The sequence below is a fragment of the Nelumbo lutea genome, chromosome 3, assembly GCF_056320005.1.
Source record: "Nelumbo lutea isolate HS-2025 chromosome 3, American lotus-T2T, whole genome shotgun sequence".
NCBI lineage: Eukaryota > Viridiplantae > Streptophyta > Magnoliopsida > Proteales > Nelumbonaceae > Nelumbo > Nelumbo lutea.
Window position 1 is genome coordinate 71,768,612 of NC_142686.1, and position 72,089 is coordinate 71,840,700.

General features: G+C 40.5%; 1 protein-coding gene across 4 annotated transcripts; it reads left to right on the forward strand.

The window, feature by feature from the left end:
• The first annotated feature begins 6,557 nt into the window (after window positions 1–6,557).
• LOC148865468 (myosin heavy chain-like protein) lies at window positions 6,558–45,108 on the forward strand. 4 transcript variants are annotated; one of them, XM_088975236.1, is made up of 6 exons: window positions 6,558–6,865; window positions 6,946–9,536; window positions 10,326–10,452; window positions 23,352–23,453; window positions 44,153–44,228; window positions 44,667–45,108. In XM_088975236.1, the coding sequence occupies exons 2-5, from the start codon at window positions 7,270–7,272 to the stop codon at window positions 44,210–44,212; spliced, it is 2,556 nt and encodes an 851-aa protein (XP_088831362.1). In that variant the 5' UTR covers window positions 6,558–6,865; window positions 6,946–7,269; the 3' UTR covers window positions 44,213–44,228; window positions 44,667–45,108. The 4 variants fall into 4 exon arrangements, with proteins under 4 accessions (XP_088831362.1, XP_088831363.1, XP_088831364.1 ...); XM_088975237.1 differs by having other exon boundaries at window positions 6,957–9,536; XM_088975238.1 differs by lacking the exon at window positions 44,153–44,228.
• The last annotated feature ends 26,981 nt before the right edge of the window (window positions 45,109–72,089 follow it).

Here is a 72,089-nt window from a genome sequence, read left to right on the forward strand (position 1 = left end):
GTTCATGTGGTTTTCTCTAATTGACCCGCTCTCAACACATCGGTTCATTATAAACAAAGCTGGACCGCTTACGTACCTACGCTTGTAAGTGATAAAGCCGGTCTACTATGTGCACCTTAACATTGTTTCATTACTAGATAACTTTCACAAATCGTCTTATGTGAAGGGATAGGAAATCCATCACATGGACACCCAAAGATTGTAGAGTAAGGGGGCGAATTTCAAAAAAAAATTTCTCTCCCTTCAACTGGGAATCGAATTCCCTATTTAGAAAATCATATTTTCAAAGATCATTCTTGAAGCATAAACTGAACCAGATCTGAACCAAAAGGAGTAGGGAGAGACAATACCTGATACAAAGAAGTAGTATCTCCCAATTGAGGTGTTCACGCCCAATGAATGATCCAAAATCTACTCTCACTAAAGATGGCGTAGTGCAGGGTGAAGCAGAATCAACAGTGTTCTTCCAAAAGAACTTGACCCTTCTCAAGAATCACTTGGATGGCTTGTGAATACAACTCCCACAAATCTTTTCTCCAAAAGATTGGAATCAAGATCCAATCTTGATTTCTCCCAAGAACTAGAGATCGAACTACTGTAGGTGGCGATTGCAGGAAGGACGTGGCAAGAGAGTATTTGCAAGGTGCAGATTCTCTCTTCTGTGATTTCAGCTCTGAAGACAAGACTGTGTATTGCTTGCTTGTGATGTCTAAAGGCTGCCACCCCCTCTTCCTTTTATAATCTTAAAGGGATCAACTCCTAATCCCATTAGGAGTTGCTAACCCAAATCATATATGGATTAGAAGTCCCGTTAAGATAAGGGATAACTCTTATCTTATTTGCAGATTAGATCAGCCATCTCCTAATCTAATTAGGAGGTTTCCAGATCTAAATCTTATTTAGATCTTGGACTCTCTAAGTGGATAGGGTGTGGGCCCAATCCTATCAGTTGATCCATCTCAGAATTCGCCCCTTAAGTGACTAATCAAATTAACCCAGTTCGAAATGGCCTTAAGGCCCATTTAAGGTTATGTATTCATTTAACCTTCCAAATTGCTGCCCAGTTGGGCTTCCTTGTATGGTGTGGGACCCAAACATTGATCTACACATCAGCCACATGGGTTCAGCCCAGCCTTTGTTACAAGGCCTAGCTGAATACACTGTTATGGACAGTGCACCCCTTGAAAACCCATCAGATGGGCTCTATGGGCCCAACACTTACCCTAAGTGGCCCCTGGGCCAACCACCTTGTAACACCCAAGGACTGTGGGCAGATGCAAGATTAGACCATCAGGTATTATCCTCAATGGTCTTACACCTAACCTCTCAGCCCATAATGATCATACATTGCCCGACAAGAGAGGACCTCTCCCTCGGCTGCAAGGAAAAGTGTTGCACTCTCTGCTTATATGGATCCTGGGAATTAAAACCTTTTGCAAATCATTTTGAAACCATTAAATTAATACTTTTATATCTCATATAAAATATATTTTGCAAAAACAAATCTCAACGATTGAAATCGGCTGCTGACAGTCTTGGTTTTCATCAGTGAGAGTGCATCCCGATCATTACCTTTGTCCGACAAAGGGGCTGATCCTGTCACTATGATCACCCACTCAGATGAATTCTTAGACTGTCCCAACATACCCAGATTTTGACCCCTGCTAAGGATTTCACTGAGTGATACATCAAAGTCAGCCCAATCCAACACCTAGTGCAGTATCATAATCGAGTCTAGGGGTCGGGTGTAACTTTCCAATTTTGCCCATCAATCTCCAAGGTCTAGGGCAATGCTGGAAATCTGGTCCAGTTCAAAAATTCAATTAATCATACATTGTAAGTGCCTAGGGTCTCACACCGGTGACTGAGACAAGCCACCCCAACTGACTTGGTGGCACTACAGTATCAGGCTTGTTAGGATAGGTCTCCCCAGACCGACCCACTGGCTGTGAACATTCTAAACTAACACGAGTCTCATTAAGTGTCCAGTTTAAGGGTATTACACAGAAACATACCAAGGGAACATGAATCAAATATGCATTTTTATTCATTTACAATAAACTCATAAAGTACATCATTTTGATTGAAACTAAGGGCATACAAAACTGTCTAACATTATGACTTAGGAAAAATAAAGGTGCAAGAGAAGAACATCGACACAATGAGAAAAAGAAGACTTCATTACTTAGAAAAAAAGAGCAATACACTACTATTCAAAAAAAAAAAGAAAACAAAAAGCAAACTGAGTTTAGAGGCCTAGGACGTAGACGTATATACATGGGGGTCTAAGAAGAGGCAAAAAGTTCATTCTTTGCTAGGGGTAGGTCATCACTGACTTCCTCATCTCCACCCTCCTCTACTTCCTCCTCAGAGTCAGGCTCCTCATCGCCCTTCAGCTTCCCTAAGTCGCACTCTAGGTAGATGGAACCGACAAGGTGACATATCTTGAAACCCTGGTAGAAGGAAATGGCAGTGTAGTCATCCTTGGTCTGTTAGCACAACTCAGAGGCGAGATACTCCTTGACGGCCTGGGCCTTGGTTCTATGGACATCCTCAAAGAACTTCGACCTCCACTCACGCACCTCAGTGCCTTTTTGCTTTAGCTCTTTGTCAAGCTCGTAAGCCTTCTTCATCTTTTCTTGTACCAGCTCATCTCTCAGGTCCCCGACGAGTGTAGTGGCCATCTCTAAATGACCTTGGGAGCTCTCCACCTCCTTTGTCAGGGCCTCACATTGCTGATAACCTAACTCAGCCTGGCCCATCAAGGTGTGCGTCAAAGCATTGACCTGAAAAAAGGCCTCAAGTTAGTACTTGTAAGAAGGAAACAAGAAATGTGCATGGTAAGTTGAAGTTAAAGGGTACTCACAACCAGGAGGTAATGAGCCATCCAGCCACTGATTTGAGCAGGTTACAATTTGCGTTATTCATCCACATCTTCTGGGAAGATGACGGCCTTGCTTACCTCCAATGTTGTTGCTTAGTCTAGGATCAAATGCTTCTCCCTAGCAATCTATGAGTTACTGACCCCCTTGGTGTTGGGGAGTGGGTGGCTGTCCTTGGCAACCCGGATGTCATCGATAGCAACACCCTCCTGTTGTTCCTCCTCCATGAGGTCAATGTGAATGACCCTGAAAGCCACTTACCCAACCAGCCCATCCTGCCTGTTATCTATGCTTTGAGGAGCATCTCAGTGAGCAACCCTCTTCCTCTTCTTTATTCAATGTGTTAAGAAGCCCATTGGTGTTTACTCCTAACATGTCTCCTATACAATTAAAAAAGAAGTAAGTTGAACTATCTAAGTAGAAAACCAAAAGAAAAAAATACCTAAGTATGGTATGGCGACCTACTCGGAGGACTTAGCCTGACTAGGATCAACACCTCCTTGGCTAGAAAATCATTGATCTATGACTTCTTATCAAATAATCTGGTCACCCTCTCCTGCAAACGTTTACTCAAGGTTACCTCCTTAATGTCCTTAATGGCCATCCTCCACTCTAAAGTGAAAGGCCACTCACCATTAGTAGTGGAGAAGAAATACTTCCTCTTTCGTGTCAACTCTTTGGAAGGAAAGTTACCCGACAACGTGTAACCAGGGCGGTAAAACTAATAGAAACTTAACTTCTCATCGGTGTTCTTCTTCAGGTGATAGAGGCCGGTGAAGTTCTTGAGGGTTAAGGGGAAGCTATGGTGACAAAAGCAGATGGTGCCAACTAGGGTCCTAATGGAGTTCAGATGAAGCTGAACTAGGGAGATGTCATAATATTTTAGGACATCGACGATGAAAGGGTGAAGTGGGAACCTAAGCCCAGCCTCTAGTTCCTGTTTGAAGATGTAGACCTCCTCCTTCTCATGGTCCCAAGGAAGCTGGTCACCCCTGGGAAGGATGTACCCATATGCCTGACTGCCTGAGGAATCTTGAACTAGGCTACAAGATCTAGAACGACATCAACTGACAACATTGTTAGGCTGAACTTTAACTTGGTCTTCCTCCGAGAGGTCGAGGCCCCTTTATGGGAACCTTGTTGTTCCTATGCTTAGGACCCTCCTCAGCATGAATGACCCTCTTCCCCTCTTCCTTGGGCTCACTACCCAACATAGCTTGAATAAGGAAAAGAAAGGACTAATTATGTCAACATACCTTGTAGCCCTTGGAATCAATGACAAAAGGGCTACAAGACCAACCTCGTCGACCTCACCAAGAACGCTGATCATGTTGAGCTCTCCAACCTCACTCCAATCATCGTAGACAAGTGTAAATGGACCCCCCACGGGTCCCTATTATAGATGGTGAATACTGCCTACCAACGATCCAGATCAATTTGATTCAATGGCTCCAAGGGGCATGACGGTTCAAATTCTGAGGCCTGAAAATCAATTTAGCACATTTTTATGTCTTGTAGTGCATAAATCCCACATTGAGTCCATGTGTGCCCAAGATGCAATTTGTTAGATGATTTGACCTGGTCGCGATTTAGTGAAGAATTCGACATTAGAGCATCGAGCCAATCTGTCCTCAACCAAGCTACTCCCTTTGCTCGAGTTAGACACCTCAAGCTCGAGAGTGGAGGTAATTGATGAAGGGTGATTTTGCCCCCTAGTTACACTATGCCACATGGTTGGTCTAATTACTTTATGACACCTCAATGCCACATGTGGTCGGACCTCATCTGACTAGGTCAGCCTAAGCCACCCTCTACAAATTGGACCTCAACCAATGGGAGACCTATGGGCTGCTTGTCAACAGACTGAAGTATGCCACCTCAAAGGCATGAGTCGATAACTTCGACAACTAACCCGTCTCCCCTAACCCGGTCAACTAATGACCTGCATGGCTAGCCAACCTCCGGGGTACCTACGTGGTGTGTTCAACCTCATCCACTCATTCCAATTATCAGTTTCGAAGCACACGGTGACATGTCACCCACCTGGTGGTGATGAGCCCAATTCCATCTACTTTGCAAGGAGTCGGATGAGGATTATCACAATGCTGATAAGACGTGCCCAGAAGATAACGTACAGATAAGGCTTATTATTCCCATATATCTCAGACACACTACCCAAGCCCCGATGCTTATATAAAGGGACCTCCACACCTTCACATTGTCAGGTAGGGAACTAGAGCACGATTGAGCACCAAAACAATTCATCCTTTACCAAGTCAAGTGGCTAGCTGTTTAATTAGGCTGAATTCAATGGCTTGATCGGTCAGGTTTGCACCTTATAGGTTTAACCATCTGGTATGTCGGTTCAACCCCATTTTTGTGCATGTTTGGTTTAATTGTTAAACCACACCACTAACATTATATTTTAAACTAAAGAAAACAGTAAATAAAGTAAAAGAGTATTATTGTGAACTAATACTCACTATTGCGTCCCAAGATGTGGTCCCTCTTAATTATTAGATCCTTGAGATCTTTATTGGGAAATTTTCAACCATCGAAAAGGAAATATTGATAATCTGATTGTATTCATCTTTTGGTTATGAGATCTTTTACCTAGGACCCATTAGATGCCAAGTTCCAGAACTACGGGTTGCTGCCACGTGGAGTACAAAAATGAGTTATTTGGATTGTACGAGTCCTATGATGGGCTTTGATTAGTTTGATGCCATGCTTCATCGTCTACCATATTATTGTATCTGGATCTAAATTGATGAATTATATTACTTGTTCGACACTTCCATCCATGGGCTCCACTATTTTTTTGGGTAATCAATTGGATCCACTATTTCCGTCATGCCCTTTTGGAGCTACATCATGATTATTGCAGCCTGATTAACGTGCCTAAAAGGCCAAAAGCAAAATTAAAATTAAAATCTCCTATAAATAAAAAACGTTTCAATCCCTACTAGTCATGAGTCAGGCTAAGTTTTATATATGTATTAACAAAATATATTTAATTATGGATTCTGATCATCGGGTTTAGGTCTTGTGTTGAGTTCAAGCCTGATTCTCATAAAGCCTGAAGCTTAATTTCACTTAAAAATTTGAAAACTTTTTTTTATTTTTTTATTTAATAAAAAAATATTTTATTTATATTAAAAACCTTCAAAACTCAAAAATAATAAACATATCAATATTACTTGGAAAAAAAAGAAGAAAAACAAAGAAAAAATATTATATATATATTTTTTATTAAATAAAATATTTTTATTATTTCAAGATCGATCCGTGCTTTTTTGAGAAAAACCTGAAGCCGGCCTGAAAAAAATCGGCCCCTATACTTTAGGCCCGTGCCTGAACCCGCCTAAATTATGACGAAGCCCGATTTATAACGGGGCGGACCAACTCATCGGGCTACCCGGCCATGAACAGATCCGGACTCGCAAAATCGTTGGAGTCTGATTAAACAACCCCACGTGATCCACTTTTTTTCGGTAACGCCTTTTCGATTATCAAGCAATGGTTATGATATCATCACTCATCAGTCATCAGGGGCCTACCATTAACAAAATTATTACGAGGATACATTCGTAATTGCCAAGTCAACTAAGGGCATTTCTAAAAATTAAGCTTTTTTTCACGGCTTTAAAGTTTCCTGGGACTGTAACGGGCCCCCTTTTCAGTCATTCCTCGCGCTTCCACTCAACCGATTATTTTCTTCTGCGCTTTCCTCCTTCTACACGGCATATCCTTTCTCTCATCTCAATTCTCAAAAACCCTAAAATCTCAGAGGGAAAGAGAGGCAGAGATTCGCTGTTCCAATTTCGTAGAAATAACTCTTTTCTGCCGCCAAAATCGAAAGAAAATTTGGCGGGAGGCGGGACAATTCAAACATTTCAACGGTCGGCTCTGCAAATCTTTCAGCAATGCAACAGTTGGAGACGGGGACAAGCTCGGAGATAGTCCGAGATGGCTTTAGATCTGTGAGTAGTTGTTATTTGTGTTTTTTAATCCAATCAGTGTAAGCCGTCATTTTTCCTCTAATTTGAAGTACGAATTGAAGCTGATTTGCAGGTAAATCTGTGTGCTATTGTGGTTGGAGACTTGGAGTCAACAGTTTGGAGAATTAAACTCCGTATTTTGGTTAAGGTAGTTTTCATTTCTGCTTCTGGATTAGGATTATCCAGTCTGTAAGATGCAGTAGAAAAGAAGACATTGGTTTGGTGATTCACGCGAGTTTTGCTAGATTTTCACTGCTTTGGTTCTGGGTTGGGTTATGTAGGTTGACCAGTTGAGTTGAGTTTATTGACTTCTTCTTTGAATTGGATTGATTGGGGAACTTCTTTAATGTTCCTTTAGGAGTGGCTTTGGAGTAATATCAATTACTATGGAGGATCCAGGGGCTTTGGATGGTGTTGGGAATGGGGGGATTGTCTTATTAAATGACAAGTCAAGGCATCCGAGTATTAAGGAGAGTGGGAATATTGGTGATGAGATCGTTTCTAATTTTGATTCTTATTTTGATGAAATGGCCGACTGTTTGACTATCTCAAGTATGGTGTGTGACACTGTCATCAAAGGTATGGCTAACGATATAATGGAAGAGGTTTCTGAGAAAATTGCTCTGAAAGTAAAGGAGATGGAGTCGTTGAACAAAAAATTGCAATTCTGTGAATCAGGTATGGACGAAATTGATGGACTGAGGCTCTCAAGAATGGGGAATGCTCCTAGTAGGAGAAAGCTTGTTCAATATTCAAGCTTTCCATGCATTGCAGAAAGTGATGGTATGAAGAACCATCTGGATAAGCTAAGAATAGTGGCAGAAGAGCAGTTTCAGAGGTTGACAACAGAAATAGAAAATGTAAAGGAGAGCAAATGGGTGAAGGTGGATAAAAGCCTGGAGATGTTGAAGAACACATTAAAAACTGTCTTCGAACAGGTTGATGATATAATTTACTTGTCTAAGGCATCACTTCATGAGTGGCAGCAGGAGCGTGAGTTTCAAGAAGAAATTGAAGTAATGGTAATTCAGAATTCAGTTAGGAGTTTGCAGGAGGAATCTGAAGCAAAGTTGTGGCTACAAAATGCTCAAGTTTGTGATAGACAAAACATAAACCAATTGACAAAGATCAGTGAGATTTCAAGTTTACGTCAAGAACTAGATGCCATTGCTAAAATGTTTTCTGGGCCTGAAGTGGGGCAACTATCCTCTCATGAGTTCCTTCACAAGGGATTGACTAACTACATCAGATTGCCTGCTTCCCTTCAAGAGGAAAGTCTTAAACATGAGGAGCCCAAAAGAACAATGCCTTGCACTATGGATTCAGAGAAGTTAAAGCTCATGTCAAAGGATGATCTGATAAATGAAATGATCAAGATGAAGAGAGATCATGAATCTAGATTGCAGGAAGAAATAGAGAAGTATTACAAACTCAGGCGGGAATTTCTCAACGAAAGGGATTCTTCTTCACACTTGAAAAAAGATAAGGAGTTTGATGCCTTGAGGAAAAAGATCTCAGAGATCATTTCGAAGTTGGATATTATCTTCAAGGAGACTAAAGAACAACCTATGGTGTGTGAAGATTTAAAAAATTTACAGGTCTTGAAAGACAGACTAGACTCACTTCTTTTTGAGAACCATCAACTAAAAGGCTTTCTTAGAAATGAGAGGAAGCAAGTTAAATGCTTATCATCACAGGTTTCCGGTGCTGCAGATAAAATTTCATGCCATTCATTGACAAAGGAAAAGTTGTTAATGCATATAAAAAAGCTTGAATGTAATATTGAAGATTTGGAAATGAGAGTTTTTGTTAAGGAGGATGTAAATAAATGCATTCTCAAGGAGTTGTTTAGGAAAATCAGATGTGACATTGAAGATGCTGATATAATGACTAAGTTCACACAAGAAATATGTGGACTTATATTCAAAGAATCTTTTAAAGATGCTGAGGCTGCAACTGAATGGAGCATTGAAGATTCAGATATGGAGCATATTTTCATGCAAGAAATATGTGAAATTATTTTCAGAGAAGCTGTTAAGGATGCTGAAGCTACAATTAATTCCATGAAGATGAGATCCCTCCAGGAAAATGAAAAAGTAATATCCCTTGAAGCAACAGTACTAGATATTAAAAAGGCCCTAACTTTAAATCTTGAAGAAAAGGAACAAATGAAGAAAGAGATACTATCATTGTCAGCTTTGGTGACAGATAAGGAGAAACTGGCAACAAAGACAGAGTCTACATTGATGGAGGTGCAGGGGCAATATGACCATGTCTTTCAAGAGCTCAATAGACTAAGAGATGAAGTGAGTCACAAAGAGAGATTGATTTCCAACAACAACATAGAATCAAATACAATGAAGAAGAAATTAAAGGGGGCTTTGGAGCAACTGGATTTATATAGGGAAGAAATTGAAAAGCTAGATCAAAACCTTAAGCTAGAAATCAAAAAACTAAGTGCAGCAGATGAAGAGAGAAGTATTCTTCATGCCATTATTAAAGAGAACCAAGATGTTATAGCAATGGTTAAAACAAAAGAAAGAGAGCACAAGAAGCAAATGGAATACATAATCATGTCTATTGAAGTAATATCAAGATCTATTGCTGATTTTGAACGTGAAGTAGCAGAGGCTGTCAAAAGGAATAACCTTAGGTACTTTCCCATTAACTTGTATTAAATATTATTTCCAACTTTCCATTTATATATCTGCCTTGAGAAGATTTAAAACAAAATATTTTTTTGATAATTATTTGAAAACAAACTATTTTTTGCATGATTTTTGAGAAGATGCATTCTTGGTTTAAAGTTTGTGCTTATCTTACCTACATCGAATCTCCTAGGTCAATGGTTGTCTAGATCAGATAGTTCTATACACATTCCTATTCACATACTTGTACATTTGTCCTATACCACCATTTATACTTTAGAGACTGCCAAAGAGTTCAAAAGAGGTAGTGGCTGGGATAACTTGATGAGCTTATTTTTGGGCTCTGGAATCTATTGCATAGTGTTCTCTATCTGGATTTTCCAATCCTGAGTCAAATGTGCAGGCCTGGTAGGTTCAATGGTAGTGGTACTTGTATTTGTTCAAGAAATATGAAGTAAAACATGCTCGGTAACAAAATTCTTTTTATCTTCAATATTGAGTTTGACCAACCTCTATTCACATGCAATCTTGTCAAGCATCAAAATGACTCACCTAGGTAACCCTATTTTGATTGATGGATCTCCATTTTTTGTTACTTTATGTACATTTCTTCGTTATTTTCTACTTATTTGGTTTTCCAAGCTTATCTACCTCTTGCAGTAGCACTTTTATACCATCCAATGCAGTGACTAGTGAATTTTCATTTTCTCTGAATTTAAGTTCCATATATACACACTTAGATTGAATTTACTTGATCAAAGTTAAAAAATGCAATATGTTGGTTTGCCCTTCAGGTTGGATGATCTCAACTCACAATGCACACCACTTGTCCAAGGAGTTAATTCACTTAGGAGAATAGGATTGATGTACGAACAAAGACTTGAGAGGAGATGTTCTGACCTACAAATGGCTGAGGCTGAGGTATATAAATTACCATGTTGCCTCGTTCTTGCTATCATTGATCAATATTTAACAACTCCTTTCATTCAAAGAGATGTATTACATTTTTTAAATGTATACTTACTAGGCATCTAATTCACATTACCAAGGTCTTCTCCAGGCTGAAAGATGGGCTCGTAAGTGCAGGCCCAAGTAGAAAATTTAAAAGAGTGTATACTGTATAGAAGGAAAAAATTGAAAGACAAAACTTGCTTGATCAGAGACACTATTGTTGAGAATCTATTGAGCTGTTTTCCAGTTGGTGACGATAAAGGAGATAAATTAATAGACTTCACTGAAGAGGTTTTGGCAAAAGAAGGGGTAGGGCTGTTCACGGGTCGGGTTGGGTCGGTTTACTTCAGTTTTTCCAACCGACCCGACCTGGTCGGGTTACCTGACATAGAAACTGAAACTGACCCAGTGTTAAGCAAAATCGACCTGGTCGGTTTGAGTCGGGTTGGGTCAGTATGGGTCGGTTTCGGTTCTAAGTTCATCCCTGTGATAAAATCTTGCTAATTTTAAAAACAGTCATAAATTGAACATCATTTCAGTCATCTCCTATGATAAAATTTAAATAAAAAGTTAATCACAAAAGTTGTTCATTAATCACTATTCACTAATCCAAAGTTTCTTGCAACCATTCAAAAACTAGGTGGCCTAATGGGCTTTGGAACTTCATGTTTGAACTAGGAACTAAGTCGGTTTGGTTCGGGTCAGTTTCGGTTTTCTTGTGTGAAAACCGAAACCGACCCGAATCATTGGTTTAAGAATTTGCACAACCCAAAACCGACCCGTGCTGATGAAAATCCGGCCGACTCGGGTTGGGTCGGTCTGTGTTGGTCGGTTTGGTCGGGTTGGGCCTTCTTATGAACAGCCCTAAGAAGGGGTGTTGTCAGGGGAAGAGGTTGGTTCAGAAGAAGTTGATGAAGACGAAGAGAAAGGAGTGGAGTAGGATAGAGTTTGAAAAATTGAGTACATGGTGGATGTGGAAAAGGTGGTGGAAACTGGTCTCCAAGTTGGTAAGAAGTTGGGCTTATTGGGTTTAGGAGGGGAGGAATACAATAGAAGAGCATTTTGGGAGTTAGGGCTACAGTACCTGCTGAATGATGAAAGTCATTTCTCTGAAGTCTGATTAGTGACAGTTTTGAGTTTTCTCTGTTTAGGGAGAAATTCTGTTGGTGGGCATCTTTGTATTGGTTAATGAGGGTTATGCTTTGGAAGCAAGTTTGTGGGTTAATATTCTGAGGTTAAAGTCAAAGTTTCTTTTCTCTTGTTTGGGTTTGGGAATTGGGTACTCTCTTGGGTGCTTTGTCATTCTTAGTGGGTGATATCTTATCACCTATTATTATACTTTTTTCTTTTCTTAATAAAATTCCTTTTTTATTTATTACCAAAATGAGTGGTTTCTTGGAAAACCAATTGGTGCAGCATTAGTGGGCCTTTAACCATATGGCTTTAGGTCCATGCTCACTTAGCTCTATTAATGCCCTTGTGTCCATATTCCATAACTATTGTAAATTCTCTGTGGTACAAGCTTAACATTCCTGGCCCGTGATCCACAACCTAGTTTGTTATTGCTACGAGCCTATATGGATGCCTAGCCCATGGCACATATCAAGTATGGCCCATATGAAGCCCATTCCAACAAGATCATGGTAGAAGAAACTAGAAGAAGAATATTCCCAGAAGATGCTGAAGAGATAGTATCAATAGAAAACATTCTATGTGCATGGTGTTTTTGTAAGTTTTTTTCTTGCTTTTCAAGGTAGCATAACCTTTTATAAAAGGTGTTCTTACCCCTTTATCTTCTTTTCTGAATTTTTTTTTTTTTGAGTTTTGAGCTCTGCAACTTTGTAATAGTTAAGAAGTGAGTCCTCCAAGTATGGTGATTCAGTGTTGACCTTAGAAGTGGGGGGACCATGAGGAGGCTGATGCTATTTCACCTCAAGAACACATTCTCGCTTCTTGTTGAGACAGCACCAGGTGTTTCAAGGAAGGTTTCCATAGAAGTGAAGGATGGGTTAGGGGAGGGGGAAAAAGTTGTGGAAAGGAGTGGCAATTGCTGAAGTGGGGGGAGATTTTGGAGAGGGTGGAATGGGAAACTTGGATGATGCTGCGGGTTGCAGAGATTCTATCCAAGATGAAAGAAAGGTCTAGAAGAGGTCGACAAGAGTTCCTATCAAGAAAATTGTGGAGAGAGAAGTTGAGGTCAGTCGGGGGGAGAGGAGTTTGCTAAGAAGGCCTTTGAGGAGTTTGAGGGAAAGGGGATGGATGAGAGGTTGAAGAAAATGGAAGTTAGAGAAAGAGGTGATATGTGGGATGCAAATGACAGGCAGGAGGAATGTTTTAAGGAAAAGAATTAGGAAAGTTGGGCCCTTGGGTTCTGTTTAGGATCAATTGAATTGGAGTTGGGTGAAGGTGGTCAATTTGGAGTTTTTCTCTTTGTATTGGATGTTCATGTAATTTGGCATATTTGGGTGTGAGTTGCTTTAGTATTTATCTTTTCTCTCGGGTGATTTCTTGTCACCTTTCCTTTTGTATTCTCTATTTATTTTAATGAATTTTTCTTTACCCTTAAAAAAAGGATTAAAGTTTCACAACATATCGGGGCGTATAGGCCAATACGTATCATATTGTTGACCCTCCAATATGCCCCTACAGTGAGTGTTTAGGAGTCTGACCTGTTTCACAGGGTAGATGGGCCTTAAATTGACTCCCTGAACCAGTTTGATGAGAATATTTTGAATGCAACTGTTGTGGCAGCCTCTAAGAAACCTCAGGGTTTCAAGAAATATTCAAATTGTTCACATCATGAAAGTCTTCTCTCGTCTGAAGCTTGGTCTGGTGGGGGTGGGGCCTACAAAAAAAATTTAAAAAAAGTTTATAAGAGGGAAGGTGTGGAGAAGTCTACACCGATTACTAATGAGGTTATTGGGGAAGATTCTCGGTTTCACATCATTTTGAATTCTCAGTTGGAGAATGTACAACAACAAATAGAGAAAGGTGCAAAAGGCCTTGAGTCTACCGAAGATGCGATGGTTTCAAGTGTAGTAAAAAAGTGGAAAGGTTAAGTTTGTTGTTGAGAAAATTGTTGAAAGAGATGTAACGGTTGGAAAGAGACTTGGCCTGTTTTTCAAGGGGTGTGGGTGGGTGAGGGGTTCACTAGAAGAGACTTTCAGGAGTTTGAGAGATGTTGGGGTAATGGTTTAAAAGGTGTGCCTAGGCACATGGGTGAGGAACATTTTAGGGTATGCACCTCACTTAGGTCCTAGGCGTAGCACTTCTAGAAGGTGCACACTTGGTGTGCCTAGACCTGCACCTAATGTGTGCCTCGCTCTTCGGCCCAAGCGCGTGCCTTTTGAAAATTTGTGCATTTTTTTCTGTTTTTTTATGCTAGGGTCAGGGACTATGTCCCCAGACCTTGACCAAGCCCAAAAACCCCATATTTTCTATTGTTGCTCATTCATCCATCCTAATAAAAGATACTTAAAGTTATAAAAACATTTATACGGATTAAGAATTTAAGACCATGATATGCTTGATTTTATTTTTAAATTTTCATCTTAAATATCTTTTACATGTTATGTTTGGGTATTTTAATTTGAGATAATAGGTTTTTTTAAACATTTATATTAAAATTTAAGTTTATATTTTTAATTAATATTGTGTTTAATATTTTTAATATTTAGCATTTTTTTTGAATTTTGGCCTTTTTTTAATACTCTACCATTTTTTGCATTTTTATACCTTGCTTCAAAAAGGTGTGTAGCTTGCCTTGCACCTCGTGCCTCAGGCGCAAAATGGTCCTTATGCTTTTTTTGCGCTTTGCACTTCTAAAACACTGTGTTGGGGAAGGTGGCGAGATTTGGAATGAAGATGATGATGGGCAGGAGGAACTGTATGAGGGGGATGACTAGGGAGTTGGCTTTTGCAAGGTTCTGTTTGGCTTCAGTTTAAATGGAGGTTCACGGGAGGTTTCAGTCTTGAGGGTTAGGGGATGTCTAATTGGTCCTTGGTTCAGTTTGTTGGCCTTTTTTTTCTGTTGAAGCGTTGAGTCCTGTTGTGAGCTTGCAGTAAGTTTTGTTTCTTGTTTGATGTGCCCTTTGTATCTGTGTCTTTACCTCAGGTGATTTCTTATCACCTTCCTTTTGTATTTTTTTGTTTTTTAGCGAATTTTCCTTTTACTATAAAAAGAGACTTTAACTTCCTTTTCTGGTTAGAGAAGTTCTAATCAGAAGATCGGAACCTAGTTGTGAAACTCTTCTAGTTATCCCTCCCTCTTTTTTTTTTTCACTTTTGTGCAAACCACCATGAAAACGGTTTTGAGTTCTTTGAAGTCTTTCTGTTTCACACAAACACACACAAAAAAAAAGGTCTTGGAGTTCATATGTAGATTGCAACCTAGCCTTGGGTTCTGTACTGGTACCACCAACTATATAGGCTCAGTAATGAAAAATAGAGCAGAGGGTGTGGTGCAGAATAATAAGTCCCTATTTCTACAGCAATGTCAATTTCTAACCTATGGGAAAACCTAAGGCTGCGTTTAGTTTGGAAGGGAATGGATAATCCATGCCATTTTCCAAATAGCCAATTGCAAGTGAGGGATGTGAACACTCATACGTTTTTCACATGTGCCAGTGTGTGCCTCATTAAATCACCAATCAGTGGCAAGAGATGATTTACCTTTCAAAATACCGCCATAATAAAGACATTTTGAAACAAAAACATTAATTGCATTATAGAATTTTCTGAACATAACATTATGGAGCTCAACAATCACCATGGAACGAAACCTGAAGCTGCAAAAGAGAACCACCATTGGAAATGAAAACAGAACACTTCTCTTCTGTTTCTCTTGCCCTGTGCTTATATATTTTGAGAAGTCCAGAAGGCTAGACTTATACTGAGTTGGTAAACCATAGAAAGGATTTTGTGAAGGAAGAAAGTTGGAGATGTCAAGCATGGCTGGTGGCTTGGGAAGAAGGGAAACCATTGGTGATTAAAGAATTGGAAGTGGCTCCCCGACAGGCAATGGAGATCTGAGTCAGGATCATTTTCTCTTCCCTCTACCATACGCATAGTTTTCATGGTGCGAAGGTGAGGCTAGGCGACCATGGGGTGCCTAGACCTTGCCTAGGCGATGGAATTTAAAAATAAGAAGCTGATGGATTTCTACCCCTTCTGAACTAGTTTTTTTGGTTTTATGTATTCTGCACTTACTTTTGTGCTTGTGTTTCTTGCAGTGTTGCTTGATGAGAACAACTACTAAAATAAAAGAAGAAAAGAAGGGGCGGTCCGGGCGGAGCCCCTGTTTCAGGCACCAAAGATGAGAACAAAAAAAGCTGAAAAAATGCAAGAAATTAAGAACAAAAGGAGGGGGCGGAGCCCCTGTTCCAGAACCAGAAAATCTGGTGAAAAGATACTAAATAAAAGAAGAATATGAAGAATAAAAGAAGGGGCTGAGCCCCTATCTACATCAACAACATATTAATTAAGTAATATCAGGTATTTCCTGATCCAGTTTCTTACTTATATAGTGTGTAAATTAAATGCTTAACTAACTAATAAAATGATTAACTAATTAGCTAATTTATTTAACTTGCTAAACTTAATTAACTTAATTAGGAATATATTATATGCTAGTATTTTAAAAATTATAATTTAATATTATTAAAAAGTTGCAAATAATAAATTATTTAGTATCAGTAAATTAGATATTATTAGTAAAATTTCTTAACTATTTTACTTAACTTGCTAAACTTAATTAACTTAATTAGAGATATGTAAAAATATTAATAAATAGAGAAAATAAGTTAGTTAAATAAAATAGGGAAAATATTTGAATTGTGAGAGGCTTATTGGAATTATAATTGAAGAAAACTAGCATGATTTTTAAAGAAAATTAATACAAAAGTATCTAACAATAATAAAATTAGAAATTAAGATAAATAACTAAAGAAAAATATAATTGAATGCATATTTATTAGTTTGAAAATTTGTTTTCATTAGTTTAAATCCCATTTACAAGTTGGTAAAGTTAAATATTAATGAAATAACAGTTGGATTGGATTCAAACTGTCTTTAGCTTACTTGGAAATGTTATAATCTTATTCTTCTTCTTCAATGTCTCCTCACAAAGCCCGTGCATCATACGGGTCTGTTATGGATGCATTCGTGGGAAAGACATACCACCGCCGGCAGCAGCAATGAGGAGGGGTCCACACGACAGCTTAGCTCTCCACCAGCTTACCTTATCCCATCTATTCTTACTTTATCTATTAGAAATAGGAGTTAAGTTCTGTTCTTAGTAGGAGTTTGTTTACCTATTAGAAGTGGGAGTTTGATTTAAATTTGGATTATCTTAGCCTAGTCGAATTCAATAAGGAGTCACCTCTTGTAATCTCCTATTGAAGGAGCTGTGAATTGGGAATAAAGGCATTTAGTTTTTCAGTCAAGGGAAGAGTGAGGAGAGTTCGGGTGATCTCTTGGACAAATCACCCATCAGGTTGCCACAATAGGGTCTGCATGCAAAGGGAGGGGCAAAGGGAAGCTAGAGGTTCTCCCGGTGGAACGACCCGTGACGAGATCCTATGCCCGGGCCCATAACATCTTGGTATCAGAGCCTACCGTCATGGGAGATCTGGAGCCGCTATCATCTAGGATCCACGAACTGGAGCATAGGCTCGTAGAAACTAGCATGGAGGTTCGTGAGGTCAAAGACGATGTTCGGGAGCTGTGACGCTTGTTGGAAACATTTTTCTCTAACAAAGAAAGGAACTCCGAGGGAACCGCCACCACCAACAGTCGCCAGCCGGACTGGGCAGAGACGACGGGCGAACATCAGATCGCCGCCTCGACAGCTGCAGTTATTCCCAAGTACAGTCGGCTAGAATTTCCGTCTTACAACGGCATCGGAGACCCATTAGGATGGTTATATTGTTGCGAACAGTTCTTCCGTAACCAGCACACTGATGACAAAGACAAGGTCAGTCTGGCCGCCTTCCACCTAACGGAAGAGGCACAACTCTAGTTCTACCGTTTGGAGCAGGAAGAACCTGGGTTCAGTTGGGAACAATTTAAATCCTATTGCCTCCTCAGGTTTGGACCCCCGTTGACAAGCAACCCGCTGGGCGAGTTAATTAACCTCAAGCAAACTGGAATCGTGGTAGAATACCAACGCCAGTTCCAAACCCTTTTTGCCAGGGCAGCCTCTATACAGCAAGTAGATATGTTCACCGCGGGGTTAGCAGAACCCCTAAGGGTGGACGTGGAGATGCAACACCCTCCCAACCTGGTCATAGCAATGAATCTCGCACGTGCCTTCGAATGGAAACTGCACCTCACCCACGGAACCCTCAGTATAGGTCGGCCAGCAAAGACCTGGGCACCTTTGAAGACAGCAGGAGTGTCTCCTTCTTTGACCACTAGCAGGGAACAGAGGCCTCCTACCAGTAACCCTTCCAGATCGGCATCAAGTATAGGGAGTAGTAGGACAATGCCCCCCATTAGATGACTATCCCGAGCCGAGATGGTAGAACGACGCGCAAGAGGGCAGTGCTTCAACTGCAATGATCTGTACTCCTCTGGGCACAGGTGCAAGAAGCTATTCTGTCTTCTGGTAGACGAACTCAAAGAGGACAAGGATGAACCTGCAGCATCAGATCCCGAGATCTCCCTCCATGCAATCACGGGGATCAAAACCTCACAAACCATGCAACTAAGGGCGTTGGTAGCAAGGAAACCAGTATGCATTCTCGTGGACTCCGGAAGCACCCACAACTTTGTCAATGAACAGGCTGCCCGCCAGTTAGAATTACTGATGGAAATCAGGCTGCAATTACAAGTAGCCGTGGCAAACGGGGAAAGAGTTCACAGCCCCGGTATTTGCAAGGACACCAAAATTCAGGTCGGATCAGAGTCTTTCCTTGCTGATTTATTCGTACTCTCCTTGGATGAATTTGACCTCGTCCTGGGAGTCAAGTGGCTGATCACTCTAGGGCCAATCTTATGGGATTTCAGCGCCCTGACAATGACTTTCAACCTGGATGGAAAACCGGTTACATGGCAGGGAACCAAGATAAGAACAAAGACGTAGTTGCATACACTTCAAGGTGAGAACTTGCGCGCAACAGATATGGAGAGGCTTCTCACGGATTTCTCTGCAGTATTCCAAGAACCTAAGGGGCTCCCATCGTCCAGAGCCTGCGATCATCGGATCCTTCTGATAGCCGGATCAGATCCCGTCATCGTCTGACCCTATCGCTACCCACACCGATAGAAGGATGAAATAGAAAGGTAGTGTGCGGATATGTTATAGCAGGGGATCATCCGTCCCAGCTGCTCCCCCTTCTCCTCTTCGGTTCTGTTGGTACCCAAGCAAGATGGGACTTGGAGATTTTGTGTGGACTACGGAGAGCTTAACAACTGGACGGTCAAGGATAAATTTCCTATCCCCATCGTAGATGAGCTATTGGACGGACTCCATGGCGCCCAATACTTTTCAAAGTTAGACCTCTAGTCGGGTTACTTCCAGGTCCGGATGACTCCCGAAGATATAGAGAAAACGGCCTTCAGAACACATCATGGCCATTTTGAATTCCTAGTTATGCCATTTGGCCTCAGCAACGCACCTTCCATGTTCCAGTTCCTAATGAACAAGGTATTTCACTCCCACCTCCGTAGATTTGTCTTGATATTCTTTGACGACATCCTAGTCTATAGCAAGTCGTGGGTAGAACACGTGCAACATCTACAGATCGTTTTTGAACTCCTGCGACAACACCAACTCTTCCTTAAGCGATCCAAATGCTCCTTTGGGGAATGCCGGGTCCTTTACTTAGGACATGTGATCAGCGGGCAAGGGGTCACTGTGGATGACTCCAAGATTCAGGCGATCAAGGAATGGCCCAAACTGCAATCCGCCAAGGCTCTCCGCGGGTTTCTAGGGTTGATGGGTTACTACCGCAAGTTCGTAAAAAATTACGGACTTTTGGTGGCCCCACTAACCAATATGCTCAAGAAAAATGCCTTCCACTAGGATAATATAGCCGATGCAGTCTTTGCGAGTTTAAGAGAAGCCCTCTCCTCCACGCCGGTTTTACAGCTGCCAAACTTTGAGCTTGAGTTCACAGTCGAATGCGATGCATCCGACACCGGCGTCGGCGCCATACTACAGTAGCAAGGGCATCCGGTCGCCTTCTTCAGTCGCAAACTGGCTGACCACCACCTTAAATTACTCGCCTACGAACGTGAACTGATTGAGCTGGCTAAGGCAGTGTAGCACTGGAGGCCATACTTACGGGGAAGGTCCTTTGTCGTCAAGACGGACCACTACAACCTCAAATACTTGTTGGAACAACGGCTTACCACTCCGCAACAACATTGGGTCAACAAACTACTTGGTTTCGATTTTCGGGTGGAATACAAGGTGGGAACCTTGAACCGTGCAGCAGATGCCTTGTCTTGCCGAGAAGAAGACAATATGCTCCTCCATGCGATCTCCCAACCCCGAGCCACCTTGCTGGAAGACATCCGGAACACACTGCCGCAATCACCGGAGTGGAACGATCTTGTCCAGAAAATACAATCCGGAACGACCAACCCAAACTGGTCCATGCACGACGGGTTGGCACTATACAAGGAACGGATGTCTCCCAGCTGACTATCCCTTAATCCCCTCCGCCATCTCCAGCATACACAGCTCCACGCATGAAGGTGTCCAGAAGACATTGCACCACATCCACGCTGATTTCCACTGGCAGGGTATGAAGGCTTCGGTGCGGGACTTCATTCAGAATTGCTCTATGTGCCAACAACAAAAGTAGGAAAACTTGCACCCAATAGGCCTTCTCCAACAACTTTCACTCCCAACTCAGATTTGGGCCGATATTTCCATGGACTTCATTGAGGGCCTACCCAAGGTTGGCGGGAAATCGGTCTTATTCGTGGTGGTGGATCGTTTTTCCAAGTATGCTCATTTCCTTCCCTTATCCCACCCATATAGCGGTGTTTCAGTTGCCCACGCCTTCTTCACCCATATTTTCCGATTGCATGGGCTACCCGAATCCATCTTCAGTGATAGGGACCCGATTTTTACTAGCACCTTCTGGAAGGAGCTATTTCGACTGCAGGGAACAGCCCTAGCTTTCTCCTCCGCCTACCATCAACAGACTGACGGCCAAACGGAGGTGGTAAACCGGACAATAGAGATGTACCTCCGATGTTTTGTGGGAGACCAGCCACAACGTTGGATGGAGTACCCTCCGTGGGCCGAATACTGTTACAACACGTCTTATCACTCCTCTCTTGGCATGACTCCCTTCTGGGTTGTTTATGGTCGGGACCCTCTTTGTCTATTGTCTTACAAACTCGGTTCACGTCTTATCACTCCTCTCTTGGCATGACTCCCTTCCGGGTTGTTTATGGTTGGGACCCTCTCTGTCTATTGTCATACGAACCCGGTTCAACACGGTTGGAAGAAGTGGACCGAAGCCTATAGGACCGCGATGCCCTCCTAGCCGAAGTCTCCCTACGCTTATAGCAAGCTCAGGCGCGTAGGAAGAACGCCTACGATCAGCACCACAGAGAATTAACCTTTGAACCCGGACAGTTCGTATGGCTGAAGCTCCAACCCTATCGGCAACACTCTCTCAGACGCAGAGCTTTCCCTAAACTGGCTCCCAAATTCTATGGGCCCTTCAAGGTTTTACGGCAGATCGGGAAGGTTGCATATCAACTTGAGCTACCAGAACACAACAGACTCCATGATACCTTCCACGTGTCCTTACTCAAGCCATTTATAGGGACTCCTCCTGATAAGGTACCTCCCCTACCACCCTTAAAGGACAGTAGACCCATTCTCCAACCTCGGGCTCTTGTCCGGTTCCGGGTCAATCGGGGTACCTTAGAAGTCCTAGTGGAGTGGGGTGGACTACCATCACCTGAGGCCACCTGGATCTCTTGGTCTGATCTTCACAATGCCTATCCAGATCTCGAGCTTGGGGACAAGCTCGTTGCCCAGGAGGGGTGTGATGTTATATGGATGCATTCGTGGGAAAGGCATACCGCCACCGGCAGCAGCAATAGGAGGGGCCCACACGATAGCTTAGCTCTCCACCAGCTTACCTTATCCCATCTATTCTTACTTTATCTATTAGAAATAGGAGTTAAGTTCTGTTCTTAGTAGGAGTTTGTTTACCTATTAGAAGTAGGAGTTTGATTTAAAGTTGGATTATCTTAGCCTAGTCGAATTCAATAAGGAGTCACCTCTTGTAATCTCCTATTTAAGGAGCTGTGAATTGGGAATAAAAGCATTCAGTTTTTCAATCAAAGGAAGAGTGAGGAGAGTTCGGGTGGTCTCTTGGACAAATCACCCATCAGGTTGCCACAATAGGGTCTGCACACAAAGGGTGGGGCAAGGGGAAGCTAGAGGTTCTCCCTGTGGACCGACCCGTGACGAGATCCTACGCCCGGGCCCATAACAGGGTCCCAACTTGTACAAAAAATTACAGTAAATATGGAAAGTTTGTAGGCAATTTGGGCATATCTCTTATATTATATATTCATCATATTAAACAAAAGCAAGTGCGATAAATTAGTCTTTTAAAAAATGACCCAAAAATGGAATTGCTTTTCTGTTCAGGTGGTGGGTCAGTGGTTCAGCCGTCTAGGCCAAACGGGTTAGCTCGTGTATAAATAAAATAAAAATATAACAAATAGATTAAAATACAGAAAAATGTAAAAAATGTGCATAAAAATTCAACATGTGTCTAATATTATATATTTATCATATTAAATAAAAATAGTTGTGATAAATGATAATTATTGGCTACTAAAAAAGAATAAATACATAACCTGTGATCCGCTGATTGGGTCAAACAGTTCATAAGTTCAACTAGTCAGGTCACAGTGTTGTCAACTTTTTGCAACCAAATGTTTTGGGGTGAAACAGACCTGGAAATTTGGTCAGGTGGCAGATCGAATAGTTTGACCATGGGCTAAGAATACTCTGAGAAATATGAATTATTTTTATTACTGGTGAGAATGCCTAAAAATATAAAAAGCAGAAAAAAGAGAATTAATATTTGACCTGTGACTGGTGACCCACTGACCAGGTCAAATGGTTAAGTGGTTCAACCAGCCAGGTCATTAGGTCATTGATTAAGTCAATGGTTTTCTGCAGGGAAGTGATTTGGTGGTGAGTTTCTGGCTGGGTTATGAGTTGACTGGTCCAACTGACCTGGTTTGATTGTGGGTTGAAAACACTATTTCCTTTGTATTGGGACATAAATTCCCACTGTTTTCCCTTTTGCAGCCAAACAATGGAACATGAAATTTTTTCACCCAATTTTCCTTTCCCATCCCACTCAAATCTTTCTGCAAACCAAACGCAGCCTAAAGAAAACCATGATATGTGACTGTTCAATGGTGTTGGAAATATTACTGGAACTTTTTGTTGGAAATATGTGACTGTTCAATGATATGTGACCTCAACTCTTCCCCTAACAACCCTTGGTTTCATTTTCCCGCAAAAGTAATTGATATGAATGTTCACAATTTTATAACCTGTTTCTATCCTTCCTGAGATTTTTATTCAACTTTTGAATCTAACTGTCCTGCAAGCAGCCTTAGACATTTCATTTGTTTTAATTGTTTTAACAAATAGACTTAAAGGAAAAATGATGTTTATGCTTAATACCATTAAAGAGAATACCAATGTTTAGTGTGGTTTAGATCCACAACATAAATATTCAGAGTTTAGTTTTTGTATGTGTATAAAGATAATACTCATGCCTCATGTACATAACTACATATTTGCAACTGCTTGTGCACTGGAATATGGTTTAACATTTTCTAACAAGTGTAATCTCTTTGGTGCTCAGGTTGATTTATTAGGAGATCAGGTGGATGCACTTCTAAGCCTTCTTGAAAAGATATACATAACACTTGATCATTATGCACCGGTACTGCAGCACTATACTGGGGTAAGATGATTGTTTTTTCCTCCAACACTATTCTAGCAGTCCTTTTGTCCATTATCTCTGTCTGCCATTCTCCTTATTGAGTCATTTTTATTATTAAGTGGATTATGGTATGGCCTCCTGTTTTCCTCTATTTCCATTTTACCTACTTGTGTTCTACACGTAACAAACATCCAAGGAAGTTGAAACAACCAGCTGTATATCCATTAGGAATAGAAAAATCCATTTTTAGAAATTTCAAGGAAGTAATAAGGGAAATGAGTGGGTCAATTATTGGGTGACACTCTTTTCCAAAAAATCCTTCATTTTTTCTCTTTTCTTCTTCTTCCTTCATTGTTTAGATTTCAAGTTTATATTAGAACAAGGAAAAAAGTCACTAGAAATATAGGGGAAGGTCAAGGTTGTTAGAAGCCAATGCCATCATATACAACTAATGTCAGCTGCCTGTAAGGACAATTATGAACCCCCAAAACTGTTGTTCTTCTTCTTGAGCGACTTGGTAATGACCTCTAAGAGCTAGATTTATTTGAGATAGGCGTCCTACACAAGTTTTGAATTTCCATTTGACCTTGGTACTCTTGTTTCTACATCTGGACTTTCCGAAGTGTTAGTTTGTCTATTCTGTGTATACTCTGAGTAGTGCTGATATTTTTTGATGAATATCTGAGTAGTGCTGACTCTTCAAACGATTTTTTCCATTATCATGGGAAGTGGCAATGACAGGTCTACTCTTCTTATTACCATTGACTGACTTGACGGAAGTAAGTTTTTGGAATGGTCCTGGTCTATGAAGATCTATGTGGGGGGCAAAGGGAAGTTGGGGTACCTTATAGGGAAGATTGTTAGACTAGGAAAGGGTCAGAGGCTGATAAGTGGGACAAGGAAAATCTTATTGTTGCATGGTTGCTTATTTGTTTTTGGAGACTAACTAAAATCCTTTTTTTTTTTTTTTTTAAATAAGGTAAAATCTGGAACCATATTGGAATTTGTTTACAGGCATTTCATAAGGAATTTCAGCACTATTATGGAACTTATAGAAACTATGAAAAAGGGGGAATTTGTTTGGTCTAAGGCTGCTACTAAAGCCTTTGAGACTATCAAGCAAAGGATGATTAAGATCCCAGTGTTAGAATTGCCCAACTTTTCAAAAATCTTTGAGGTGTTTTGTGATACTTCCCGAGTTGGAATAGGTGGTGTGCTTATGCAAGGACATTCTATAGCTTTTCACAGTGAAAAGTTTAATGAAGGCAAAAGTACTCCACATGAGACAAGGAATTCTATGCCGTTGTGCAATGTCTTCGACCTTGGTGTCATTATTTAATTTCCTAAAAGTTTGTTCTGTATGCAAATCATGAGGCACTCAAATCTTAGAAGCATCTTAGTAGTCAACATCCGAAATGGGCTGAATTTTTAGCAGAATATAACTTTGTGATTAAGCATACGAGTGGTGCTAAGAACCGAATAGCCGATGCATTGAGCTGAGTGGTGTACATACTTCATTTTATGTCTGCAGACTCTACACAGGTTGTGGGGTTCGATCAGTTGAAGCAAGATTATGTTGGTTGCAAGGATTTCAGCATTATTTATGGTTCTTTACATGCTGGCCAGCAATCTGAATATCCTGGCTTTTCTATCCGTGGTGGTATTTGTTCAAGGGAACTTGCTTGTATCTTCCTAACACTTCATTACATGATTATGTTATATGGGAGTTACATGCAGGTGGAATTGCTGGGCATTTTGGTTGAGACAAGACCATTGCTATGGTAGAAGATTGCTTTTATTGGCCTAGCCTTAAGGCTGATGTTGATTATGTGATCAAACAGTGCAGAATTTGTCAATTGGAAAAAAAGGGAGAAAGAAAAATATGGGGTTGTACTCCCCTTTACCAATTCCACATGAGCCTTGGCAAGTCCTCTCTAGTCTCTATGGATTTTTTCCTAGGTTTGCCCAAGACAATAAGGGGTCATGATTCAATTTATGTTGTGGTAGATAGGTTCTCAAAAGCAGTTCACTTTATGATATCAGATGCCTCACATGTGGCAAACCTATTCTTCAGGGAAGTTGTTCGTTTACATGGTGTTCCTATTACTATTGTTTTTGATCATGATGCTAAGTTTACGAGTTACTTTTGGAAGACATGTTGGAAACTCTTCAATACAAAATTAAAGTTCTCATCTTCTTTCCATCCTTGGACCAATGGCCAAACTGAGGTAGTTAATAGGAGCCTCAGTGATTTTCTATGTTGTTTAGTTGGTGATCATACTTCCAAGTGGGATCTCATCCTACTATGGCTGCATTTGCTTACAACAATATAGTTAACGGATCAACTGGAAGAAGTCCCTTTACTCGCCACATGATTGAAATCCATGATGAAGTTAGGTGCAAAATTGCTCTTAGCAATGATGCATACAAAGCCAAAGCTAATTTATATGGGAACCTAGCTGATTTTTAGGAGGGTGATATGGTTATGGTGTGTGTACATCCTGAATGCTTTCCTAAGGGCTTTTATAAGAAACTTCACTCCAAGAGTGCAGGTTCCTACAAGATCACTAAGAAAATCAGTTCTAACGCCTATGTCCTAGAGTTGCCAAGAGACATTGGAATTATCCCAATCTTCAATGTTGAACACTTAAGTGCATTCATGGCCATAGTGATTATCGCACAGTCCCATTACCTAAGCTACCTTTGGTTCCATCAACTAATGTAGTAGGGCTAAGACAAACTACCACAAGAGAGAAAAGGTCACAAGGAATCACTCTAAGGGTCCTAGTATCACTTTAGGGTTTGTAGGAATCACATCATACAATGAATTTGCAAGAGAGATCTAAAGATATCTTCTTTCATTCATTAGCTTCAAAAGGAAGATAATACTCCATTTATAGAATGACTTGTGTGGCCTAGAATACTGTTCACAATAATTACAAAAATGCCACTCCTTGTCTTGTGCATCAAGAAACACAATAACTTTCTATCTACTAATGCAAAATTAACTGAAAATTGAAAGACAATTACCACTAAGCTAGAGGAATAATATGCTATGGCCCAAACCCACATGGGACTGGTCAAAATGACAAAAAATACCCATACTGCCAGATATTTAGAAATTTAGAAAATTTTAGAAAATTCCAAAAAATTCCAAAATTTGGTTCTTCAACTCATGCATGACTAGGCCCCATATGTGAAACCACCACTTGCTCCCTCTCCACCCTCCAAGCCTTAAAGACCCTTGCACTTTTAGTTATCAAAATCAACCAATTAAGAACATCTAATGGTTTAAAAGGCGTTCCTAGGAGCTCAGGAAAGGCGCATATTAAGGTGTACCCTTGCTTAGGCCCTAAATGTGAAACCACCACTTGCTTCCTCTCCACCCTCAAAGATTTAAAGAACCATGTACCTTTTGTTATCAAAATCAACCTACTAAGAACATCTAGTGGTTTGAAAGGTGTGGCTAGTTTGCTCAGGCGAGGTATACTTAAGGTGTACGCTTTGCCTAGGCCCCATGTGCAACACTTTCAAAAGGCATTTTCTTGGTGCACCTTGCGTTTCAACCTAGGTTTGCACCTTTTTGAAATTTGTGTTTTTTGTTACTTTTAAGCCTAGTAGTCGGGCCTCCCCACTGAAGCTTCGAGAAATTCCTATTTGCTAATTTTGTTTATTCATTAATCCTAATAAAAGATTTTTTGAAGATAATTAAAATTATAAAATCAATTTTTTTTGTAGGGACTAAGAATTTAAGACCTTACATAGAGTTGTTTGGGCTTGCCTTGAGGGGGGGGCTTGGTACAAAGTCAGCTTGTAGAATTAGAAATTAAAGATGTTTATGTCAACTTGGACAAGAGAGACACACAATTCATGGGTGTCAATAGAATGGTTGACCCCCATCCCACAGAGTCTCTTTTATATTAAATAATATGTACAATTACAAGAATGCCGATATAGGGCTGAAAGAGAAAAAAGAATAAATACTATGAGTGTAATGTACAACAGGGATTGCAATAATAAGATACATTAAGTCTCAGAATCTGCGCACTCCCCCTCAAATTAATGCATAGACATAAGCATCAGTTTGCCCATGAGAAAGAGATATCAAACTCTAGTCATTGCCTTGGTGAAGATATCGGCTATTTGCGTGTCCAAGGCTACATGAGGAAGTGAAATGGATGCAACAGTGGAAAAGATCTTAGATGAAATGATAGTCCACCTCGATAGCACTTGTATTATATGAAGATTCTAGTGGATCCTTTGTTACATTTGATGCAGTGGAAACTAAAAATTAATTAATCTTGAAAATCAAGATCATGCCCATGGTGATGCATAAGAGATAGGACTCTATTTACATAACCAAAAACTGCATACCTGTTATGCAGATTCGAACCATTGAAGTAGAACTTTAAGAAATCCAATTCTAACTACAACCTCAATCATTTGGTTGAAGGATTAGGATATCCATCACATGGACGCCCAAAGATTGCGGAATAAGGGGGCAAATTTCAAAAAATTTTCTCTCCCTTCAACTGGGAATCGTATTCCTTATTTAGAAAATTATATTTTCAAGGATTATTCTTGAACCATAAACTGAACCAGATCTAAACCAAAAGGAGTAGGGAGGGATTATACCTGATACAGAGAAATAGTATCTCCCAATGGAGGTATTCACGCCCAAGGAATGATCCAAAATTTGCTCCCACTGAAAATGGCACAGTGCAGGATGTCGCAGAATCAGCAGTGTTCTTCCAAAAGAACTTGACCTTTCGCAAGAATCAACAGGATGGCTTGTGAATACAGCTCCAACCAATATTTTCTCCAAAAGATTGTTATCAAGATCGAATCTTGATTTCTCCTGTAGAGAGGAGGATATCGAACTGCTGGAGGCGGCGGCTGCAGGAAGGAGGCGGCAAGAGAGTATTCGCAGGGTGCAGAATTCTCTCTTCTTGTGATCTCAGTTCTGAAGACGAGTGTGTTGGTTGCATGTCTAAAGGTTGCCGCCCCCTCCTTTTATAATCTTAAAGGGATCAGCTCCTAATCCCATTAGGAGTTGGTGAACCAAATAATATTCGGATTAGAAGTCCTTTTAAGTGATAAGGGATAACCCTTATCTTATCTGCAGATCAGATCAGCCATCTCTTAATCTAATTAGGAGGCTTCCGGATCTAAATCTTATTTAGATCTTGGACTCTTTAAGTGGATAGGGTATGGGCCCAATCCTATCAGCTGATCCATCTCAGAATTCGCCCCTTTAAGTGACTAGTCAAACCAGCCCAGTTCGAAATGGGCTTAAGGCCCATTTAAGGTTATGTATTCACTTAGCCTTCCAAACTGTTGCCCAGTTGGGCTTCCTTGTATGGCGTGGGACCCAAACATTGATATACACATCAGCCACATGGGTTCGCCCAGCCTTTGTTACAAGGCCTAGCTGAATACACTGTTATGGACAGTGCACCCCTTGAAAACCATCTCATGGTCACTATGGGCCCAACACTTATCCTAAGTGGTCCCTCGGTCAAGCCACCTTGTAACACCCAGGGATTGTGGGCAGATGCAAGATTAGCCCATCATGTATTATCCTCAATGGTTTTACACTTAAACCTCTTAGCCCATAATGATCACGCACTGCCCAACAAGAGAGGACCTCTCCCTTGGCTACAAGGAACAGTGTTGCACTCTCTGCTTATATGGATCCCGGGAATTAAAACCTTTTGCAAATCATTTAGAAACCATTAAATATATACTTTTATATCTCATATAAAATATATTTTGCAAAACAAATCTCAACGATTGAAATCCGCTGTCGGCAGTCTTGGTTTCCATTAGTGAGAGTGCATCCCCGATCATTACCATTGTCCGGCAAAGGGGCTGATCTTGTCACTATGATCACCCACTCAGATGAATTCTCAGACTGTCCCAACATACCCAGGTTTTGACCCCCGCTAAGGGTCTCACTGATTGGTACATCAAAGACAGCCCAATCCGACACCTAGTGCAGTATCATAATCGAGTCTAGGGGTCGGGTGTAACTTTCCAGTTTTGCCCATCAATCTCCAAGGTCCAGGGCAATACTGGAAATCTGGTCCAGTTCAAAGATTCAAATAATTCTACACTGTATGTGCCTAGGGTCTTACCCCGGTGGCTGAGACAAGCCACCCCAACCGACTTGGTGGCGCCACAGTGTCAGCCTTGTCAGGATAGGTGTCCCCAGACCGATCCACTGGTTGTGAACATTGTAAACTAACACGAGTCTCATTAAGTGTCCAGTTTAAGGGTATTACACAGAAACATACCAAGGGAACATGAATCACATATGCACTTTTATTCATTTACAATAAATTCATAAAGTTCATCATTTTGATTGAAGCTAAGGGCATACAAAACTGTCTAACAGGTCTCACCCTAGCACGGTCATGAGCTGTTTCAAGACCTTCTGCCGCGTAGAACGATTCTGCTCCTTGTATATTGTCTTGACACTATCCAATACGTCATTGGCAAGTTCGATCTGATCGAATTGCCTCTGAATTGGATTTTCCAAAGAGGCAATGATATAGTAGTGGGCAAGGGAGTTTTTCTCCTCCCATTCTTGGTATTCTCTTCTACGGGCCTCAGAAGCCCTATTTTCCGGACGATCCGGGGCAGGATTCTTGGCTACTTTATCCAACTTTTCAAAGGTTAAGACCAACATAAGGTTCCTGTACCAGTCGGCATAGTTTGGGCCCTTAAGCTTGTTGTCGTCAAGAAGCTTACCAAAAGATCCGTTTGCCATTTTCTGATAAAAGAGCAAACATCAGTTCACAACCTATTTTGATTCATGTTCATTACATAGATATGGATTTTAACCTACGTTCCAATTCCATTTATTCATCTTTGAGATTTCCCTCATTTCTTAGTGACGGAGACTACGGGTTGCCTCTGGAAATGTGGAAAATCACATAGGTGCATGGAGTCAATTGTTTCAGTTGCATAACCCCACCACCTTTCTGTGAAGGATCATATCCACTCATCATATGAGTTTTCCCTTTGGCCTCTGTTAGGTTCAGAGCCGTTTTCAGGTAAACCTTTCTGTCCAGTGAGTGTTTACCCATCGTATTCGTGAATGCCAAGGTACCGTGAGAGAGTTCCCATTTTCTGGTGAAGCCCCTCCCACAACGGTCTATGACACCCCTATCATCTTATGAAACTCTCAGACAGGCCCAACAGCAAATGGATAGCCCATTTTTTGGTGCGTTTCTTCATTACTGAAGGACCCTTCTTCATGCTAATGATGGAAGACCTTTAGAGAGTTCATCGTATGATTCTCCCTATCACTTGCACTCTTATTAGCTAGAGGGAACATTTATTACGCTCTAGTTTGTTTTAGGTCAAACCAAAGTGGCTTCCACTGGTTTTCATAAAGTTAGATTTCGGTGGGCCTTAAATCGGCTAGGGTTCCGCACGTAACCTCTTGATGAGGTGTGGGGCCCGCCACCGAGGGAGGTCATCCAATGACCAAAAAGGGACACCATGGCAATGATGTGTGCAAGAGCCACTGTCGATTAAGCATGGGCCAAGCACTTATGGCCCATGTACGCAACACATCACACAACCATACATCTCATGCAGGGATAAATTGATCCAATCAATTAATCATCTGTAAGGACCATTGGAAGCCCATTTTAAATCCATAATATTAACCATAAATATTATCTAGGTATATGGGTTGAATTAGGGTTACCCAGTTCGACCCATATAGTTTTATCCTTTGAAGTGGGCTTTTAGCAGTTTTAACTATTTAAAACTAGGTCTTTACAGGTTGGGCCGAATTAACCATTTAATTAAATATCAATTCTGCCCATTAGTGGGAAAATTAGGGTTGACTTTCAGCCTTGATTAAACCCTAGATTTGGTCCAAACAGTTTGAACCAATCTTGGTTCGAATGGGTCTAGGGTTTGATCTTTAATTAAATGTTTAATTCAAGAAAATAATATGAAATTAAAGAACTGATAAAAGAAAATCAAGAATCAGTCAAATAGGGCTGTTCGCACAATCCATTTTGCAAAACAGAGGTTATATCACAGATTGCAGTTTCACAAACTACAAATCGCAGGTAGCGAATGTCCCATCTGCGAAATTTCCTTCCATGCGCCGCCATCTTCGATCCAAAAATAAAATAAATAGAAATCCTATTTTTATTAATAATTACATCAGATCGAATGCCTATACATTCAGTCTAAAAATAAAAAAAAATTACTTACAGACCAAAAGTAATAAATAAATCCAGAAACTGCAAATCTTGCAGGTTCCTTGCGCAAACCAAGAATTCGATCTCCTCTTGTACGAACAACCCATAAATCAAGAAAATCATAAAGAGCTATTCTAAATAATAATCAGATTTATATAAAATTAATTTCAGATTATTTGCCCATCAAATTGGGAACAAATTTTCCAAAACCGATATCTGCGCAAATCGGGTAGAACACCTTCCGCCCATTTGCGTAGGTTCAGATTTGAAGCAAATTGGTTCAAGATTTGAACCTGGCTCTGATACCACTGAAGGAATAGGATATCCATCACATGGACGCCCAAAGATTGCGGAATAAGGGGGCGAATTTCAAAAATTTGTCTCTCCCTTCAACTGGGGATCGTATTCCCTCTTTAGAAAATCATATTTTCAAGGATCATTCTTGAACCATAAACTGAACCAGATCTGAACCAAAAGGAGTAGGGAGGGATTATACCTGATACGGAGAAACAATATCTCCCAATGGAGGTGTTCACGCCCAAGGAATGATCCAAAATCTGCTCCCACTGAAGATGGCGCAGTGCAGGATGTCGCAGAATCAGCAGTGTTCTTCCAAAAGAACTTGACCCTTCGCAAGAATCAACAGGATGGCTTGTGAATACAGCTCCAACCAATCTTTTCTCCAAAAGATTGTTATCAAGATTGAATCTTGATTTCTCCTACAGAGAGGAGGATATCGAACTATTGGAGGCGGCGGCTGCAGGAAGGAGGCGGCAAGAGAGTATTCGCAGGGTGCATAATTCTCTCTTCTTGTGATTTCAGCTGTAAAGACAAGAGTGTGTTGGTTGCATGTCTAAAGGCTGCCGCCCTCTCCTTTTATAATCTTAAAGGGATCAACTCCTAATCCCATTAGGAGTTGGTGATCCAAATCATATTCGGATTAGAAGTCCTTTTAAGTGATAAGGGATAACCCTTATCTTATCTGCAGATCAGATCAGCCATCTCTTAATCTAATTAGGAGGCTTCTAGATCTAAATCTTATTTAGATCTTGGACTCTTTAAGTGGATAGGGTATGGGCCCAATCCTATCAGCTGATCCATCTCAGAATTCGCCCCTTTAAGTGACTAGTCAAACCAGCCTAGTTCGAAATGGGCTTAAGGCCCATTTAAGGTTATGTATTCACTTAGCCTTCCAAACTGTTGCCCAGTTGGGCTTCCTTGTATGGCGTGGGACCCAAACATTGATATACACATCAGCCACATGGGTTCGGCCCAGCCTTTGTTACAAGGCCTGGCTGAATACACTGTTATGGACAGTGCACCCCCTGAAAACCATCTCATGGTCACTATGGGCCCAACACTTACCCTAAGTGGTCCCTCGGTCAAGCCACCTTGTAACACCCAGGGATTGTGGGCAGATGCAAGATTAGCCCATCATGTATTATCCTCAATGGTTTTACACTTAAACCTCTTAGCCCATAATGATCATGCACTGCCCGACAAGAGAGGACCTCTCCCTTGGCTACAAGGAACAGTGTTGCACTCTCTGCTTATATGGATCCCGGGAATTAAAACCTTTTGCAAATCATTTAGAAACCATTAAATATATACTTTTATATCTCATATAAAATATATTTTGCAAAACAAATCTCAACATTTGAAATCGGCTACCGGTAGTCTTGGTTTCCATTAGTGAGAGTGCATCCCTGATCATTACCTTTGTCCGACAAAGGGGCTGATCCTGTCACTATGATCACCCACTCAAATGAATTCTCAGACTGTCCCAACATACCCAGGTTTTCACCCCCATTAAGGGTCTCACTGATTGGTACATCAAAGACAGTCCAATCCAATACATAGTGCAGTATCATAATCGAGTCTAGGGGTCGGGTGTAACTTTTCAGTTTTGCCCATCGATCTCTCCAAGGTCTAGGGCAATACTGGAAATCTGGTACAGTTCAAAGGTTCAATTAATCCTACACTGTATGTGCCTAGGGTCTCACCCTGGCAGCTGAGATAGGCCACCCCATCCGACTTGGTGGCACCACAGTGTCAGCCTTGTCAGGATAGGTGTCCCTAGACCGACCCACTGACTGTGAACATTCTAAACTAACACGAGTCTCATTAAGTGTCCAGTTTAAGGGTATTATACAGAAACATACCAAGGGAACATGAATCAAATATGCACTTTTATTCATTTACAATAAACTCATAAAGTACATCATTTTGATTGAAGCTATGGGCATACAAAACTGTCTAACATTGGCCGCCAAGATTGATCCACATGAAGCAAGCAACAAACAGAGATTCCAAACCCTTCCAGTAGATCGTGATGTTGGTGAGAAAGAGAGTAGGGCGGCTCAAGATTTTACTAGCAACCTGTTATAAACTAGGGTAGTAGAAAGAGTGAAATCTGTAACCCTAGGGCCGCCTTCTTTTATATCTTATATAGTTTACACTCCTTTTCTAATTAGGAGAGAATTTATCCAATAAATCCTTCTAATTGCAATTAGGTCCCTAATTACGCAGATTCGGACTATTGAAGTAGAACTTTAGGAAAACCAATTCTAACTACAGCCTCAACCGTTTGGCCTCCAAGATTTATCCACATGAAGCAAGCAACAAACAGAGATTCCAAACCCTTCTAGTAGATCATGATCTAGGTGAGAAAGAGAGTAGGGCAGTTCAAGATTTTGCTAGCAACCTGTTATAAACTAGGGTAGCAGAAAGAGTGAAATCTGTAACCCTAGGGCCGCCCTCTTTTATATCTTATATAGTTTACACTCCTTTTCTAATTAGGAGAAAATTTATCCAATAAATCCTTCTAATTGCAATTAGTTCCCTAATTATGCAGATTTGAACTATTGAAGTAGAACTTTAGGAAAACCAATTCTAACTACAGCATCAACCGTTTGGCTTCCAAGATTGATCCACATGAAGCAAGCAACAAACAGAGATTCCAAACCCTTCTAGTAGACCATGATCTAGGTGAGAAAGAGAGTAGGGCGGCTCAAGATTTTGCTAGCAACCTGTTATAAACTAAGGTAGCAGAAAGAGTGAAATCTGTAACCCTAGGGCCGCCCTCTTTTGTATCTTATATAGTTTATACTCCTTTTCTAATTAGGAGAGAATTTATCCAATAAATCTTTCTAATTGCAATTAGGTCCCTAATTATTACAATTTGGTCTCTCTGCTAAGACTCCTCTTAGTAAGTACACCCTCCTCCATACTTTGTATTTTGCCCTTTCATGTGTGTGGCCTCTTAGGTTCAATGCTATTAGGCAGTGACAAATGATGCCGGACTCCTTCAGCATCCTAGACAGAATTTGTACTTGAATTGACTCCCTTGAATGTGAATAATCAAGCATTATTTATAGGGGTTCCACAAACCATGGGTGATACCTAACATATGGCAATATTGTCGCAGCCACAGAAAGATTCTTGATTTTTGTGTAATTGATGTTATGTTTCTTCATCTTCTACGTTTTTTTTTTTATAATTTTTTATATTATTCTGCAAAATATCTATCTTTTTTTTTGTAGTTTCTGTTATTTTTCTTCCTTGTCTATGTTTTGCTATAATTTTTGTCCATTTTCTGTGTATTTCTTTGGCTTTTCTTTTTGTAATTTATGTTATTTTCTTCATTTTCTCTGTTTTTCCCTAATTTTTTTTACAATTTTTATTTTTTCTGTATTTTGTATTTTTTTATACTTTCTGTATTTTTTTATAATCTATGTTATATTTTTATAGAATTTATATATGTCTCATTTAATGAATGAAAAATCGATGGGTTGGGTTATGGAGGGTTTAGGTTGAACTCAGCCCATATGTATCAATGGGTCATTAGCGGGTTGGCAGGTCAGGTGGTTTGGGTTTTGCTTCAACCCAAACCAACCCACCCTAACGCGCCCAATTGCCACCCCTTATACCATATTTTTTCTGCAAGTCAAAAGGGAGCAGCTGTTTCACCTTTGGTTGATTCTGGCCTGGTTTTCAAGTGATGTCTGGCCTCTGGGTTAATTTCCATAAAAGTGAGATTTCCCCGTATGTGAAGTCCAAAATATTCTGGAGCTTGCTTCTGACTTGGGTTGCAAAGTGGGTAACCTTTCCATTAAATATCTGGGACTACCTATTGGGGCTAAATGTACATCTAAGTCTATTTGGGAGCCGGTGGTGGAAAGATTAAAGAAGAGGTTAGTTGGCTGGAAACCAAAATACCTATGAAAAGGTGTCACGGTAACACTCTGAAAAGTTCCTTGGCAACTCTTCCTATCCACTTTCTTTATTCCAATCCCAGTTCAAGTGGCTGAAAGGCTGGAGAAACTGGAAGGGACCTGTTGTGTGGCAAGGAAGGAGAGCAGAAAATCCCCCAAGTCAATTGGGATTCTGTGTGCAAGTCCTTGGCTGAAGGGTGGGGGGTTAGGCATCAGAAATTTGGGGCGGATGAATAGAGCTCTTCTAGGAAGATGGTTCTGGCTATTTAATGCTCAACCTCGGAGCTTATGGAGAAATTGTGGAGAAATTTGGTTTGAGTAGCAATGGTTGGGACCCAGGTAATAGCATCTCTTCTTTTGGTTGTGCAGTCTGGAAAGGAATTGAGAAAACATTCTCAAGTTTTTGAAAGAACAGTTAGAGAGGAGGCGAATGTTGCTGGATTCTTTGGACTGTGTTATGTGTGGTCAGGAGGCAGCGTCAATTGATCATCTTCTTGTGCTCTGTAAATCAGTCAGTCTCTTAATTAATCATTTTTTTTTGGATTGCTGAATGTTGGCTGGTGTCAGCCAAGGAGTTTGTTTGAGATGGCGTAGTCCAGGAAGTTCTTAGGGTTAAATCAGAAGGAGAAGCTACTGTAGAGCATAGTACCTCATTTTATATGTTGGGTGCTGTGGAAGGAGAGGAATAGAAGGATTTTGAAGGGAAGAGTTGGGGAGTAGATAAGGTGGTCCAGCAGGCAATGGCATCTCTTCATTCCTGGTTATCATTGAAAGATCACTTAAGCAGAATTCCACAATCAGTTCTCTTTTCTTTCTTTCTTTATTTATTTATTTATCACTGTACACTATTTGGTCTGGAAAGCTCATTTTTTGAGGATTTCACTGAGATCTGATGTATAATTTCTGGCTTTACATGATACACATAATCTGAGCATTGCAGTATACTTATAATACAATATATTAGCTTACCTTTTCTCAAAAAAGGGATCTTCATTTGGGTTAGAGTGATTAGCCATACAGTCCATTGGATATCCTCTTAAACTGAAGGAATAGTTATTGCATTCCATCATTATTTGATGGTTATGTCTACTTCTATCAAGGCAGTGAATCTCCTAAGTGAGGGCAGTTTAGCAGCTGGTCCTAAATAGTGAGTAGAAAATGCATTTATCTCAAGCTATAAACTTACTTGCCTCTTTCACTATGCAATTGTGCATGGGAAAAGCCATATGAAATTATTTGTTTGGAGTTCAAAACTATCATCCAATATGTTCTGTTTTTTCTTGATCAGAGTTTAATGGCTGTAATGGCTTCTTGAAGGAATAAGAGAGAAAATTGGGAGAGAAAGAAGAGAGAAAATACCTGGAATCACTCACAAGGTGCCTAGAATCACTCTAGGGCATGGGAATCACTGACAATAGCTAACATAAGTTGAAGAAAACTCAATAAACTTCATTGCCTTTGTATAAAACGTCCGTACATATTTATAGACTATATACTCATAATAATCCTAGGAGTCAAACTGTTAGACTCGTTATAGTCTTAGGAGCCAAACTGTTAGACTCGATCCTAGTAGGACTCAAACTAAGCTGCCATATCCTATTTCAATTCAAAGAATACTCAATAACTCTAATCCTATTTATGCAATGACTTTGAAAATTTAAATACAAACAAACTATAACTAGGCAATCAAAGCCTATTATTAGACCCTACAGAAAAATTATAAAATGGTAAAAATACCCTTGGTGTTCAATTCAATCCAAATCCCAAGTACCATCACTAAGCCATATCAGGACCTGTTGTAAGGCCTTCTTCTTTCTAGAATAAGTCTTCAAGGGTGCTGATTGATTCATATCATCTCTCCCCATCTTGAAAGAACTCGATCCCGACGAGGAATTTTTGATACCCTTCTGTAACAGTAAATATTATTTCATCATCCTAAACATCCTCTAGAATGTCATTTGGAGCTGCAATAATTGGCAATTTAGGTATAGGAGTCTTAAAAGAATCCACATGTTCGTGGTAAGGTGTCAAGTTCTTAACATTGAAGATAGGACTAATTCCGATGTCATTTGGCAACTCTAAAACATATATTAGAACTTATCTTCTTGATGATTTTGTAAGGATTGCCACTCTTTGAGTGGAGCTTCTTATACACCTTTAGGAAGACACTTCGGTCGTATACATACCATAACCATGTCTCCCTTTTGATGATTTGCCAACTGTCAATGAATATTAGCTCTAGCCTTGTACAAATCATTACTCAATGTAATTTTCCTCCCTAACATCATCATGCATCTCTCTTATGTTCCTAGCAAATGCTTCTGCTTCAATGCTAGTACATGTCTCTGGTGATAAGGTAACTAAGTCAATTGGCCGCTTAGGCTGAATTCCAGTCACCACTTCAAATGGACTTCACCACTCGGCTATTGAAAGCACTAGATCCCATCTAGAAGTATGATCACCAACTAGACACTGTAGATCTCCCAAGATTTTATTTACTACCTCAGTCTGACCATCTGTTTGGGGGTGAAATGATGTAGAGAATTTCAGTTGAGTATTGAGTGATTTCCAAAGTGTCTTCCAAAAATAACTCATAAACTTGGTGTGCCGATTTGATACAATAGTAGAAGGTACTCCATGAAGTTGAACCACTTTGAAAAATATAGTAGCAATATGTGAAGCATCATGCGTTTTGTTGTAAGGTAAGAAATGAGCCATCTTGGAGAAATGATCCACCACAACATAGATTGTATCGTGACCCCTAGCAGTCTTGGGCAATCCAAGGACAAAATCCATGGATAGATCTTGCCATAGTTTATGAGGAATAGGTAGGGGTGTATATATAGCCCAGTGTTCTGCTTTTGTCCTCTGGCAAGTTGGCATGTTCTGCATTGCTTTATTATACGAGCAACACCATTTTTCAAACTAGGCCAATAAAACCTATCTTCCACCATAGCGATGGTCTTCTCTCTACCAAAATGACCTGCCACACCTCCAACATGTAACTCCCAAATAACAAAGTCCCATAAAGAGGTATTTGGTAGACATAAGCGGGTATCATAAAACAGATAACCATTATGTAGTGAAAAGGAAGGATATTCATCTTGCTTCCCAGCTTGTAAGCCAATATAGATGATGCTGAAATCCTTACAACCAGAATATTCTTGCTTTAGTTGATCAAAACCAATGACTAGGACATTCATGTTATGAAGTATGTAAGCCATCCGACTTGGCGCGTCTGCCACTTTATTCTCATTTCCAGCTTGGTGCTTAAGAACAAAGGTGCATTCTTGTAGGAACGAAGCCCACTTCCCATGCCTATAGTTTAGTTTCTTTGGGTTCCATTACTTTAAAGCTTCATGATCTGAATAGAGCATAAACTCCTTGGATATTAAGTAGTGTCACCAATGTCATAGAACTTACACTACCGCATATAACTCCTTGTTGTAAATTGAATATTTCTGCTTGGCTTCATTTAGTTTCTCACTAAGAAATGCAATGGGATGGTCTTCTTGCATGAGAACCCCTTCAATTCCTACACCCAGATGCATCACATGCCACTTTAAAGACTTTAGAGAAGTCTGGAAGTTGTAAAATAGGTGCCTCCTGTCATTTTCTTCTTGATAGTCTGAAATGCCTTTGTTGCTGCCTTGGTCCAATTAAATTCTCCTCTTTTCATTGCATTAGTAATTGGAGCCATGATAGTGCTGAACCCCTTAATAAATCATCTATAAAAAGTTACTAGGCTATGGAAGCTTCTAACGTCTTGAAGATTGGTATGGAGGGGCTATTCTAAGATAGACTTTACTTTCTTGGGATCAACACTTATGCCTTTAGCAGAACAACAAACCCCAAAAATATAACTTTAGCTGACATTAAAGAGCATTTCTTTAAGTTGATACAGATTTTGTCTTGGCATAAAACTCTCATCACTTGATATAGATGATCAATATGCTCTTCTGGACCATGGCTATATATAAGAATATCATCAAAATAAACAACTAGGAAACGACCAATGAAGGATCGAAGTACTTGGGTCATCATCCTCATGAAAGTACTAGGGGCATTGGTTAGTCTAAGTTGCATAAGTAACCACTTGTATAAGACATCTTTTGTCTTAAATACAGCCTTCCACTCATCTCTAGGCCTAATTCGTATTTGATGATAGCCACTCTTTAGATCGATCTTAGAAAAAATGGTCGCTCCAGTCATCATATCAAGCATGTAATCAAGCCTAAAAATTGGAAACCTATACTTGATAGTAATCTTGTTGATTGCTCTACTATCAATGCACATGCCAAGAACCATTTTTCTTTGGAGTGAGAAGAGTTGGAACAAACACATGGACTAAAGCTTTCTCTAATAAAACCTTTCTTTAGGAGGTCATCAACTTGTTGTTTAAGTTTAACTTGCTCTTAGGGTTCATATGATAAGCTGGTAAGTTGGGAAATTGTGACCCTATCTGCAAGTCAATAGCATGTTGAATGTCTTTCATGGGAGGTCACTCGGTAGGTAGCTCTTCTGGTGCCAAATCTGAAAACTCATCCAACACTTGGACCACTTCTTTAGGCATTTCAGTACGTGGAACATTTGGTTGCTTTACCTCCTTGGATATTACAACATATACAACTCCTATCTCCTTGCTTTCTACTTCAAACTCTTTTTCGAAGAGCAAATGCAACGGTGTTTTCTTAGATTCAGCAATGGGCCCTTGGGTTGTGGTATCCTTTTGAGGTGGTCTGGCATGCCTTTTAATAACTTCTGGTGACATTGGCTTATAACTCACTTCCCATTAAATAGGAAGTGATAGGTGTTCTCCCTTCCATAATGGTAGATATCCCTATCATACAACCAAGGCCTTCCAAGCAATATGTGTGTAACATTCATAGGAACAATGTCACACCAAATAGAATCAGAATAACTACCATAAGAAATAGTAACAAGGGCTCGTTTAGTTACCAGAATTGTTGTCTTGTCAACCCAAGCAATCTTGTATGTTTTTTTTTTGATGTGGTTGTGGTGTCAACTTTAGCCAATCCACAGTGCCTTAAGAAATCACATCCACACTACTGCCACCATTTATGATAAGCTTACAATACTTGTCTCCACTCTTTACTACAGTTTGAAATATTGTTGTATGAAGTCAATCTTCCTTGATTTCTTCCTTTGGGGATGCAAGAATATGCTAAACTACACCAACATAGTTGCTATCTTCATCTAAAGCATCACTATCAGTGAAGGAATAATCCTCTTCAGCTAAGTCATCACCTGGGTCACCTACCGCTTCAATGCCTTCTTCATAAATGATATTAAGGCTTTTGGTAAGACATGGTAAGCCATATGGCCCTTTCCTCCACATCTAAAGCAACTAACACCACTAGCAACTGATTTACTCTTATAGTCAGCCCCTTGATAAGGTCTAGACCGACTAGGCTTATTAGAGCTGGCATTAGAATATTCTGACCTAGAAGTCTTTTCCCCATCAGATTGCTTACGAGCTGCATACTCCCCAGCTTGTGATACAAATTTTTTTGTATTTGTTTGCTTTAAACTCTTCTCAATTTTGACAGCAGCTTGGTAGGCATCATCTAAGGCAAAGACTCGTGTAGTTACTCTCTCTTTCTTGATTTCAGCCCTTAGTCCATTCTTGAATCGAGCCAACTTTTCCCTTTCACTTTCAGTAGTATCACATCTAATAGATAATTCATCAAATTTACGCATGTATTCAACTACAGATAGCATACCTTGCTTGAGGTTAGTCAATTCCTAACTCATCTTGGAAGTCCATTGGGAGGTACTTGTCCCTCAAATGTTTCTTCATTTCTGACTATGTAGAAATAGGACCATCACCTCTATTCTCCAATTGTCTCTTCATGCTTCTCCACCATACTTTAGCATGACCACCAAGCTTCATACCTGCAAATTTTATCCTCCAATCACCAGTCACGTCATTCTAGTCAAAATATTCCTCTAGTGCAAACAGCCAATCTAAGAAAGATTGAGGATCTAAGGGGGTATTCTATAGCGTAGATGAGAAATTGGGTGGTGTGTTTTCATCCACACCACACCTCCTCAACAAGGTAGTTGTTTTGCACCGTGGACAAAGATGTGTGGATTGAACCAGATCTGATCCGTTTGCATCCTTAATGGTGGGAAATGGTGAACAATGGCATGCTTCTACCCAGCAACGGATTAGCCTTGTAATGGCCAATGAAACCAAATGGTAAGAGGGAAATATTGCACAAAAGAATAAAATCAAAGTGACCATGGAATATGGAGATGTACATCTGACGGTCCAATGATGCAGCGGTGTTTGGAGTAGCAACAGTGCCTGACGTGAGATAGAGAGGTAGCAGACTTGAGCTTCACAATGGCGAGCCCTAATTGCGACAGTAATATGTTGAGAGTAGTGAAGCATGGGAAGACACACTATAGAGTAGTGCGAAGCATGGAAACAGATCCGAGATAAATGTCCATGGTAGCAATGGGCTGTCCATGAGAAATAACCATGGACGATATTTTGCCCTGTGGTGTAGACTGATCCACGATATAGTGTGGTTCGGTCCACACCATAGTGCAACTGAAACACTGGTTTTGGGGTGGTGTGTTTGAAAATGTAACATCTCGTGGTGTATCCGCACTCCCTAAATCTCCATTGAAGTCAGAAACATCCACCTTTACCTTCTCGGTCATATCATTTGCATTAACCACCATGTTCAGCTTGTTCCATCATCTCATCAAACAGATTTGTGAGTGATGCTTCTTGATCAATCCCTTGCTGGGTATTTTGGGCTTGATTAGCTTGTTCAGGTGGTACCCTTGTGCGGTTTGTAGCTTTTTGTCATCCTCTAAGATTAACAAATCCTTCATCTTCACCATTATCATCTTCATAGACAGCTCCGTTGTTTCGTCCTCCACCCCTTTCATTGATTAGGGGTGCTACTTGTTGGATTTCTTCTTCTGTAGCTTCTTGAAGTTCTTTTACTTGTGTTTCAAGGGTTCCAACTCTCTTGCAAAGGGTAGGAATCAATAAATCTCTTTGTGCATCAGTCAGCCTACCCTGTACTGCTTGCTACTACATGTAGCCATGATGATAACAGCCTATAACCTTGGCTCTAATACCAACTGATGTAGGGCCAGCTCAGTTCTAGTCCTTAAAGAATGTTGAATGGTCTTCTTGGTCAGAGTTTTATGGATATGTTGATGACTATAATGACTTCTTGAAGGAATAAGAGAGAAAACAGGGAGAGAAAGAAGAGAAAAAATACCTGGAATCACTCACAGGATGCCTAGAATCACTCTAGGGCATGGGAATCACTCATCATAGCTGGCATAAAGCTGAATAAAACTCAATAAACTTCATTGCCCTTGTGTAAAACGTCCATATATATTTATAGACTCTAAACTCATAATAATCGTAGGAGTCAATCTGTTAGACTCATAATAGTCTTAGGAGTCAAACTGTTAGACTCATACTAGTCTTAGGAGCCAAAAGCTGTCATATCCTATTTCAATTCAAAGAAGACTCAATAACTCTAATCCTACTTATGCAATGACTGAAATTTTAAATATAAACAAACTATAACTAGACAATCAAACCCTATTAAAAAAATATTAAATGGCAAAAATACCTTTGGTGTTCAGTTCAGTCCAAATCCCAAGTACCATAACTATGCCATATCAGGACCTGTTGTAAGGCTTTCTTCTTTCTAGAATAAGTCTTCAAGGGTGCTAATCGATTCCTATCACATCTATATTGGATTGTTTACATGAATCCTGTTTTGCCATTCTGTTCTGTTTAATGCCATATCCATTCTTACATTATGGGTGCCAGAATGATAGAGGGAGCCTTGCCTATTTAACACCATAGCTGGGTGGTTTTGTGGTGGATCACTTCCAGTGATTGTTCTAGCACACCCTTGCCCGTTTGACTCTATACTGGGGTTAAGGTGTAGCACGTTATTTCCAGAGGACACACTTAGCATGAACACAAAAAGAGTATAAGTCTTAGTGCCAGCTGCCAAAACCTAACACAAACCCTCCTTTAGTTGGGACTGGCAGTGTAAGATGAGCTCACACTGGCGAAAAGATTTTTCTTTTCGGTTTTAATCAGTATCCCAAAATGTTCTTAAAGAAAAAAGCCAATACATGTTTATATGAACATGCTCATGCTATATATCATCTCTGTCTAGTACATTCATGTAAACTCCATTTTGTATTAGGTTATATCTAGGTAGAAATCCTATTATTTATCACAATTTTCTTTTATTTGCCTCAGATTATGGAGATCCTCAAGTTGGTTAGAAGAGAGCTAAGAGGAGAAACTATACCAGTTTGATGAGCTCTGTTGTAAGGTAAAAAAGTTTTGGTGTACCGTTTAAATCAAAATGGAACTAGATTCGTGTCTGGACCAATTCCTGGATACTACAGAATGGATTTGGAATTTTTCATGGGGTAACATGATTAAATGTCTCAAATCTTCCCTCTTCATGGGGATGGAAGCTCGAGTCCAAAAGCCCATGCAAGTGTTCAAAGTAAACCAACTTTTGGGGGGCATTTTTCTGAATTAAAAATTGAAAGGTTGGAACAATAATGTCAGTGAAAAACCTTTACGGGTTTACCATGTCAGTTTTACCATCGCCTTTGTCTAAACAATGAAGATTGACAATTTGTGACAACACACGAACTAAAATGTATAGGGCATATTAAAATAGAAAGTACAGGGTATATTTTGAGGATGGCTTTTGCGGTATGAGCTCTAAGTTCGGTTCTTCATGATCTTGGATATGCAGGTTTTGTTTCTCTAAAAGAACTCTAGTTATACCCAGAAGAGTCGGGGATAGGAGAAATTCGATGCACAGATGGTTATGTCAACGTATATGACAAATTCATCTACTTCCACTGTTCCACAGGAAAACTCAATCAGGCCCAGCTCTCATGACAGGTGTATTCTTTTTTAGTAGAGGATTTTGATTCATTCATTTCTTGCATATATTTCGACCAAAATGTATATTCGTCATTTTTGCAAGTAAGCGATCAAGATGAGATATATACCAATGCATTATTTATGAAGGTTGTGTTTTTTTTTTTTGGGGGGGGGGGGCGATGTTCTTTAGGACTACTTCCAAAAAAGTGATGTTTTCTAGGTCTAGTTTGAAAGGAGTACGAGTACAAATATATACAGTGCAAATACATACAAAATTCAAGGTTTTACACTCTACATATTTGTTTGAACACTTTTCAAACTGGTCCTTAATATTAAATAATAATTTTGTAAGCCCCTTGTGAAAATATGAAACTAAAAAAAAAAAATAGTTTTTGACTCGCTTGAAGTCATGTTTGTTGGTATCGGGTGCATATATATATATTGGAAATGGATGTGTCACAATGTGATTTGGATGCACACGAATACCGTGGAAAGTTGTCAAGTTTCGAAAAAAAATATGGTGGAAAGATAGCGGATACTCTTCAATGCATTAGGGAACCTCGTCAAGGTTCAAAGTAGCTCAATACTTGGAAAACTTTTGTACTACTAGAGTATCAGTGATCCTAAAAAGCGATACATATTGTACAACATACACCGATACATTTTGATATTATGAACCTGGTTGGGAGTTGCAAAATGTAGGTATCGTACAATAATTTAATGCATAAGACAATGTATTATATAATTAATTTAAAGATATATAAGACCCATGAAAATGTACAAGATCTGGCTTATGTTAAGGCAATTATTATATAAATCAAAGAGTCCAGGACACAAATCAAAAGGCAATTGTTATCTTTTAATTAATTCATCAATGCTTTTATATTTTATTCTTTATAATTTTATAAACTATAAAAGTCAAGTATAATATTTTTTATTTATGTAAATAATCGGTATGTTATTTATTGTAAATTAAATTATTAATTAATAATTTACAAAAATATATAATCTTAATTTAAAATATCAGATCCATTGGAATTTCTATGATGGATTATTATTATCATGGTTTTTAAAACCGACCTGGTGACCGAACCGGTCAGGGGTCTGATTATCGGGTCGAACAGTCAGCTTGTTCCGATAAAATAAATAAAAAATTAAAAAAATTGAAAAATAGTCAAAACCGTTCGAATGGTTAACCGGTTGGTTTAGAGTTTTGCTGACCAAAATCAATGGTCTTGGGGAAAAACAGAACTGGTCAGGTGATCAATTCCCGGTTTTTCGGTCTGACCGTCCGGTCCATTTTGGTTTTGAAAACCATGATTATTATATGCAATTCATAAATTTGAACTACTAAATTAATTATTTTATGTGCTATCTCTATTTTTTCTTATTATCAAAAAATAGAAAATATTTTTTAATGTATTTTACATTTTTCCAATACTTTTGGGAAAATTCAAAGGTCTATTAGTAGGGGTTTGGAATCAGAACGGTCCATTCATATTCTAATTGTTTGGTTGGGCGGAATCGGAATCCTATTCCCATTTTTGGTGGATGGAATTTCCCAAATTTGAGGGATAGGAAATGAAAATCCATTATAGTTGATTCCAATTCTAGTTTCAATTCTTGTTTGAACCAGACAAGTGGGAAGAATATGCCATTCCAATTTTGATTATGACTATAAATCAAATGAACACTAAGTGAGAAAAAATTGCATTCTTACTCTTATTCTTGATTTTAGTGGACTTTTATTAGTGCAAGATGTCAAGTGTTCCAAGTACATCTAAGATGAAATGGAAGTTTTGAAAGTGAAAATGTATTGGAATATTGAAATTAGCAAATATGAATAATTATAATGGCATTTGGCAAGTCTTTTCATGCAGTCCTTTAGGTTTCGTCAAGCTCAAAAGACTAAAAATTGATCTTTTTCCGTTTGGGTATCAAAAGTTGGAAAGATGAAAGACCCCAAAAGACTGAAAAGGCTGAATTTTAGGAAGCTTCAAATGAAGTTTTTTGGCCTTTTGCATGTTATATAGCCTCTAAATGCATTTTTAAAAGCCCGGTAGACCGAGTTTCTTGACTAAATGGTCTTTGTCTTTGAAGACAAAACCCCAAAAGATCAATATGTCTTTTGACAAGTTAGGTTACTCGAAGATGTTTCTAAAAGATGTGCCAAATGGCACCTACACGAGCATAAAATTGTAGGATCAAATCCACATATCAGAAAAGGATGAGGAGCACTAGAGAATATGGGAACTATCTCAACCAATTGAACACAACCAAAAAAACAAAAGAATAACAATTTAGAGACAAAAATGAAGTAGCACTCAAGAAGAAAAAGATGGGACTAATTCTCATGAAAATAGACTTACATCCTCAACTTCATTAGGAAAGGCCAGTGGCTTTTCCTAGGTTAGGCCAGTGGCTTTATAGTAGGTTACTTCGTGTTTTGTTGTTATGCTTTGAGTTTAGGCTGTCTCTTTGTCGTTATTGGATGCTTTTTGGTTTTTGTGTTGTGCCTTTGGAATGCATTTGTTTGTCTCTTGTTGGTTTTCCTTTCTGTCTTTGGAGAAGGATTTGTTAGGTTTCTATATGCTCGATTCGAATTTTAAGATTGGAAGTTTATTAGCTTCAAAGTTTGATGGTATATTTTTCTTAAATAGTTGATGTGTTTAATTGGTGTTTGAGTGAGACAATAATGACCCAAAAAAATAGTTTCTTCATTAATGTTCACTACATCCACTTTTTCTTCAAAAGGAAAATGAAATACAAAAATCTTGATCAGTTGGGAAGAATGTCAATGCCATAATAAGTCAAGGTGACTTTGAGTATTGCCATTCGATTTGCCACCTGCATCGTGTATGCTTCCATGCGATTGACTAACTCTTCATAACTAACATTGGCACTAGTAACCTCATTCATAGCTTAATGGAGCTGGCGGCTAGTTTCATGTTGAAGGGATAGGAAATCCATGACATGGATGCCTAAGATTGCGGAATAAAGGGGGTGAATTTCAAAAATTTTTCTTTCCCTTCAACTGGGAATCGAATTCCCTATGATGGACCATCATTTACTAACCTTGTGATTCGGTCAACACCGATGTGGCCAAGTCGGTAATGCCACAGACACGTGGGATTAACTGTATCACGGGTTCTCTTCTTGGGGATTTCAGCCGACGTAGTTTCGGTTATGTTAGTTTCTAGAGAAGGATGTAGAACATAGAGACCGTTCTCCAGTTCCCCGTATGCGATGAATCTGTTATTTCTTTTAATAGTAATCGTATTACTAAAAAAGACAGAATAACCATCCGCACACAGTTTTGAAACAGAAATCAAATTTTTTCTTAACTTTTGTACATGAAGACAATCTGTGAGTACAATTATTCATTCTCTAAAAATTAACTCTACGGTTCCTATTGCCGTGGCTGCAACAGTTGTAGTAGTCCCCAAGTAGAGAGTGACTTCTCCTTCACTCATGCTTCTGCTTACCTTGAACCCCTACAGTGAGTTACACGCATGAGTTGAAGCCCCGGAGTCAATACACCAGGATGCAGAAGCTACCAATAAATTGGTTTTTATAACATAAGTCTCGAAATTACCTTTCTTGAATTCCAGGTTGGCAGGACAATTCCTTTTCCAGTGGCCGGTCTTCTTGCAGAAGTGACAGGCATCCAATGCTTTGTCTTTCTTCTGCCTTTTGCTCTTAATGGCTTTCTTCCAAGGCTTCTTTGTCTTCCTCTTTCTCTTGCCCGTTTTGCTAACTTCAACAAGCATAGCTACAGGCTCATCCTTTTTAATCAGTTCTTCAGCTCTTTGCAACATATTGCTGAGCTCTTGCAAGCTGACATTCAGCTTGTACATGTTATAGTTCATGATGAACGGATTAAAGGAATGAGGCAAAGAATTAAGGATAGCATCTATCTGGGTTGCGAGATCCAGCCCGGATACAAGAGCCTCCAGTTCGTTGATGTAACCCATCATCTGAAGACAATGGTCGTGAACTTGTTGGCCCTTGGACATTTGAGTGGTCATGAACTACTTCAACACCTTTTGCCGAGTAGAACGATTCCGCTCTTCATACATCGTCCTCAAGCTGTCCAATATGTCCTTGGCAAGTTCGATCTAATCAAACTGCCTCTGTATTGGGTTGTCCAAGGAGGCAATGATGTAACACCGGGCTAGGGAGTTTTTCTCCTCCCATTCCTGATAGTCTCTCCTCCCATTCCTGATGTCCCTATCACCCGGACGCTTCGGGGCAGATTCTTTGCCACTTTGTCCAGCTTTTCTGAAACTAGGACCAACATAAGGTTCTTGTACCAATCGGCGTAGTTTGGGCCTTTAAGGTTGTTGTCATCAAGAAGCTTTGCAAAAGATCTGTTTGCCATTTTCTGATAAAAGAGCGAACATTAGTCCACAACCTAATTTGATTCATGTTCATTTCATAGATATGGCTTTTAATCTACGATCCATTTCCATTTATTCCTCTCTGAGATTTTCCTCATTTTTTAGTGACGGAGACTACAGGTTGTCTCTGGAAATGTGGAAATCACATAGGGTGCATGGAGCCAACTGTTTCAGCTGCATAACCCCACCACTTTTCTATGAAGGATCATATCCACTCATCATATGAGTTTTCCCTTTGGCCTCTGTCAAACAAGGTTCAGAGCCGTTTTCAGGTAAACCTTTATGTCTAGTGAGTGCTTACCCATCATATTCGTGAACGCCAAGGTACCGTGAGAGAATTTCCATTTTCTGATGAAGCCCCTCCCACATCGGTCTATGACGCCCATATCATCTTATGAAACACTTAGACAATCCCAACAGCAAATGGATAGCCCATTTTCTGGTGCGTCTCCTCATTACTAAAGGACCCATCCTCATGCTAATGATGGAAGGCCTTTAGAGAGTTCATCATAAGAATCTCCCATTCACATGCACTCATATTAGCTGGAGGGAACAAAAAATTATGCCGTATTTTGATTTAGGTCAAACCAAAGTGGCTCCCACTGACTTTCATAAAGCCAAATTTCGGTGGGCCTTAAATCGGTTAGGGTTCTGCACGTAACCTCTTGATGAGGTGTGGGGTCCACCACTAAGGGAGGTCATCCAATGACCAAAAGGGACATTATGGCAATGATGTGCATTCAGCCATGGTGTGCGCAAGAGCCACTATCGAATGAGCATGGACCAAGTACTTATGACCCATGTACGCACAACACATCACTTATCCATACATCTCATGCAGGGATAAATTGATCCAATCAATTAATTATCTGTAAGGCCCGTTGGAAGCCCGCTAAAATTCCATAATATTAACCATTAATATTATCTAGGTATATGGGCTGAATTAGGGTTACCTAGTTCGACCCATAAAGCTTTATCCTTTAAAATGGGCGTTTTGCAGTTTTAACTATTTAAAGCTGGGCCTTTACAGGCTGGGCCGAATTAACCATTTAATTAAATATCAATCCTCAGGCCCATTAGTGGGAAAATTAGAGCTGACTTTCAGCATTGATTAAACCCTGAATTGGTCCAAACAGTTTGAACCAATATTGGTTCGAATGGGTCTAGGGTTTGATTTTTAATTAAATCCTTAATTCAAGAAAATAATATGAAATTAGATAACTGATAAAAGAAACACAAAATCAGTTAATCAGGGCTATTCGCACAGTCCATCCTACAAAATAGAGGATAGATCACTGATTGCAATTTTTCAAACTGCAAATCGCAGATAGTGAATCTCCCATCTGCGAAATCTCCTTCTCTGTGCCGCCATCTTCGATCCAAAATCAATAAGTAAATAGAAATCCTATTTCTATTAATCATTACATCAGATTGAATGCCTATACATTGAGTCTAAAAAATAAAAAAAAATTATTTACAGACCAAATGTAATAAATAAATTAAATAAACTGCAAATCTTGCAGTTCTCCTTGCGCAAACCAAGATTTCGATATCCTCTTGTACGAACAACCCATAAATCAAGAAAATTATGAATACTATTGTAAATAATAATCAGATTTATTTAAAATTAATTTCAGATTATTTGCCTATCTGTTTTGGGAACAAATTTCTCAAAACCCATATCTGCGCAAATTGGGTAGAACGCCTTCTCCCTATTTGCGCAGGTTCAGATCTGAAATAGAATGGTTCACGATTTGAACCTGACTCTAATACCACTGAAGGGATAGGAAATCCATCACATGGACGCCCAAGATTGCGGAATAAAGGGGGCGAATTTCAAAAATTTTTCTTTCCCTTCAACTGGAAATCGAATTCCCTATTTAGAGAATCATATTTTCAAGGATCATTCTTGCACCATAAATTGATCCAGATCTGAACCGTAAGGAGGAGAGAGAGATAATACCTGATACAGAGAAACAATATCTCTCAATGGAGGTGTTCACGCCCAAGGCAAAAACCAAAATCTGCTCCCACTGAAGATGGCGCAGTGTAGGGTGGAGCTGAATCAGCAGTATTCTTCCGAAGAACTTGATTATTCCCAAGAATCACCTGGGCGACTTGTGAATACAACTCCTACCAATCTTTTCTCCAAAAGATTGGAATCAAGATCCAATATTGATTTCTCCCAAGCAATGGAGATCGAACTGCAATAGGTGGCGGCTGCGGGAAGGAGGCAGGTAGAGAGTATTTGTAGGGTGCATAATTCTCTCTTCTGTGATCTCAGCTCTGAAGACCAGACTATCTTTTGCAGATGAGTGTGTTGGATGTTGTGTCAAAAGGCTGCCATTCCTCTTCCTTTTATAGACTTAAAGGGATCAGCTCCTAATCCCATTTTGAATTGATTACCCAAATCATATCTGGATTAGAAGTCCCTTTAAGATAAGGGATAATCCTTATCTTATCTGTAGATTAGATAAGCCATATCCTAATCTAATTATGAAGTTTCCAAATTTAAATCTCATTTAGATCTTGGACTCTCTGAGTGGATAGGGTGTGGGCCCAATCCTATCAGCTGATCTTATCTCAAAATTTGCCCCTTAAAGACTAATAAAATTAGCCCAGTTTGAAATTGGCTTAAGGCCCATTTAGGGTTATGTATTCATTAAGCCTTCCAAACTGCTACCCAGTTGGGATTCCTTGTATGGCATGGGACCCAAACATTGATCTACACATCAGCCACATGGGTTCAGCCTAGCCTTTGTTACAAGGCCTGGCCGAATACACTGTTATGGATAGTGCACCTCCTGAAAACCCATCAGATGGGCTCTATGGGCCCATCACTTACCCTAAGTGGTCCCTAGGCCAAACCACCTTGTAACACACAGGGACTGTGGGCAGATGCAAGATTAGCCCATCAGGTATTATCCTCAATGGCCTTACACTTAACCTCTCAGCCCAAAAATATCTTACATTGCCCGACAAGAGAGGACCTCTCCCTCGGCTCTATGGGCCCATCACTTACCCTAAGTGGTCCCTGGGCCAAACCACCTTGTAACACACAGGGACTGTGGGCAGATGCAAGATTAGCCCATCAGGTATTATCCTCAATGGCCTTACACTTAACCTCTCAGCCCATAAATATCATACATTGCCCGACAAGAGAGGACCTCTCCCTCGGCTGCAAGGAACAGTGTTGCACTCTCTCAAATATGGATCTCGGGAATTAAAACCTATTTGCCAACATTTCGAAACCATAATATATATATACTTTTGTTAGACAGTTTTGCATGACCTTAGCTTCAATCAAGTTTGATGTACTTTATGAATTTATTGTAAATGAATAAAAGTACATATTTGATTCATGTTCCCTTGGTATGTTTCTGTGTAATACCCTTAAACTCGACACTTATTGAGACTTGTGTTAGTTTAGAATGTTCACAGCCAGTGGGTCGGTCTGGGGACATCTATCCTGACAAGGCTGACACTGTGGTGCCACCAAGTCGGTTGGGGAGGCTTGTCTCAGTTACCGGGGTGATATCCTAGGCACATACAATGTGAGATTATTTGAATTTTTGAATTGGACCAGATTTCCAGTATTGCCTTGGACCTTGGAGATTGATGGGCAAAACTGGAAAGTTACACCTGACCCCTAGACTCGATTATGATACTGCACTAGGTGTCGGATCGGGATGTCATTGATGTACCAATCAGTGAGATCCTTAGCGGGGGTCAAAACCTGGGTATGTTGGGACAATCCTAGAATTCATCTGAATGGGTGATCATAGTGACAGGATCAACCCTTTTGTCGGACAAAGGTAATGATCGGGGATGCTTTCTCACTGTTGGAAACCAAGACTGCCGGCAACCGATTTCAACCGTTGAGATTTGTTTTGCAAAGTATATTTTATATGAGATATAAACGTATATATATTATGGTTTCTAAAATATTTGCAAAAAGGTTTTAATTCCTGGGATCCATATAAGTGGAGAGTGCAACACTGTTCCTTGCAGCCGAGGGAGAGGTCCTCTCTTGTCGGGCAGTGTATGATCATTAAGGGCTGAGAGGTTAAGTGTAAGACCATTGAGGATAATACTTGATGGGCTAATTTTGCATCTGCCCATAGTCCCTGGGTGTTATAAGGTGGCTTGGCACAGGGACCACTTAGGGTAAATGTTGGGCCCATAGAGCCCATTCGATTGGTTTCAGGGGGTGCACTGTCTTTAACAGTGTATTCGACTAGGCCTTGTAACAAAGGCTGGGCCGAACCCATGTGGCTGATGTGTAGATCAATGTTTGGGTTCCACGCCATACAAGGAAGCCCAACTGGGCAGCAGTTAGGAAGGTTAAGTGAGCACATAAGCATAATGGGCCTAAAGCCCATTTTGAACTAGGCTATTTATATAGTTAATTAAATGGGCGAATTCTGAGATGGATTAGCAGATAGGATAGGGTCTTAATCCTATCCACTCAGAGAATCCAGATCTGAATGTGATTCAGATCTAGAAACCTGCTAATGGGATTAGGATAAAGGTAATCTAATCTGCAGATAAGATAAGTGTTTATCCTTATCATTAGAAGAGAAGGCTGATCCAAATATGATTTGGATAAGCACCTCCTAATGGGATTAGGAATTGATCTTTTGATTTAACAAAAAGAATGAGGGGGCGGCAGCCTAGAAAAAAAAAAAAAAGAGAGACCAAGAAATACATCAGATCCTCTTTAGTGCTGAAATCAAGAAGAGAGAATTCTGAACCCTGCGAATACTCTCTTGCCGCCTACCTGCTCTTGTCGCCCTGTTTGCCAGTTCGATCTCCAGCTGTGGGAGAAGTCAAGATTGGATCTTGACATCAGTTCTTTGAGAAAGGATTGAAAAGGAAGCTGTGCTCACGTACCATTCTACTGATTCTTGCGAAGGACATAGTTCTTGGGGAAGAACACTGTTGATTCTGCTCCATCCTGCACTGAGCCATCTTCAGTGGGAGCAGTCTTTGGATCTTTCCTTTGGCGTGAACACCTTTGTTGGGAGATATTATTTCTCCATATCAGGTATTATTCTCACCCATTCCTTTGGGTTCAGATTTGGTTCAGTTTAAGGTTCAAGATTTATCCTAGAAAATATGATTTTCTAAATAGGGAATGCGATTCCCAATTGAAGGGAGAGGAAAAATTTTTGAAATTTGCCCCTTATTCTGCAATCTTTGGGTGTCGATGTGATGGATTTCTCGTCCTTTCAGTGGAATCAGAGCCCGGTTCAAATCTTGAACCATTCTGTTTCAGATCTGAACCAGCGCAATTAGGGAGAAGGCGTTCTACCCAATTTGCACAGATTTGGTTTTTGGGAAATCTGAACCTGCGCAATCAGATCTGAACCTGCGCAATCAGTATTTAATTTCAGATTATTTTCTTGAATTAAGGATTTAATTAAAAATCAAACCATAGACCCATTCGAACTGAGATTGGTTCAAAACTATTTGGACCAATTCTAGGGTTTAATCAAGGCTGAAAGTCAGCCCTAATTTCCCACCAATGGGCCTGAGGATTGATATTTAATTAAATGGTTAATTCGGCCCAGCCTGTAAAGGCCCAGTTTTAAATAGTTAAAACTGCAAAAGCCCATTTTAAAGGATAAAGCTATATGGGCCGAACTGGGTAACCCTACTTCAGCCCATATACATCGATAATATTAATGGTTAATATTATGGAATTTTAACGGGCTTCCAACGGGCCTTACAGATAATTAATTGATTGGATCAATTTATCCCTGCATGTGATGTATGGATGTGTGATGTGCTGCGTACATGGGCCATAAGTACTTGGCCCATGCTCATTCGACAGTCGCTCTTGCGCACGCCAAGGCTGAATGCACATCATTGCCATGGTCTCCATTTTGGTCATTGGATGACTTCCCTCAGTGGTGGGCCCCACACCTCATCAAGAGGTTGCATGCGGAACCCTAGCCGATTTAATGCCCACCAAAATCTGGCTTTATGAAAGTCAGTGGGAGCCACTTTGGTTTGACCTAAATCAAACTAGAGCGTAATTTTGTTCCCTCCAGCTAATATGAGTGCGTGTGATAGGGAGATTCATATGATGAACTGTCTAAAGGCCTTCCATCATTAGCCTGAGGATGGGTCTTTAAGTATTGAGGAAACGCACCAGAAAATGGGCTATCCATTTGCTGTTGGGCTTGTCTAAGTGTTTCATAAGATGATAGGGGCGTCATAGACCGATGTGGGAGGGGCTTCACCAGAAAATGAGAATTCTCTCACGGTACCTTGGCGTTCACGAATATGATGGGTAAGCACTCATTGGACAGAAAGGTTTACCTGAAAACGGCTCTAAACATTGTTTGACAGAGGCCAATGGGAAAACTCATATGATGAGTGGATGTGATCTTTCATAGAAAGGTGGTGGGGTTATGCAGATAAAACAGTTGGTTTCATGCACCCTATGTGATTTCCCACATTTTCAGAGACAACCTGTAGTTTTCGTCACTGAGAAAGGAGGGAAATCTCAGAGATGAATAAATGGAAATGGATCGTAGATTAAAATCCATGTGTAAGAAATGAACATTAATCAAATTAGGTTGTGGACTGATGTTTGCTCTTTTATCAGAAAATGGCAAATGGATGTTTTGCAAAACCGCTTGATGACAACAAGTTGAAGGGCCCAAACTATGCTGACTGGTACATGAACCTTATGTTGGTCCTAGCTTCTGAAAAGCTGGACAAAGTGGCAAAGAATCCTGCCCCGGAGCATTCGGGTGAGAGGGCTTCTGAGGCCCGAAGGAGAGACTATCAGGAATGGGAGGAGAGACTATCAGGAATGGGAGGAGAGACTATCAGGAATGGGAGGAGAAAAACTCCCTTGTTCGGTGTTACATCATTTCCTCTTTGGACAACCCGATACAGAGGCAGTTCGATCAGATCGAACTTGCCAAAGACATATTGGACAGTCTCAGGACAATGTATGAAGAGAAGAATCGTTCTACTCGACAAAAGGTCTTGAAACAGTTCAGGACCGCACAAATGTCCAAGTGTCAACAAGTTCACGACCATTGTCTTCGGATGATGGGATACATCAACGAACTGGAGGCTCTTGGATCTGGGCTGGACCTTGCAACCCCGATAGATGCTATCCTTAACTCTTTGCCTCATTCCTTTAATCCAGTCATCATGAACTATAACATGAACAAGCTGAATGTCAGCTTACAAGAGCTCAGCAATATGTTGCAAAGAGCTGAAGAACTGATTAGAAAGGATGAGCCTGTAGCCATGCTTGTTGAAACTGGCAAGACAGGCAAGAGAAAGAGGAAGCCAAAGAAGCCTCAGAAGAAAGTCGCTAAGAGCAAGAAGTAGGAGAAAGACAACGCATCGGATGCCTGTCACTTCTACAAGAAGACTGGCCACTGGAAAAGGAACTGTCCTGCTTACTTGGAATCCAAGAAAGGTACTTCGAAACTTGTATTATAGAAACCAATTTGTTGGTAGCTTCTGCATCCTGGTGTATTGACTCTGGGGCTTCAACTCATGCTTGTGACTCACTGCAGAGGTTCAAGGTAAGCAGAAGGCTGAGTGAAGGAGCAGTCACACTCTTTTTGGGGACTACTGCAACTGTTGCAGCCGCGGCCATAGGAACCGTGGAATTAATTTTTAGAGAAGGAACAATTGTACTGAAAAACTGTCTTTATGTGTAAAATTTAAGGATAAATTTGATTTCTGTCTCAAAACTGTGTGCAGATGGTTATTCTGTCTTCTTTAGTAATACGATTACTGTTAAAAGAAATAACAAATTCATCGCATAACAAATTAATTTTTAGGTTGTGGACTGATGTTTGCTCTTTTATCAGAAAATGGCAAATGGATGTTTTGCAAAACCGCTTGATGACAACAAGTTGAAGGGCCCAAACTATGCTGACTGGTACATGAACCTTATGTTGGTCCTAGCTTCTGAAAAGCTGGACAAAGTGGCAAAGAATCCTGCCCCGGAGCGTCCGGGTGATAGGGCTTCTGAGGCCCGAAGTAGAGACCATCAAGAATGGGAGGAGAAAAACTCCCTTGCCCGGCGTTACATCATTGCCTTTTTAGACAACCCGATACAGAGGCAGTTCAATCAGATCGGATTTGATAAAGACATATTGGATATTCTCAAGACAATGTATGAAGAGCAGAATCGTTCTACTCGACAAAAGGTCTTGAAACAGTTCATGACTGCACAAATGTCCAAGGGTCAACAAGTTCACGACCATTGTCTTCGGATGATGGGATACATCAACAAACTGGAGGCTCTTGGATCCGGTCTGGACCTTGCTACCTAGATAGATGCTATCCTTAACTCTTTGCCTCTTTCCTTTAATCCGTTCATCATGAACTATAACATGAACAAGCTGAATATCAGCTTATAAGAGCTCAGCAATATGTTGCAAAGAGCTGAGGAACTGATTAGAAGGATGAGCCTGTAGCCATGCTTGTTGAAGCTGGTAAGACAGGCAAGAGAAAGAGGAAGGCAAAGAAGCCTCAGAAGAAAACCATTAAGAGCAAGAAGCAGAAGAAAGACAAAGCATCGGATGCCTGTCACTTCTGCAAGAAGACCGACCACTGGAAAAGGAATTATCCTGCCTACCTGGAATCCAAGAAAGGTAATTTCGAAACTTGTGTTATAGAAACCAATTTGTTGGTAGTTTCTGCTTCCTAGTGTATTGACTCTGGGGCTTCGACACTTGCTTGTAACTCACTGCAGAGGTTCAAGGTAAGCAGAAGGCTGAGTGAAGGAGAAATCACACTCTTCTTGGGGACTACTGCAACTGTTGCAGCCGCGGCCATAGGACCGTGGAATTAATTTTTAGAGAAGGAATAATTGTACTGAAATACTGTCTTTATGTACAAAATTTAAGGAGAAATTTGTATTCTGTCTCAAAACTGTGTGCAGATGGTTATTCTGTCTTCTTTAGTAATACGATTACTGTTAAAAGAAATAACAAATTCGTCGCATACGGGGAACTGGAGAACGGTCTCTATGTTCTACATCTTTCTCTAGAAACTAACATAACCGAAACTACGTCGGCTGAAATCCCTAAGAAGAGAGCTCGTGATACAGTTAATCCCACGTGTCTGTGGCATTATCGACTTGGCCACATCGGTGTTGACCGAATCACAAGGTTGGTAAAGGATGGTCCTTTGGATTTTTTAATTCTAGAAGATCTTTCCACTTGTGAGCCTTGCCTACAAGGCAAGATGACGAAACGGCCATTTAACGGTAAACCAGAAAGATCTACGGGCACACTTGACCTAATACATACTGATGTATGTGGTCCCCGGAGTGTTACGACACGAAATCAACACGTGTATTTCATCACCTTCACAAATTATTTTTCACGATACGGTTACGTGTACCTAATGAGACACAAGTCTGAATCCTTTGAAAAGTTCAAAGAGTTTAGACAAGAGGTCGAGAAACAGTTAGGGAGAGAAATTAAGGCCCTTCGATCAGATTGAGGTGGCGAGTATTTCTCTGATGAATTCAGGGACTACTTAAAGGACAATGGGATAGTATCACAATTAGCTCCTCTTGCTACACCACAACTTAACGGTGTTTCGGAGATGAGGAATAGGAACTTATTGGATATGGTCCGGTCGCTTCTCATACACTCAGAGTTACCTACATCCTTTTGGGGTTACGCATTAGAGACTGCGATTTATGTGCTGAATCGGGTTCCAACCAAATCGGTTCCGAATACTCCATATGAACTTTGGACCGGAAAGAAACCAAGTGTCAGACACTTGAAGATTTGGGGTTGTCCAGCACATGTTAAGAGAACGAGTGCAGACAAGTTGGAATCCAAGACCAGCCGTTGCCTATTTGTAGGCTACCCAAAAGGCTCTGTAGGTTACCTATTCTATGACCCAAGTGAGCAGAAAGTGTTCTGCAATCGTAATGCGCAATTCTTGGAAACCGACTATATCCTAGACACCCATCGTCAGGAAGTTGTTCTTGATGAGGAGAGCTCAGGAGCAGTGGGAGATGTCCCACAAGTTCCAGGTAGTGACCAACCTAGAAAATCCACTCGGGTATCTAGGCCACCAGTCCGTTATAGTTATGACCAGGATAGTTACCTGGTGGAAACCTTGACTAATGAGGAGGATCCCGTGATTTACACGGAAGCTATGTTGGACATAGATTCCCAGAAGTGGGTGGAGGCCATGAGAGCGGAGATGCACTTAATGTAGACCAATGGAGTCTGGACTCTAGTAGATCCGCCCTCTGGGGTAAAAGCAATCGGTTGCAAATGGATTTACAAGAGGAAGAAGGGCCCCGATGGTAAGGTTGAGACCTTCAAGGCTCATCTGGTGGCGAAAGGGTATAGTCAGAAAGAGGGCATCGATTATGAGGAAACCTTTTCGCCTGTGGCCATGCTTAAATCCATTAGGATCCTGTTAGCTGTAGCAGCATACCATGATTATGAGATTTGGTAAATTGATGTCAAAACTGCATTACTGAATGGAGATCTTACTGAAGATATCTATATGTAGCAGCCGCAAGGTATCATTGCTGCAGGCCAGGAAAAAATGGTATGTAAACTTAGTAGATCCATTTATGGACTTAAGCAAGCTTCTAGAAGTTGGAACATCCGTTTTGACTCTGCTGTCAAATCGTTTGACTTCGAGCAGAATCCGGATGAACCCTATGTCTACAGGAAGTACATTGGAGATAAGGTTACCGTCTTGGTTCTGTATGTAGATGACATTCTACTCATTGGGAATGATGTAGGTATGTTAACTATGGTGAAAGTATGGTTATCACAGCAATTCTCCATGAAAGATCTTTGAGAAGCCGCCTATATACTGGGTTTTCGACTCTATAGAGATAGATCGAAGCGGATAATAGGATTATCCCAATCTGCCTACATTGAGAAAATAGTCAAAAGATACAGCATGGAAAACTCCAAGAAAGGAAATGTTCCTTTCAGGCACGAAGTCACTCTCTCCAAAAAGATGTCTCCCAAGACTTCTAAGGAGATTGATGTCATGAAAGACGTTCCCTATGCCTCTGCCGTAGGGAGCATCATGTATGCCATGCTGTGCACTCGTCCTGACATAGTTCAGGCAGTGAGTGTAGTAAGCAGATTTCAGGCCAACCCAGGGCAGGAGCATTGGACTGCTGTGAAAAACATACTTACGTACTTTCGAAGGACAAAAAAGTTTTGTCTAGAATTCGATGGTAGTTCACTACAGATCCAAGGGTATACAGATGCCGATTTCCAGTCAGACCTATATGATAGATCGTGTGTTGTTTCCTGAGTCTCAGCAAACAGGGGTCCTAAGTTGCAAATTAATAGTCCACAACCCAAGCCGAGTGCATTGCCGTAAATGATGCAGCCTTATGAATGAAGGTGTTCATTCATGAATTTGGAATTCAGCACATCACCCATTCCATTGTTGTATGACAACACTGGACCTATGGGAGGATGATAGCAAGAGGTAGCATCAGCGGAGAATGTGGTAGACCCATTGACTAAGCCACTGACACAGAAAGTGTTTGAGAAACATGTGGAAAGCATGGGACTCCGGCTAGTACCTGATTGGAACTATGTGCAAGTGGGAGCTGTTAGACAGTTTTGTATGCCCTTTGCTTCAATCAAAATTGATGTACTTTATGAGTTTATTGTAAATGAATAAAAGTGCATATTTGATTCATGTTCCCTTGGTATGTTTCTGTGTATTACCCTTAAACTGGACACTTATTGAGACTCGTGTTAGTTTAGAATGTTTACAGCTAGTGGGTCGGTCTGGGGAGACCTATCCTGACAAGGCTGACACTGTGGTGCCTCCAAGTCGGTTGGTTTGGCTTGTCTTAGCTACCGGGGTGAGACCCTAGGCACATACAGTGTGGGATTAATTGAATATTTGAACTGGACCAGATTTTCAGTATTGCCCGGGACCTTGGAGATTGATGGGCAAAACTGGAAAGTTACACCTGACCCCTAGACTCAGTTATGATACTGCACTAGTTGTCGGATCGGGCTGTCGTTGATGTACCAATCAGTGAGATCCTTAGCGGGGGTCAAAACCTGGGTATGTTGGGACAATCCTAGAATTCATCGGAATGGGTGATCATAGTGACAGGATCAACCCCTTTGTCGGACAAAGGTAATGATCGGGGATGCTTTCTCACTGTTGGAAACCAAGACTGCCGGCAGCCGATTTCAACCGTTGAAATTTGTTTTGCAAAATATATTTTATATGAGATATAAAAGTATATATATTATGGTTTTAAAATGTTTGCAAAAGGGTTTTAATTCCCGGGATCCATATAAGTGGAGAGTGCAACACTGTTCCTTGCAGCCGAGGGAGAGGTCCTCTCTTGTCGGGCAGTGTATGATCATTATGGGCTGAGAGGTTAAGTGTAAGACCATTGAGGATAATACCTGATGGGATAATCTTGCATCTGCCCACAGTCCCTGGGTGTTACAAGGTGGATTGGCCCAGGGACCACATAGGGTAAGTGTTGGGCCCATAGAGCCCATTTGATGGGTTTCAGGGGGTGCACTATCTTTAACAGTGTATTCGACCGGGCCTTATATCAAAGGCTGGCCCGAACCCATGTGGCTGATGTGTAGATCAATGCTTGGGTCCCACGCCATACAAGGAAGCCCAACTGTGCAGCAGTTAGGAAGGTTAAGTGAGCACATAAGCTTAATGGGCCTAAAGCCCATTTCGATATGGGCTATTAATTTAGTTAATTGAAGGGGCGAATTCTGAGATGGATTAGCAGTTAGGATAGGGTCTTAATTCTATCCACTCAGAGAGTCCAGATCTGAATGTGATTCAGATCTAGAAACCTCCTAATAAGATTAGGATAAAGCTAATCTAATCTACAGATAAAATAAGGGTTTATCCTTATCATTAGAAGAGAAGGCTGATCCAAATATGATTTGGATAAGCACCTCCTAATGGGATTAGGAGCTGATCTTTTCAAGTTAACAAAAGAAGGAAGGGGGCGGCAACCTTGAGAGAGACCAAGAAACACATCAGATCCACTTTAGTGCTGAAATCAAGAAGAGAGAATTCTGCACCCTGCGAATACTCTCTTGCCGCCTCCCTACTCTTGCTGCCCTGTTTGCCAGTTCGATCTCTAGCTGTGGGAGAAGTCTAGATTGGATCTTGACATCAATTCTTTGAGAAAGGATTGAAAACGGAGCTGTGCTCACGTTCCATCCTGTTGTTTCTTGCGAATGACAGAGTTCTTGGGGAAGAACACTGCTGATTCTACTCCATTCTGCACTGTGCCATCTTCAGTGGGAGCAGTCTTTGGATCCTTCCTTGGGTGTGAACACTTTCGTTGGGAGATATTGCTTCTCCGTATCAGGTATCATTCTCTCCCATTCCTTTTGGTTCAGATCTGGTTTAGTTTAAGGTTCAAGATTTATCCTTGAAAATATGATTTTCTAAATAGGGAATGTGATTCCTAGTTGAAGGGAGAGAAAAATTTTTGAAATTCGCCCCTTATTCCGCAATCTTTGGGCATCCATCTGATGGGTCTCTCAACCCTTCAAAGATATCTACATACAGCAGCCGCAAGGCTTCATTGCTGCTGGTCGGGAACACATGGTATGTAAACTTAATAGATCCATATATGGACTTAAGCAGGCTTCTAGGAGTTGGAACATCCGTTTTGATTTTGCAGTCAAAATGTTTGACTTTGAGCAGAATCCGGATGAGCCCTGTGTTTACAGGAAGACCAGTGGGGATAAGATCACCTTTTTGGTGATGTACGTGGACGATATCCTACTCATTGGGAATGATGTAGGAATGTTGACTTCGGTCAAGGTATGGCTATCACAGCAGTTCTCCATGAAAGATCTTGGAGAATCTTCATACATACTGGATTTTCGACTCTATAGAGATAGATCGAAGCGGATAATTGGATTATCTCAGGCTGCTTATATTGACAAAATTGTCAAGAGGTACAGCATGGAGAACTCCAAGAAAGGAAACGTTCCTTTCATGCACGGAGTCACTCTCTCCAAGAAGATGTCTCCTAAGACTTCTGAGGAGATTGAGAGCATGAGAGACGTTCCCTATGCCTCAGCCGTAGGGAGCATCATGTATGCCATGCTGTGCACTCGCCCGGACATTGCTCAGGCGGTGAGTGTGGTAAGCAGATTCCAGGAAAACACAGGGCAGGAGCATTGGACTGCTGTGAAGAAAACACTCAAATACATTCGAAGGACAAAAGAGCTTTGTCTGGTAGACAGTTTTTGTACCAGATTGGACCTAAGTGCAAGTGGGAGTTGTTAGACAGTTTTTGTATGCCCTTAGCTTCAATCTGATTTGATGTACTTTTGTTATTTAGTGGAAATAAATAAAGTGCATGTTTGATTCATGTTGTTTGGTTTAATTCTGTGTAAAACCCTAAAACTGGATATTTATAGAGACTCGTGTTAGTTTTAAATGTTCACAGGCGTTGGATAAGTCTGGGGAGATTTATCCTGCCAAGGCTGATACTGGTGTGCCACCAAGTGTTGGGACGGCCTGTCTCAGCCACCAGGGTAAGACCCGAGGCACATGCAGTATGGGATTACTTGAATCCTTGAACCGGACCAGATTTCCAGTATTGCCCTGGACCTTGGAGATAGATGGGCAAAACTGAAAAGTTACACCTGACCCCTAGAGTCGATTATGACATTTCACTCGGTGTTGGATCAGGCTGCCTTTGATATGCCAATCAGCGAGATCCTTAGCGGGGATCAAAACCTGGGTATGTTGGGGCAGTTTGAGAATTCATCTGAGTGGGTGATCATAGTGACAGAATCAGCCACTTTGTCAGACAAAGGGTAATGATCGGGAATGCACTCTCTCTGATGGAAACCAAACTGCCGGCAGTTGATTTCAATCGTTGGAATTTTGTTTTGCAAAATTAATATATTTCTATATATATGTACGGTTTCAAATTGTTTGCAAATGGTATTAATTCCCGGGATCCATGTGAGAGGAGAGTGCGGCACTGTTCCTTGCAGCCGAGGGAGAGGTCCTCTCTTGTCGGGCAGTGCTTGATCATTAATGGATGAGAGGTTAAGTGTAAGACCATTGAGGATAATACCTGATGGGCTAATCTTGCACCTGCCCACAGTCCCTGGGTTTCTATAAGATGGTTTGGCCCAGGGACCACTTAATGTATGTGTTGGGCCCATAGGGTCCATATGATGGACTCAAGGGGTTCATTGAGTTTTTCAGTGAATTCGGCTGGGCCTTGTTTTAGATGTTGGGCCAAACCCATGTGGCTGGTGTGTAGATCAATGCTTGGGTCCCACGCCATACAAAGAAGCCCAACTGGGCAGCAGATTGGAAAGTAATTAGACACTGAACACTTAATGGGCCAAAAGCCCATTTCGAGGTGGGCTGATATGATCACCCATCCTTGGGGCGAATTTGAGATTAAAGTTAGTGAAAGGATTGGGCCTTTAGCCTTATCCATTCTTAGAGACCTAATTCAAATTAGATTTGGATATGGTAACCTCCTGATAAGATCAGGAGTAAGCTAAATCTATCTGCAGAAAGGATTAAGATTATCCCCTATCCAAATACTGATTTGGATTGGGATAGCTCCTAAAAAAAAAAAAAAAGGAGGTTTCTTAATCAAGAAGAAAGGCGGAGATTTCGAACCACATTGAAGAGGTATAGGATATCTCTTGCGAATTCAGATCAGATCTGATTCATACTCTCCAGAAAAACAGAAAAAGCAGTTCTGCCTTTTTCGTTTTGGAAATCTCCTCCTGCCGCCGCCATCTGCCATTGCAAGATTAGATCTTTCAGAAAAGAAAGTCAAGAAATCTGTTCTTGACATCAGTTTTGCAAGAAAGACTGAAAAAGATTCAGTGTTTAGTATTTCCAGAGGATTCTTGTGAAGGATCCAGTGTGTAGGACGCACCCTGCTGGTTCTGTTCCATCCATAGCTGTGTCATCTTCAGAAGGAGGCGGCAGCAGGAAGGAGGCGGCAAGGAGAAAATAGCTTAGTCTCACTGGGTGCTGTGATCTCTCTCTGATTTGAATGTGATGATCTTCTAAAGCTACCACCCCCTTCTCCTTTTATAACTTTAAAGAGATCAACTTCTAATCCCATTAGGAGTTGCTGATCTGAATCATATTTGGATTTGAATTATCTTTAAGAGATAAGGATAGACCCTTATCTTATCTGTAGATTGGATTTGCCCTCTTCTAATCTGATTAGGAGGTTTCCATATCTAAATCTGTATTTAGATTTGGACTCTCTTAGTGGATTGGGTAAGACCCTATCCTATCTGCTAATCTATTCTCAGATTCGCCCCCTTTTGAACTAATCAAATCAGCCCAGTTCGAAATGGGCTTTAGACCTAATAAGAGTATGTGCTCACTTAGCCTTCCAAATTGCTGCCCAATTGGGCTTCCTTGTATGGCGTGGGACCCAAGCATTGATCTACATATCAACCACAAGGGTTCGGCCCAACCTTTGTTATAAGGCCTAACCGAATTCAGTAGAAAGCCCAATGAACCCCTTGAACCCATCACATGGATTCTATGCGCCCAACACTTACACTAAGTGGTCCCTGGGCCAATCCACCTTGTAACACCTAGGGACTATGGGCAGATATGCAAGACTAGCCCATCAGGTATTACCCTCAATGGTCTTACACTTAACCTCTCAGCCCATAATGATCATACACTGCCCGACAAGAGAGGACCTCTCCCTCGGCTGCAATGAACAATGCTGCACTCTCTACTCACACGGATCCTGGGAATTAAAACTCTTTTGCAAACATTTTGAAACTGTAATATATATATTTATATCCATATATAAAATATATTTTGCAAAATAAATTTCAACGATTGAAATCGGTTGCCAGCAGTCTTGATTTCCATCAGAGAGAGTGCATCCCTGATCATTACCTTTGTCTGACAAAGGGGCTGATCCTATCAATATGATCACCCACTCAGATGAATTCTCGGACTGTCACAACATACCCAAGTTTTAAACCCTTTTAATGATTTCACAGCATATCAAAGATAGCCCAATTCGACACCTAGTGCAGTATCATAATCGATTCTAGGGTTCAGGTGTAACTTTCCAGTTTTGCCACTAATTTTCAAGGTCCAGGGCAATACTGGAAATCTGGTTCGGTTCAGGGTTTCAAGTAAACGTTCACTGCATGTACCTCGGGTCTTACCCTGGCAACTGAGACAGGTCACCCCGACACTTGGCGGCACATGATGGGAATAAAAGTATCATAATTTTATCCCCAAACATTCATTCTTTTACATTAAATTAGCACTTAATTGGACTCATTACTCTGGTATTTCGATTCAGGGCAAGCAAGAAGGCGACAGGAGGAAAACAAGGCTAATCGAATGATTTTTCACAATTTCGACACTGTTCAGTAATCTGGGCATAACTCTCACATCCGGACTCTGATTGGAATGATTCAAGATGCACCGGAAATATAAGGGAGAACTCCAGAACTTTCATGTTCTGGGTTTTCACAGATTCGGTCTGCATCAAAGTCAAAATCGGGCCCAAAGTTGGAGCAAATTCGTAGAGAAGCCTAGCTCACAACTGAAACCCAATTCGCAGAAGAGCCTTGTAGCAGCCCAATTTATTGAAGAAGCCCAACTCGAATTCAAGAATAAAGGGGGGGGGGGGGAGGGGCAGACCAACTCCAGGCATCAATCAAGAAATCAAGCAATCAAGCAAGCAAGCAGTCCAATCATCTTGGAAGCAAAGTAAGAAGGAGACGACAACTATGAGTGGCTGATCTTTTCTTTTCTGATTCAAGGGGGATTGTTGATTCGATTGTGTCATCGTGAGGTTATGTGCTTAATTAAATTTCTTGCTTTTAATTCAAGTATTTATTGATTCTTGTGCATGTTCTTATGGAAGTTAATGTTGATTAGTCTGACAAATTTATTAATGTTGATCTTCCTACTGCTATCCTTAATTTGATGATCCGTAATTGTCATGAATAGAGGTACAAGTAGCAATTAGGTTAATATCTTTTTGGGTCAATTGTTCATGACAGATTTTGACCAATGTATTGGCATGTTGTAACCTAAAGGGAATCAATAGAACAAGATTGGATAATTGCAACTATCTCAATCATTTTTATTTTGGTTCAACTATTTTCACGGAGGTTATTGCTATCATTAATTGATATGGAACGCTATCGTGCCCAGTCGGTCAATGATAAGTGTTGATTGAATGCTAGGTTTGGTAAACTAAATTAGGAAAACATGAGGTTTATTATGGCTATCTTAATATATCCGAAGGTTAAATGCTTGAATTGCAAGACTGCTAATTTTTACCTATGATCGATGACCAATTGACTTAATTCGAACCCTTGGATCAGAGTTGGTAAGACTGAATATTCCTTGTTAATTGTTATTTATTGTTCTGTTATTTTAGAATTTTAATTATTCAAAATTTTCACTCTTTATATTGCACATTCGGCTGAGAAATTAATTACTGGCTCCCTGTGGGATTTGACCTGGTACCATTGTTACTACAAGTTTATAGTAAGGTGGGACTAGAATTAATTTTTTTTTAAATTTTTTTTCTTTTCTTTTCTTTTTATTTTCTTTTTATATTTTTCTATGATTTATTTTATTTTTGTTTTTTTTGAAAAGCAAATGCAAAAAAACATGACCTAAATAAAATTTTAAAATACAACCTAAATTCTAACCTAAATCCCCTCCCCCAAACTTAAAACTTACATTGTCCCCAATGTGAGGTTAAATGCAAAAAAATGGCAGAAAAACTAAACTAGAAATGTAAAAACAAAAAGAAAAAGGAAAAAGCAAACTTTCCTATTTTCAATAATCATGAATCAGATCCTCTAACTCTCGTGGTTGCAACTTTCTGTGTTTTCCCCTTTCATCCATCATGGGCGGGCTCAAATCTGGAATAGGGGCCTGCAAAACAGAGGGTGACGATTTCTTCATATCCAATTGCGCACTCAATTCAAGCTCCTCATTCAAATCTTTCTCTTCAAACGTTTCCTGCACAATTGAATCAACAATGTCAATTGAACAAATCAAATGACATTCATTGGGGTACTTCATTGCTTCAAAACTATTCAATTTAACAATCTCACTGGCAAATTTGATGGTGAGGGTACCCTCATCCACATCTATTTTGGTTTTGGACATTTTCATAAATGGCCTGCCTAATAGAAGTAGGGCTGAACTTGTAATAGTGTCTTCCTCCATCTTTAGGACCTAAAAATTAGCTGGAAATATTAGGTCATTAACCTGCACCAAAACATCTTCATCGATCCCTTCAGGGTAAGCGTTAGAACGACCAGCTAATTGAATGACTACCCTAGTCTCCTTCAATGGACCCAAATTCAAAGCACAATAGATTGAGTATGGCAAGACATTGATAGATGCACCTAAATCTAGCATGGCACGCCCAATTCTTTTCTTGCCACTTACGCAAGGTAAAGTAAACATACTTGGATCAACACGCTTTTCCGGCAAGGTTCTCTTGATGATAGCTGACACATTCTCCCCAACCCTTACCTTCTCATCACCTCTCAGCTTCCTTTTGTTAGTGCACCACTCCTTCAGAAATTTTGCGTATTTTGGGATTTGCTTGATGGCATCTAATAAAGGAATATTTATCTCCACCTTCCTAAAGGTATCCAAAACTTTTTGCTCATACTCTTCTTTTTTAGATTTTTCCAACCTATTAGGAAAAGGTGGCACAATGGCATTAGAAATCTTAGGTAAAGGGGAATCATGCTTTACCTTATTGGAATTCTCAGGTGGATCTTGTTCTTCCTCTTCATTATGCTCTTCATCCACTTTCTTTTGTGAAGTAAGCTATGACTGTAATTCCTTCCCACTTCTCAGCACCATTGCACTAGCACTCTCCTTGGGATTGACCACCCTCTGTGATGATAATTTTCTAGAGTTTTGTGCCTCCAACTTTCTAATAGAAGTAGTAAGTTGATTGATTTGGTTCCTTATGTTCTGGATGCTGGCCCTTATTACCTATTGGAATTGTTGAGTGTTAGTCGCTAGAACCAAAACTATATCATCTAAAGACATACTTGAACTTAAGGGTGAAGGGGTAGAATATCCATCACATGGATGCCCAAAGATAGCGGAATAAGGGGGCGAATTTCAAAAATTTTTCTCTCCCTTCAACTGGGAATTGAATTCCCTATTTAGAAAATCATATTTTCAAGGATCATTCTTGAACCATAAACTGAACCAGATCTGAACCAAAATGAGTAGGGAGGGATAATACCTGACACGGAGAAGCAATATCTCCCAATGGACTCTCTAAGTGAGAAATAATACCCTTATCTTATTTGCAGATCAGATCAGCCATCTCCTAATCTAATTCAGAGGCTTCTAGATCTAAATCTTATTTAGATCTTGGACTCTCTAAGTGGATAGGGTATGGGCCTAATCCTATCAGCTGATCCATCTCAGAATTTGCCCCTTTAAGTGACTAATCAAATTAGCCTAGTTCAAAATGGGCTTAAGGCCCATTTAAGGTTATGTATTCACTTATCCTTCCATGAAGGGATAGGAAATCCATCAAATGGACACGCAAGATTGCGGAATAAAGGAGGGCGAATTTCAAAAATTTTTCTTTCCTATCAACTAGGAATCGAATTCCCTATTTAGAAAATCTTATTTTCAAGGATCATTCTTGAACCATAAACTAAACCAGATCTGAACCAAAAGGAGTAGAGAGAGATAATACCTGATACAGAGAAACAATATCTCTCAATAGAGGAGTTCACACCCAAGGTAGAAACCAAAATCTGCTCCCACTGAAGATGGCGCAGTGCAAGGTGGAGCAGAATCAACAGTGTCCTTCCTAAGAACTTGATTCTTCCCAAGAATCACCTGGACGGCTTGTGAATACAACTCCTACCAATCTTTTCTCTAAAAGATTGGAATCAAGATCCAATCTTGATTTACCCCAAGGAATGGAGATCGAACTGCAATAGGCGGCGGCTGTAGGAAGGAGGCGGCGAGAGAGTATTTGCAGGGTGCAGAATTCTCTCATCTGTGATCTCAGCTCTAAAGACAAGATTGTTGCTGGTGAGTCTCTTGGATATCTAAAGGCTGCCACCCCCTCTTCCTTTTATAGACTTAAAGGGATCAACTTCTAATCCCATTAGGAGTTTGTTAGACAGTTTTGTATGCCCTTAGCTTCAATCTGATTTGATGTACTTTTGTTATTTAGTGGAAATAAATAAAGTGCATGTTTGATTCATGTTGTTTGGTTTAATTCTGTGTAAAACCCTAAAACTGGACATTTATAGAGACTCATGTTAGTTTTAAATGTTCACAGCCATTGGATAAGTCTGGGGAGATTTATCCTGCCAAGGCTAATACTGGTGTGCCACCAAGTGTTGGGATGGCCTGTCTCAGCCACCAGGGTAAGACCCGAGGCACATGCAGCATGGGATTACTTGAATCCTTGAACCGGACCAGATTTCCATTATTGCCCTGGACCTTGGAGATAGATGGGCAAAACTGGAAAGTTACACCTGACCCCTAGACTCGATTATGACATTTCACTAGGTGTTGGATCAGGCTGCCTTTGATATGCCATTCAGTGAGATCCTTAGCGGGGATCAAAACCTGGGTATGTTGGGGCAGTTTGAGAATTCATCTGAGTGGGTGATCATAGTGACAGAATCAGCCACTTTGTCGGACAAAGGGTAATGATCGGGAATGCACTCTCTCTGATGGAAACCAAACTGCCGGCAGTTGATTTCAATCGTTGGAATTTTGTTTTGCAAAATTAATATATTTATATATATATATGTTCGGTTTCGAATTGTTTGCAAATGGTTTTAATTCCCGGGATCCATGTGAGAGGAGAGTGCGGCACTGTACCTTGCAGCCGAGGGAGAGGTCCTCTCTTGTCGGGCAGTGCTTGACCATTAAGGGCTGAGTGGTTAAGTGTAAGACCATTGAGGATAATACCTGATGGGCTAATTTTGCACCTGCCCACAGTCCCTGGGTTTTTTATAAGATGGCTTGGCCCAGGGACCACTTAATGTAAGTGTTGGGCCCATAGGGTCTATATGATGGACTCAAGGGGTTCATTGAGTTTTTCAGTGAATTCGGCTGGGCCTTTTATTAAAGGCTGGGCCGAACCCATGTGGCTGGTGTGTAGATCAATGCTTGGGTCCCACGCCATACAAAGAAGCCCAACTGGGCAGCAGATTGGAAAGTAATTAGACACTGAACACTTAATGGGCCAAAAGCCCATTTCAAGGTGGGCTGATATGATCACCCATCCATGGGGCGAATTTGAGATTAAAGTTAGTAAAAGGATTGGGCCTTATAGCCTTATCCACTCTTAGAGACCAAATTCAAGATTTGAATTTGGTAACCTCCTGATAAGATCAGGAGTAAGCTAACTCTATCTGCAGAAAGGATTAAGATTATCCCCTATCCAAATACTGATTTGGATTGGGATAACTCCTAAAAAGGAGGTTTCTTAATCAAGAAGAAAGGAGGAGATTTCGAACCACCTTGAAGAGGTATAGGATATCTCTTGTGAATTCAGATCAGAATTCATTCATACTCTCCAAAAAAACAGAAAAAGTAGTTCAGCCTTTTTTCGTTTTTGGAGATCTCCTCCTGTCGCCGCCATCTGCCATTGCAATATTAGATCTTTGCAGAAAAGAAAGTCAAGAAATCTATTCTTGACATCAGTCTTGCAAGAAAGACTGAGAAGGATTCAGTGTTTAGTACTTCCAGAGGATTCTTGTGAAGGATCCAGTGTGTAGGACGCACCCTGCTGGTTCTATTCCATTCACAGCTGTGTCATCTTCAGCAGGAACGGATCTTGGAGCATTCTTTGGGCGTGAGCACCAACTTTG

What these genes read in the sequence shown, in the direction of transcription:
- LOC148865468 (XM_088975236.1), top strand. Translation starts at nt 7,270, where the DNA reads ATGGAGGATCCAGGGGCTTTGGATGGTGTTGGGAATGGGGGGATTGTC. An exon ending in TACAAATGGCTGAGGCTGAG is followed by an intron (nt 10,453 to 23,351) that starts GTATATAAATTA and finishes TTTGGTGCTCAG; the next exon opens with GTTGATTTATTAGGAGATCA. An exon ending in TACTGCAGCACTATACTGGG is followed by an intron (nt 23,454 to 44,152) that starts GTAAGATGATTG and finishes TATTTGCCTCAG; the next exon opens with ATTATGGAGATCCTCAAGTT.